This window comes from Cottoperca gobio, chromosome 9 (genome assembly GCF_900634415.1).
Source record: "Cottoperca gobio chromosome 9, fCotGob3.1, whole genome shotgun sequence".
In the NCBI taxonomy this organism is placed as follows: Eukaryota; Metazoa; Chordata; class Actinopteri; order Perciformes; family Bovichtidae; genus Cottoperca; species Cottoperca gobio.
In genome coordinates, this window is record NC_041363.1 from 28,213,167 (window position 1) to 28,265,789 (window position 52,623).

Below are 52,623 nucleotides of genomic sequence, written 5' to 3' on the forward strand. Positions count from 1 at the left end.
AAAGCAAGATGTGCCAGGTTTTATATTTGAGTAACATGGTTAGGCACTTGCTGTACATCACACTAATGAAGGCCTTCTGGGATATCATGCTATGACTTATATATTTTCTCTCCTTTTGTTGTATGCTTGGTCTCTCAGCTCTGGAGTGAGGAAGTGGAAAAAGTAAGTACGTCAACTATGTGGATGTGAACTTAATTTTGCTGCCTTGTCCCATGAGTAATGCCCCAGTATGCCTCAAAGGAACTAGGTTATACTAAGTGTGTAGTCCAACCACGTCCGATAGCAAATGTGCCTATACCTGTTGGCCTAAAAGGTAATTGCAGACACATGAACTGTAATCGGGGAAAATGACACACTTGCACCGTTTCTATCGGAGGTTCAGAAAATGTAAGACAATCTGACAAGCTCTTGAAGCATATGCAGACCTTGATTCCCACTCGATGGATCCCACTCCTAGACTATGGTTTTCTTCTGTTCTGCACATAGTCCAGTACAAACAATTCAGTAGTACAAGACCACTAAAGGCTTGCCTTCGGAATGCTTCTTGGTGTAAAGACATAAAGTGAGTCTTCTGAGGGTTCTAGGGCATGAAAACATCTGAGACTTCCTGACCTATATAAATCACCAGGCAGGTTTATAATTATTCATTACTAGTCTTGTTTAAGTGTGTCTTCAAATGAGAGTCTGGACTTTAGATGTGGCAAGTATCACGAAGGACATAAAGAAAATATGTTACTAGTATTCTTTCTGTTTCAGGCTGAACATGAGCTCCGAGTGGCCCAAAGTGAGTTTGACCGCCAAGCAGAGGTTACACGGCTGCTTCTGGAGGGCATCAGTAGTACACATGTAGGTCACACACACACACACACACACACACACCTTCTTGTTATCATGTTTATATTAAATATAATTTTCTTTATTAAAAGTGAACAATCTGACTGAGAATATGCCGTTCCAGGTATTTTCTAAAACAAATCATTTTGCCTCATGTTTTTTAAATGGACTGATAAAAACTGGTTGAATACAGTAGTCTTACTATTGCATCAGTAATAATAATGCTATAAAATATTACAGTATGTACAATATACAACACTCCTTACTTTGGGAGTAGTAAGTATTCGAGTACCTTTTCATTAAGATGAGCTTAGAAATGTCTTTGTTTAACTGTGACTTGTGTTTTGGCTTCTCTGCAGGTCAACCACCTGCGCTGCCTGCATGAGTTTGTGGAGGCCCAGGCTGCTTACTATAAACAGTGTGATTTCCACATGCAAGAACTACAGAAAGAGCTGGGAAGGTGAGAATCAGGTGGGCGATAACGTGGGAATATGGTGCGACTCACTGGGCTTCACAGCCAATCATCTTCATACAGTATGCCGGGACAATAAGCGCTCAACTTCTACTGTGTAATGGAATCAAATTAGTAACTGAGAGGCATATAGATGCATCTATATTGAATAAATATAAACTGAGCTTTGTTTAATGCTCCAGACACTAGACATACTTTTGTTGAATAAATGTATTGTTATAAATAGGACATTAACAAAACAGAAAGTTGTCCTTGTCCTTAGTTCCAGTCGTGTCCTCTGGTCTGGTTTTGATATTTTTGTTGAAATCATGACAAATCACTTTAATGCCCTTAGTTCTGATGAGGATGTGCGAGTATGGCTCGTCCTCGTGCTTTTTCTCTCTGCGTGTATGTTCACACATTTGCTTGCTTTCCAATACTTCTTAAATCCATATTCAATAATAAGTGCTACACATTGGAAATCATTGCATTCGGTTAAATTCCCACTTTAGGTACAGAACAAGATTGAGTTCCTTGTTGGCTTTTCTAGCTAAAGGGTCCTGTTGTCATGGCGGTGAAACAACCTGCGCAAGCAGTGCTCCGACACTTTGGTATTTTCCTGACCATGAAGTTCTCTTTGCCCACCTGGTGTGGTATTTAGGTGCACGGGTCAGAGGAAAGGCACTAACCAGTGAAGTTCAATCAAATAAGGCAGTGCAAAGAGAACAGGTTTCAGACTTCAGACTTTTTCTGGCCAACATCACTCCGCTGCCACTTTCATCAACAAGAGCCAACTATATACTTATATCATGCAATAATGCTTCAAATGTAGATAAACTATTTAATTAAAACAATTAAACTTGGCATAAAAAAGTAGGTTCCTCTGTAACTCTACATTGATCTATGAATTAGAGAGCGGCTTAATACTGAGAAACGTCTCCTTCAGGTCAGTGAAGGCAGCAGGACCCAGCCAGTACTTTGAAACAGGCTCGGATAGAAAAGTGGTGCCATTACACACAGCTGTGTCTGTCTTTACTTTCAATTACTCATGTGGCTGCTACGGAATAACCACACACACACACACACACACACACACACACACACACACACACACACACACACACACACACACACCTACAAATATTGTAGCGAACGGATAAATGGCGGTAGAAGACATTATCTTTGAGTCAGCACACATTCAGCTCCGCCCCCAACACACACACACACACACACACACATACCAGTCAGAGGCAGAGTGGAGGAAAGGAGAGGTGAGAACAAAAAGAAATTGCGCCACGCACAATCCTGTGTGCTGATACTGTTTTTACTATTTATGTTGTGTTATTTCTGTATGTTTGTATTTTATTTGTATGTTCTGATCATCACTGCATCATCTGCCTGCTTTCCCTCAGGATTCCAAATGCATTTGCACTGAACTCCACTCACTCTACAGTTCCTGCCGGCTCTGCATCAGAAGGCATCAGCAGCCCTGTGGAGACAGACACACTGAACATTGAAGAAGTTCAGCCACCAGCTACAGGAACCCGCAAGGCCAAAGTCCTTTATGATTACGATGCTGCTGACTCCAGTGAGCTCTCCCTTTTAGCTGATGAGGTAAGGTTTCATCATCAACTTGCAGCTCGTAGGTTGAGTAATGGCTATTGGCCACTGGCCAGACATTTCTCTAGGATAAGATAAGATGATCCTTTATTAGTCAGCGGTGACATTTACAGTGTTACAGCAGAAAAAGGGATAGTGCAACAACTAGAAGCCTTCGTGTAGGTCCAGGTCTAAACAGTAGCCCTGACTGGTGGATTTCAAGTAATGTGTCTGCCCTTTTCTTTCAGATTTTCTTATGATAGTGAAGTCGGTCTTTCCTTTAAATGTCCCACCTCTGATATAAAACTTAGTTGCTAACCCTGATTAAGTCAGCTGTGTCCCTGATGACCCTCATGAAAATTGAAACTAGGTAAAAATAGCCCCACCTTTCCAGTCTTTCCACCAGCACATGCCACCGCACCATGGAACTAGAGGCTGTAGACGTCAAATTATTCTCCAAGTTGCTTTTTCAATTATTTCATGTTCTAAAGCCCCTCTTCCCCCTGTTATATTTGATCCGGCCATACATTTTGTGTTACAGCTCATTACAGTTTACACAGTGCCGGGGATGGACTCTGACTGGCTGATTGGTGAGAGAGGAAACCAAAAAGGAAAAGTGCCTGTCACATACCTGGAGCTTCTCAGCTAAAGAACACACACACTCACACACAGACACACACACAGACACGCACACACTTGTTGGCGTGTGAGTATTACTGAATCAACAAGGATATTTCATTCACATCATTAAATGTCACTTTCACACTAACATGTGACCTTGAATAGCACTCCTGCACAGTAAGTGTTGGCAGAAGAGTTAGAACACTCTTCTCCATTCACATGACACTGACAGCAGGGATGATGGACACATTGTTACAATGAGTGCAGGAAGATCCCCATGGGGAGTGGTTAGCATTCCTTTTGGATATGTTTTGTGGATTATTATGATAATGTTTTCTTTTCCTATTTATTACTTATTTATTGTTGTGCATCCCGATGGTTCAGGTAGACCTTCCACACTCTCCTTCCATCGAAATGATGTCTCTGGAAAAGTATCTTTATTGTTCCATAAAGCTGTTCATGGAGTTTGTCTTTAGAAGCAGCAGTATGGATAAAACAAGCATGCAATAACAACAAGTCCATGATTCTCCTGCTTAAAGGGCTGATGACAAGTCTTTCAGTTAAGTTCAGCTTATCTCTGTAAGACAGACAGTCCTCATTGAAGAAGTGAAAACAAACGTGGATAAACAAAATATCTGATTATTGTGACCACATCACTACAGACGTGTCATTATTCTGTTGTGTTGACTGAAGTCTCCTGTAATTACAGCTTTATTTTGAATCTATAAATACAAATGAAAGATGTGACTGCTTCCTAGTTCTGTTCTTCCCCTTTCTTCCAATACGACATGAACAGAACAGAATTTCTTGTTGGTTGAATCTGTTTTCATCCTCAAAAAAATAAAACATTAAATATGACATTAGCTTACTAAAGAACAATAACTATAAAACAGCAAGTAAAGTTTTTCATGGATTGTTATCCTATCATCCTCAACCCTTCAGAAGAAGATCTGCTAATTGTTATGAATGTTATTTCCTGTGTTATTTCAAGCGACAATAACATTTTGTGGACAGTTGGATGGAACATTACGAGCAACAGTTTTGGTTGACTGAGTCATGTCTTTCACTTGTTTTGATTAGTTTTATTTTGCCTGTCACGCCTTTCCACGGCACTGAAGATGTCCCTAAACACCTGTGCAGCAAAAAAAAACCTCCCCTCCTAACTGCCTTAACATGATGGGAAGGAACTGCTAAGGCCAACTGCTGCAAACCAGAAAATGTGCTCTTCTCAACAAAATGTCCACAGACTTGATGGCATGCAAGACTGCAACTACTTGTACTCACTTGTGTGTGTGTGTGTGTTGGTGTGATTTTGGTTTGACCATTAGTGTTTTCTGAATTAACGACGTTCCTGTTTGTTGCTGTTTTGTCTGTTACTACTTCAAAGTGTCTTCGGTCTTAGTGCTGCATGTGCTACAGCTAGTAGCTTGTCCTGCTGGACATGTGCGTGTATACGAGTATATGATGTCTGGTGGGATCAGAACTTGAGCACCAAAATGTTTGCACAAAAACTAATGTGCTCTCTCACATCCAGTATGTGTCCATGCATGCACTTAGCAAAATGTTTGAAGATACAAAACTCTGCCAGCAAAGGAGAAGTGAAATGAACTGGAGACTCAAACCAATAGTTTACCCGCAGTCAATGAGAGGTGAGAGACGGGTGGCAGACGAATGTAATCTCCGTCATGTGTCATGTGCTTTACTCTTGTGCTCATTGCACTCATTTTGGAGGAATTGTTCTTTTCCAAGATGTTTTTTACTTATACTGTTGTAATTCTGTTTACCTCATTATTATTATTATTATTATTATTATTATTATTACATATTTTGTTAAAATATGTATTGCCTGTTCCTTAACTATGCTGAATAAATGAAATGTATGGGATTTAATAAAAAGATTTATTTGAATTCATTGACTTTTCATTTGAAACCATATATAAAAACCACCATGGTCAAAAGCTGAAGCCAATGCAGAAGTCAGTGGCTTAAGGTGCAGTTGTTTTAAATGGCTTCCAAATGCAACTGTTACGTGCCGTGTGTGTGTGTGTGTGTGTGTGTGTGTGTGTGTCTCTCTCTCCCTCTGCTTGGCTCTCCCCAAGTGCAGCTCCATCAGGTGCTGGCAATTCGCAATCAGTGCCAGCACAAAAGGCTGGGAGAGGGGCAATACCACTCTCTCCTCTTCTCCTGCTGCTCAGCGTGTGAGCTTGGTGTCGGTCCTCTACTGTGGTGGAGTGGTTAAGGAGGAGGATTGTGAATTTGTGAAGATACTCTGTGTTACCATCTCTGGTGTGTCGCTTTCTGTTAAGAAAGTAGTTTTTAGTTGTGCCTTTGTGTAGTGGTTGGGGAGCTTTTTCTTTGTATATTCATTAAATGCTCTTTCCTTTTACAAATCAGGTGCCTCGTGCTCACTTTCTTCGCCCGGGTTACTAATTTTCTTGTTGTTACTTCCCCACCAGCCCTAGACTAGTAGGGAACGTAACGGCAACTATATAATTTTTTCCACAAGGACATGGTCTGTAACTCAATATTGTGGTGATTATTGTTCCAATAGGGTGCCACTGAAAGGGAAGCCTGCTGCGTGTTTGTCAGGTGTCCCTATCATAGTCAACCATGATGGTTGCAGCTTGCACATTCCACCTGAGCTTCACCGAGGCCTTCTCACCTTTTTGCCCAAATAGTTATTTTTCTGGCTTCAAGATTACAGCAACTGTAAATTCAACACAGCTGCATGTTTTTAAATCTATAACTAATTCTTATCAGGGTTGCAGAGGCAGAAGGGCATACAGAGCAGCACAGATGTCCTTGCTCCAGTTGCTTTGTCCACCTTAAGCACTGAAGTGCCACAGTTTTTATTGGCCATGCTAGCTGCTAGCAGTGTGGATCTATGCACGACAATATCGATCCACTAAAATATCTCAACGACTTGGATTGTCATGACATTTTGCACAGACGTTCCTGGTGTCCAGAAGATGAATCTTAATGACTTTGGTGATTCCCTGACTTTCTCGAGCTCCACAATAAGGTTTACACGTTTATTTTTTAGCTTTATCAATCAATAACTATTGAATGAATTAACATTACATTTGGTACACAGATTCATGTTCCTCTCAGGATGTGTTGTAATAACCTGGTAGACCACCACACCAACAACAAACTCCACCACTGGTGTGCAATTATCACTGTCATGTGTAATATTCACTTTAACAACTTTTTATCAATGACTCTGTACTTATACTACTGTTACTTTATTTTATTATATTGTACTCGCCACTTTACTTTCTTGTTCTTTTGCTATAACAAGGTAAATTTCTGATTCTGATCACAGTTATTGTGTTTGTGAGTGGGTTAGCAGGATGTAAGCATTTATTGTACATCCTCTTACATAACTCTTAACTCTAAACTACTCATTCCAGAGTTGCAGAGGCAGAATGGCTAAAAGAACATGTAATTTCCTGACCTAGTTTCATATCCTCTCCAAGCTATGACCAGTCACGTGTTAAATGATATTACATGCTCAGTGCAAGAGCTCCAATGCTCGATGATGAAGGGGACATGATTTAACATGTTTCCTGGACAGTTGATGAGATCAAGAGCATGGAACTAGACCCAAGTCGACAATAAAATCTTTTGTGTGGATCCACATGTGCTCCCAGGCCATGGGGAAGTAATCTCTGGTATGTCCTTTGTCTGACCCAGAGGCTCACTCTCTAGCGGCGTCTTGACTGTGAACAAAATAATTACATTTTAAGAAAGCTAAACGTATACGTTTATGGAACAAGCAATATTTCGGTGCAACCTCTTGAATTTGTCATTTTTTCATAAATGATGTGTTTTCTCTGTCATTTAGTTTTTGTCAACACAGAGATAATAAAAAGCTAATTTGTCCTTTTTATTTAGTCTTATATAGATATATTATTTATTTCAAATAGACAATTACTTTAATACATCAACTGCATTGGAGGAACAAGCTGTAGTCATATTCATTTAAAACAAAGAAAGTTCCATCTGACGGTGGTGAATGAGACCTGACGGTGGTGAATGAGACCTGACGGTGGTGAATGAGACCTGACGGTGGAGACTGAGACCTGACGGTGGAGACTGAGACCTGAAGGTGGTGAATGAGACCTGACGGTGGAGACTGAGACCTGACGGTGGAGACTGAGACCTGACGGTGGAGACTGGGACCTGACGGTGGTGAATGAGACCTGACGGTGGTGAATGAGACCTGACGGTGGTGAATGAGACCTGACGGTGGAGACTGAGACCTGACGGTGGAGACTGAGACCTGACGGTGGAGACTGAGACCTGACGGTGGTGAATGAGACCTGACGGTGGTGAATGAGACCTGACGGTGGTGAATGAGACCTGACGGTGGAGACTGAGACCTGACGGTGGAGACTGAGACCTGACGGTGGAGACTGAGACCTGACGGTGGCGAATGAGACCTGACGGTGGCGACTGAAACCTGACGGTGGCGAATGAGACCTGACGGTGGAGAATGAGACCTGACGGTGGTGACTGAGACCTGACGGTGGTGACTGAGACCTGACGGTGGTGACTGAGACCTGACGGTGGAGACTGAGACCTGACGGTGGAGACTGAGACCTGACGGTGGTGAATGAGACCTGACGGTGGTGAATGAGACCTGACGGTGGAGACTGAGACCTGACGGTGGTGACTGAGACCTGACGGTGGAGACTGAGACCTGACGGTGGAGACTGAGACCTGACGGTGGTGACTGAGACCTGACGGTGGAGACTGAGACCTGACGGTGGTGACTGAGACCTGACGGTGGAGACTGAGACCTGACGGTGGTGAATGAGACCTGACGGTGGAGACTGAGACCTGACGGTGGTGACTGAGACCTGACGGTGGAGACTGAGACCTGACGGTGGTGACTGAGACCTGACGGTGGTGACTGAGACCTGACGGTGGTGACTGAGACCTGACGGTGGTGACTGAGACCTGACGGTGGAGACTGAGACCTGACGGTGGTGACTGAGACCTGACGGTGGTGACGGCTTAATTACAACAAACTATTTGTTATGTACATTTTATCCTTCTGTAAACATTACCAACAATGGTGAACGGCAAAATAAAAACTACAGTAGAACTGCAATGTTTTAAGCATAAACATCAGAAAACACACTAGGAACAAACAAAAAAATCCATCCATCCATTTCTGGGCTTGAAAATCTTCAAAAAGTTTCAGTCAGCTTCATCAGGAAGCAGAAGATGAATATGCTCCTCCTCTATGAAGTCCATGACTTCAGCAGACAGACTGTAGAGCTCCCTAGTTCTGCTTGCACGACCCAATAGTCCAATGGACCATCTGGGGGAGTTTCTCTTACGCTCTCTGGATTCTTGCTGTCCACATTTCCATGTCTTTCTCTTACTCCTCTTTTTCTATCTTCCCATCCTCTATTCTCTTCTTCCATCTTTGCTTTTACTTTCTCAGGTATTCCTCCTTTAACTCTGGCTCACTATATATTTTTTCTCTTCGCTTTTTTTGGTATTCCCTGTTTCTTCTACGTCGCTCCTCCACTGATAGTTGCTGCCTAGCCATAACTTTCTAAAATACATGAAAGGAAATGTAATGGAACGACTATGAAATTGTGCAAAATGACTATGAATTGTGTTTAATGTGGTGAAATTGTATAAAATGAATGGCGCACCTAAATTATTTATAGTTTTAGTCATTGGGGATACACAGGCCTGTTTGTGGAAGAAATAAAAGGGGAAATTATGTATATTATAAATGAAGAGGTTAATGGAACATTACAAGCCATATTACTATTTATTATTTATTGTGATCATAAGTTATATTCAAGCCTCCATTGAGGATGATTTGGGTGTTTTTGTCAAACAGAAAACCTGACGGTGTTGACAAAAACACACTTACATGTCATGCATGAGTTGTATACAGGAGCCATCTTGTTTTCTCTCTGTTGCTAGCTGCCTCTAGCCTAAAGAATTTATGATGAATAATTAATATGCCGTGCGTATGCCTGGTTAATGTTCCGAGACGTGGAGTTGTATATAATATATGGAACACCAGTGGCATACCTTCAGACCCTTTCTGCTTCCGCTGCTGCTGCTGCTCCTCACAGCTAAAAAAAATTTTCAAACACTCTTTTTTTTCTTCCTGCACAGATACCCATCTGTCATTTGAGTTTTGGTTCAAATATCGTACCAAGTCGAGCTGAGGGCGGTTCCAGGACTGCACAGATAAGAAAGTGATATGATGGGAGGTGGACATCACAGGAATTCAACATGACTCATCAAAATGATTGCCGCTGCACACACCCACATTCCAGCACTATGGCATACAGACCATTTACATTCCTAACACTGTGTTACCTTACAGATAGTAACAACTGCTTCATTGCATCATCCAAAGAGAACTTTCAAATAAGATTTCCAGTATCTGTTTCGGTGTTGTTTGGGTTTTGATGAGACCAACTGGTTGTTGATCCTGTACTTTCGGGAGAAAACACTGAACTCACCAAACTGCATCTGCCTTGCAATAACTTCCGTTTCACATATATCACTGTCACAGTGTCTTACCTGCCAGTCCACACACAAGGTACTGTTTATACTGGAAACAGTGGACAAAAAGTGGGCAGGTGAAACCTAGCAATACCATGTTAATCCATGGTGATGTAAAGGCTGATCTTATTGGTTGTACTCGACCTATTGGTATCAATGACTTGGTTAAAGTGTTTGTATAGTGGTGGAAGCTGGTATGGCCCAGTAAGCATTCACCTTTAAGATAGACAAACCTGTAATTATGTCCTTAAAAAGTGAATGCCGCAAGTAAATTTAAGGCGTGAGGAGTTCTGTAACCCTATGTAGGTGCATCCAATTATTTTGAACAATACAAACTTTAAATATCAGGAAGAAACTGCACCACTAACTTTAGACCAGGTTGGTCAACGGCGCAAATGATTTCTGCTGCCTCAAGAAAGCAACGTGCCAACAACGCGCCTGACCACATAAAATGGCAACTGTGTCAATCAGCCTTTTTGGGCCCCTAAACAGACATTTAAATCTGGGTTTCTGAACATCTGGGAGAGATTTACAGTAATTAAGTGCACTCATTAGTATTACATCACTCATAAGGATGCAGAGGAAGCGTAGGTTGACCACAATATCACAATGCTTTGAAAGAATGGCCATTAAATGGCCATTACCACATCCACACACTCACATCCTGCAGCTTCAGAGGGAAAGGTCAATTATGCAATCAGAGGAAATGTTTTATGTACAGTCCTGATATTTTCATTCTTCTTTTGCTCCCACCAATGACACATACTTAAAGTCTAATCTCAAAGTTAGCATTCTAATTTCAGTGGATATCTCTGCAACACAATGTCTTTCGCGTAACGTCAACACTGTTACCTCTTCACATTTTGTTGATAAAGTTCATTCATTTTAGTTATGTTTTCAATTCTGGCATATTTTACACAGTGTACTTGTATGTACTTTAATACTTTTGTACTTTTTTTTTGCTTTGTTATCTTTGTCTTTGATACTAAAAGCTGGCGTAAGAGTAAAATGTCCTGTCAGGATTAATGAAGTACTCTTATCTATCCTCGTCATGAGGAGCCTGTGCAAACAGTCGCACTACGTGTTCTGTGGCTCTGAAAGAACTTCTGCTAAAGTCTGCTAAAACTAACAAGTTGGGCTTGGATGGCACATGTATAACAGAAAACCTGAGTTATAGAGTTTGAAGGACATGGGCACTTACCAGTCAGGTAGGATCCAATAAAAGAAGGTGTAAAAGTGCAATACTAATACTGGAGTGCCCTTTAATTCCAGCTAATCGGAAACCGGTATTGCCATGCTCATTGTAATGGGTTATATACGGTATGACAGGCTGGATGTCATGAGCCCTCTCCCTGCCTGGTGACACCACTAATTGTTTTCAATTACCTCCACCTGTCTCTGCTCCACCCTCGTTAACTTACCAGCTGCACTGCATTTACTACTCATCATGCCCCTGTATAGAAAGCCCTGTTTTTCAGTCCACACACTGTCAGATCATCTGCAAGCCTACATCGGAAAGCCTGCCTGCCTGCCTGCCTGCCTGCCTGCCTGCCTGCCTGCCTGCCTGCCTGCCTGCCTGCCTGCCTGCCTGCCTGCCTGCCTGCCTGCCTGCCTGCCTGCCTGCCTGCCTGCCTGCCTGCCTGCCTGCCTGCCTGCCTGCCTGCCTGCCTGCCTTCAACCCTTCAACCCTGACTCGTGATCTGTTACTACTACTCTGATCTCCAGCCCCGGTAAACCCGACTTGCCTTACGAGTTTAGAATATCCCTGAACTGTACTACTGCCGTGCCTCATTCGGCCCTGTTGTGTGTGTGTGTGTTTTCAATAAAACCTTGATCTCGAAATTGCGCTCCTGGGTCCTCGTCTGTCTGTCCTGACAGGATCCCTGAAAGATTAGCTGATCGCCATGGCATCAGCTAATGGGGAACATTTAAACAAACAAAGCCTGTCACTACAGACACACCTAAATGACACATAAAATGTTTCTATTATCAGATGAAAACCTTTGATGTCCACAATGTCAAATTCTAAGAAGCCTTGTTTTATTTTTGAGGTCATGCAATAGGCATTGAAGTGCACGCTTCCCAAAGTCTGTGAATAGAACACGGACAACCAGTGTAGGGACAACATAACTGGGTATAAATCATTTATATCTTATCTAGTACATCCAACTGATAATAACAAACTTAATAACTTAATACATTTGACTTTTTTGGTCCAATAAATAATAAAATATTAGAATAAGACATTTCTTATAGATGAATCCAATTCTTGGGTTTAAAGTTCCCAGATTAGCAATACAATGCAATGAAAACAAAGAAGTGTGCGTTAAAAGAAGGCCAGCTCTGTCCTGGGGAGCCCTCTGGACACTGTAGAGGTGGTGGGAGACAGGAGAATGACGGCCAAGCTGTCATCTCTATAGGACAACATGTCCCCCCCCCCCCCCTCCAGGACACTTTGTCCGCACTGTGCAGCTCCTTCAGTGACAGGCTGCTTCACCAGCGGTGTCTCACGGAGAGATACCGTAGGTCCTTTCTCCCTGCATTGGTCAGACTGTACAATCACCACGACCCCTGGTAGACCACCACACCAAGAACACACTATTCCACCACTGCGTGCAATTATGACTGCCATGTGCACTTTTAATAACTTCTGCAATTATGACTGCCATGTGCATATTTTTGTACGGCTGTGTACTTATACTATTGTTACTGTATTTTATTCTATTTAATTGTGTACTCGCCACTTTACTTTCTTGTTCTTTTGCTGTAACACGGTAAATGTCCCCGTCGTGGGACTAATAAAGGTTTTCTGATTCTGATTCCATAATCGTTGGAAAAAAGTTCAACCGGCAGCCAGGATAGTCGGTGCAAAGCAAGAGAAAGCTTCCATGGTGTGATTCATGTTGATTAAATGTTCATGGGTTATCCACATTCTATTCAGGTACTGAATTGGCTAACGGGAACCTTACTACGACAATATTATGATTGTAACCAAGTTAGTAACAATAAGTGAGTGATTATACTTAATATTATGACAACAACCATTATCTCACAGGAGATATTACTAACCTATAAACTCTGTGAACCAAGATTGCCATTGTCAGATAAGAGATAATAAATGTGAAAATCATGAAGCCTTGTATTTTCCTGTTTCTCTGACTCATGCTTCTCTTCCATTTCAACTCTGGAGTGGGCGATGTAGAACACAAACTCTCTCAATCATTCAGTGTTACTCACAGGATGTTGTGAGACTCTTGTGGTCGGATCCTCTTTTTATTAATTCTAGACGTGTCTAGACAATTTGGTACATCCAGCAAACCATCAGATGTTGATGTTGTTTTGTTAAAACTTTGTACGAGGCGCTAATGAGTACCTTCACTGCACCCAAGCCCAATAACCTTATTAGTTAACACATTTTATCACTGTTAATTTTTTGCATTTTTTTCAGGCATCCCTCAACTGTAAAAAACAAATTCCTGTTTCATGGCGAATAATACGTCGCCATGGCAATGGCATTCCACAATAACGCAGTCTTCGCAGTCTGCTAAGGTGAAGGTCTTAACATTGAGCTGACACCAGCAGTACACCAAAGTACAGCAACTGTAACTTCCGGTTGCCAGCAGGTGGCGCTGACTATGATTCAAAATTGCCCTGTAGATGTCTCTTATGGCTAACTTCCTGTTTGGTTTACAATATACCTCAAAGAGGCTTTTCTGTATGTCTTCACAACATACATATACATCAATTGTTTTATCCATACACAAGAAAGTTAAAGGTGGGGGCTTTAACTTTGAAATCTGTTAGGGGGCGCGATCCTAAGGCTGATACAAATACATGGCAAATCATGCAAAATGGCCGCCGTGCCACGGCAAAGTCGTTCGATAAAAAGTCACAATCTATTCATCCGAAAGGTCTTAAGAATGTACTGACCAAATTTCAAGAGGGTCAGATTAAATCTGTAGGAGGAGTTTGTTAAAGTACTTTAAATCTTATCCATCATGGGAAATTTGAAGGAGAGAGGAGAATGTATGCTGAAGTTATAACAACTTCCTGTTTTGCGGCAAATGGCTCAAAATGGCTGCAACATCATGACAAGGCTGTTCCGGGTAAAGTCACGATTTTGATCAATTTTCATCTTTAAAGTCTTTGAGGGTACTGACCAAATTTGAAGTCAATCGGATTAAATCTCTAGGAGGAGTTTTTTAAAGTGTAGCGGCTTCAAATGTTACAAAAACGTTATAAAACTCTAAATAGCCGACTTCCTGTTGTGTTTTCGCAATAGCTCCAATAAACCTTTTTGTACGGCTCAACCTGTTACATACAGTACCTACCAAATTTCATACATATAGCGCATAGCACTTGATGCAGTGGTGCTGTTGACCCATTTTGTTACGTCCATGTGCAAGACTCATATTGTATGTACATTTTTACCATGTTTGAATTTTGTGTCAAGTTTAATCGCGTTTTGGAGCATGATAATATAATAATAATAATTTGTACAATTTCAATAGGGTCCTTCGACCCAGCCCGGACCCTAACTATTCAAATCTAACCCAGATCCCCTGCCCCCACCCTGATAAACGTCACTCAGACATTTACAATTGTCAGATCAGATCTTTCTCTTATGTATATTGTATGTATTTATAGCCTAGTGTTCTTTATTTATTTTCTTGTATGTATTTCTTTACACATCGTGTTTCTTTGTATACGGTGTTCAGAGAGGAAGACAAATTAAGAAATTCATTGTAGAAGGAAACTTGTTTTAACTGTGCATACGACAATAAACGTGACTTGATATAAGCGGTGATGACAGGGTTAAAACCCACACACACAAAGCATGGTAGACGAGGTGAGGATCCTTCAGGAGAGAGAGCGCGGTGAAGCTAAGGCTGTAAGGGAGTCCCGATGCTTCCCCCAGAGCACGGGGCCTTCAAAGCCCAGAAGGGTGACATTTAAAAATATGTTCTGTTGATTACGAAACGGTAACAGAGTAAATTAGACTATGGCGGGTCGCCAAAGTCTAGGTAATTATTGGAAACACTGTCATTCATTAAAGTGCTGAGGGCTGGCAAAAATACTCAAACCGAGCTAGTGAGACAACATGTTGGGATATGGGGCAATGTCTCAAGAGTTAAGGCCCTGACGATTATCGGCCGTAGTTCAATGTCGGGTCGTCTGTCGGTTTTTCTCCGACGTTGAATCTGTGTCAAAAGAAATCCCTCTGATTGTTTCTGTGCCTTTAGGCCAAAAATGACAAAAGGTGTTCGCATTTAAGTTTAATAAACATTTATTTTACAAACTGCACAACACACATACACACACACACACACATATAAAAATTCACAAATCATATGATATCCTTCAAAATAGGAAAACATCAATTTGCATAGAACCGATTTAGAGTACACAGTGCCCCACAACCAGTAAACTAAATAATAAATTAAAAACACACCTTTAACCTTGTTAAATGGGCCTGTGTAAGCATATTGTACAACACATTCATCAACACAAATACAGTAGGGGTATAATGATCCCTTTGTAATCCATCACCAGATCTACAGCAGACTATTCTGACGATTCTCAAGCATCTTGAGTTCTGTTTGATATCAAACGTATAACTATTTGTCATTGGCAGTGGTGAAAGCCTTTTCCTATCTTTATTACTTGACAAACCATAAAATGTTTAGACATTCCACAAAAAAGTGATCATGGCAGCAGCACTGCGAAGGCGTGGGCTCGGTTTATGTGCCTGCCAGTAAATCTGCACTGTTTACTACTTCCTTATCAAACACACTATTATTCAGATATTCAATTGACAATGATGCAAGACAGAGAATATCCTATGAGAGGCTGAACTGATTTTTATAAACACTTTATTTTTCTGAAGATCAGTGTAGGACCTCCAGTAGATGGTGGTCAGCACGCCCCCACTTTAGAGAACAGACAGGAGTTACCACTCGGAGCAAAGCAATGTACTGCTGGGGATGGAGACAGCAGCAAAACCTATTTTAGCAAATATATAATAAAAATCAATACCAGTTTAGGTGCACACTAGTATATTTTCACCGCTTTACCTTGCCATCAGACAGCCCATTTTTGTCTGTGAAAATATTCTAAATATAGCATACACTTAAACTGATAATGATTTTTATGGGGGGCCGTGTTTAGGTATCTAAAGCACGTTGTGCTGATGCCTCCGTCCCCAGCAGTAGGTATTACACTGACTACGGATGAGTACCTCATACAACCAGACTTCAAAACATCCAAACTTCCCCTTGAAGTTTCCATGGGGATGAAGATATAAACAACTTGGAGATCAGATTTAGGTGAGTCAGTCGGACCAGATTACTGAGGCAGAAGTTCAGCACCGAAGAACACCTGGTCTTCTTTCTTAACAATAAGTTTAGGGCACGATGCTCTTACACGTAGTCTGCAGTTAGCCTCCAGGGAGAACGAGCCGGACGTATAGAGGGTTTTACTCCACTGTTTTATGCTGCTACTCACTGTGTCGACTGACGACAGGAGAGCCTTATTTTCTTCGTAAGTGTTCCGGAAAATATACACCGTGTTGGTGAGTCTCAGCTCATCATCATCATCATCATCATCATCATCATCATCATCATCATCATAACTGGGGTCACACTTGAAGTCATTGTTGCTCTCATAGGTGATCTGCAGGAAGACTCTGTACACGCCGTTCCTGGGCACCACTAGGTCTCCCCTGGAGTATTGAAAACCTCCATGACAGAAGGTATTTCCAATGCCCTTCTCCCATTGAAGATATTCTTCATCACTGGTATTGCCTGCAGGAACTAAGGGTGAGAGCAGACAGGTATAAATGAGGTTATGACTGTTTCTGCTTCTGTAAAGTGTGCACGTTTTTATTACAACCAAACCCTACTGTGCCTGTTTTGATGACTATGATTCCATCAGTCAGAGAGGAGGACCACAGGGTCTGTGAAACCTGCTGATTCAAATGAAACCCACAGACACTCTTGTTGACGTAAGTGTCTCTATCTATTTTCATCAGGAACCCAAGTATTGCTGCGTGCAATTCTGCTTTTCTTCCTCCAGTTCTACCATTCTAGCCACTAGGAAATACAGTATATGGGGACAGAAACAAGGGAAAAAACAAAAACCAGAATGCTCCTACTACAGTAAACTACAGTAGTGCTGTAGATTATTTTCATTATCGATTAATATGCCGATTATTTTCTAAATTAATGGATTAATCCTTTGGTCTATAAAATGTCAGAGAACAGTGAGAAATGTCCATCCAAGGTGATGTCTTTAAATGTCTTATTTGTGTCAGTCAAAAAAACAAAGATATTCACTTTAATATTATATTTTATTATTATATATTCAATTTAATATTATATAACAGAGAGAAGCAGGACATGCTGAAAACCTCCACTTTTATGACTGTGCTGACCATTTGCTGATCACTGTTATAAGCTGTGTGCTTTATTTACCATAAGACTGCCTCTGTTTATTATTTATAACATTCAAAATACAAAACAAAAATAATTCAGCGGTTCATAATTAATATAGATAAAATACTGTATATAGACTATTACAATCTATGTTGTACACGTATGTTGTGTTTACCGCACAGCTGTTCTTCTTGTTCTTCTTGTGAGCGTCAAAGTCAAAATTAGCGTTACATGTTTTTCCTGTACACCCCCAGTGGGTAAACAAACATTAGTGAGTTTCTAGAAAAGTACAGTAAAACCCTAATCCGAACAGCCTTGCACTAACGCACGTCTTACCTGTTACCATGACACTTGGATTCTTGAAGTCTTCCTGTTGCTGCTGTTCGACGCTGACCCCTACAAGAGAGATTTAAAATGTTATTCAACACATTGATGAATGTTTGCTTTTCCAAGCCTATTTGATCTTTTCTGGCCAGAAATCAACATATCTTTTAATCTCACTGCAATGAAGATATTTACCTAATGAATGGTGCTGAGGCTGCGCCATCAGCTGTAAGGAAACAAACATAGTCTTAACAACAATTGTTATAATTAACAGTAACGATACAAGACATTTGTAACGTAAATGTTATTATAATGGCAGTAAGCTAACATTAGCAACACTTCGCTAGCTAAAATGAAATGTTAGTTGACCTACATTTACTTTGAATTATTTGCTGTGGAAGATTTTTTCTCAACACATAAAGGAACACTTCATCCTTCAGTTTATGACAAACATTCAAAGTCAACACAATATTTAACCTCTCAGATGTAGTGGAGTATTACATTACATGACATTACAGGTCATTTAGCAGATGCTCTTATCCAGAGAGACTTACAGTGAACTAACTACAGGGACAGTCTCCCTGGAGAAACTCAGGGTTAAGCGCCTTGCTCAGGGGCACAATGGTGGCAGCCTGGTACTGAACTCACAACCTTCTGGTACCACCAGACCACTAGGCTATCACCACCCATAGTAGAAGTATAAAGTAGCAGAAAATAGAAATAGTCAAGTAAAGTACAAGTAACGTTAACTGTATTAATTATTTATACTGTACATATCGCACTGTATTCTTATTATACCTTAATACCTGTTAATTATGTTTATAATGTATTACAATTCATATATTGTGTAGTCGACTTGCACCTGCACAATATATATTTTTTACTTTTGACCTGCACTGCCTACTGTAATTTCTGCATGTTTCATACTATGTATATATTAGCATATTTATTAAATACTGTTCATACAGTAGTTATATATCTAGCATAGCCTATTCATATCTGTGCCGTTGCTGATTCATATCTTCCACTTATCCTTTATTCTATATATATATATATATATATATATATATATATATATATATATATATATATATATATATAAATATAGTTTCACTTTATCAAATACAAAATCTATTCAAATTCAATTCCATATATTACAATTCATTCTATACATTGCTCTGCACTGTTTTCTGTCTAACCTTTAGATGCTAAACTGCGTGTCTTTGTCTCAGTACCTGTACTCTGTGCTTGTTTATATGATTGTCTTAACATAACATTAGGATGTGAGACATTATGACCATAGAAGCACTAGAAAATATGAATGGCTACATTAGCTTCTATAAATGTATTCTACATTATGGGAACAGACCCTTCCCTCTAAACTGTAACAGAAAAACGGATTAAAGTATTAAAGTATATACAACATAAGTGAAGTCTGCGTAGTAATCGATGCACATTATGCGTTAATATTCACAGAAGATTGCTTGACTGACTGACAGTCTAAACTCAAATCCATCACTCAATGTCAGCAACCCAAAAAAAAAAAAAAAAAGAGATTTCGCTCACAATTTAGAGGGATTTTCTTTTTAATTTAAGGGACACAGCTAATTAAAAAAATATATTCCTGTGAGTAAATGAGCACAATTTGTATTGTTTAATACAATACAATGTGTATTGTAGCTGTGGACCGTTTGAATGCATTTACCATAATGTCAGAATATGGGTGCACGCATTTTCAGCGTCGGCTGATTAAACACAGAGAGGTGAGTGGCGGCGGCAGGGGGCCGCGGGAATACCTACCGAGCTTTGCGCATGCGTGAGCGGAAGTAAACTAGTCCAGGGTTTATTTCATTGGATTTATGTTGCCAATTTGCCAGAGCACTTTGGTTCAACTTTAAGGAAACTTTAGCAAACACTGCAACAGGAAATAAACACCGACCTATTTTAAAAGCGTATATAACCGTAACATAACGTTATGTTAGGATTTTTTTTCATTAAGAGCAGCAAATAAAGACTCGACGAGCTGACTAGTTTAATAAACTAGACATTCATAATTGGACGACACAGTAGTAATTTCAAAAATACTAATACGTTGGTCACCCATAGGTAACAACGGCGCCTGTTAGCTGAAGGTGTAATGTTACCTGGCTGTTCGGTGGCTGACGATGACCTCGCCCTCCAAGCACAACCGTGACAAGTACAGCCAGAGCTACTGAGAACAGTAGAAGTAGCGCCACGGCTAAAAACTGGGCCATTCGCTGTCGTCGTGTCCTTCTCTGAGGGAGAAGTTGAATCAAAGTATGTTGCGGATGTAATCCTTCCTCCCCTCCGAAACAGCAGCAGGAGCAGCCTTCTTCCTCCATGCAGTTTCCCATTAGCAGGTCAGCCGCCGGATCTCATCCTACATCTCTATTTATCAGCGCGGTGTCGCCCACGTTGAAAACCACTGCATTGACAAGGAGTCTCGTTTCACTGAGTGTCACGAGTGTCACGACTCAAACACGAACTTCCTCTTTCTACACTAATCACGTTTCATCTTCAGCACGAGAAAGGATTTGTCAACAATAGCTTCCATACTCCCACTCGATATGGTTTAGACTAGTTTGGCTCCAACGGCCGATGCGCACCCAAAACACCCGAGAGGTTTTTACTGTCCCATATCCCAGCATGACCTTAATATAGCCCTCACTTTACTGTTAGTATAGAGCAGGGCTGTCAAACTCATTTTAGTTCAGGGGCCACATACAGTCCAAGTTAATCTCAAGTGGGCCGGACCAGTACAATCACAGCATAACCTATTATAATAATAACTCCACATTGTTTTAGTGTAAAAAAGTACAAGTACGTTCTGAAAATGTTCACATTTAATTAACTATCTTTTTACAAAACATTATGAATAACCTGACATTTCTAAAGAAAAATAAGCACAAGTTCAACAATACCATGCCTCAGTTTATCATTTACACATGTGCATTACAATTTACAGATCAGTGTGTCTACAAAGGCACAACACATTTAGTCACAGGTATCTGGAACTGAACAATATAATATTTTACTTTATGATCAAAACAACTAGTTAAGATCTAGAAATTATTTTGAATTTACATTAATTTCCACATCTGTGTAGTAATCCTGATCACCTGAACTGACACCACACAAACTAAAGTGGCAACTATTAAGGAAGAAGGTTAAGTTATCCCCCTGCCTTGTAAATGTATACAATTTATACATACATGTGTGCATGAACAATATGGTTCCACCAAACCAAACTCTTTTGTACTGAAGCTGATGACTGACATTATATTGTTTTATTGATGCTCATTCATACCTGTCAACATTGGAATTTCAAAAAAACGGATAGAAGTAAAAATACGGGATAATCCCGGGAAAAACGGGAGGGTTGACAGGCATGTGCTCATTGCAGAGAAAGGTTGTTCACAAAGGTAGCTAGTCCCAAACATGCACAACACCTTTGCAGCAAGGGCTGTCAATTTGCAAGAGATACTGATAAAAGGTGTCCAAGCCCGCTGAGGCAAATTTGTCCTTTAAATCTGAATCACAGTTGTATGTCGACGGGCAGATCAGAAGCCTTGATTGTGAATTCTGTTTGAAGTACACCAAAGATCTGAAACCGTTGCTCCAACTACCGCAGCAATCCCATAATCTTGTCTTTGTTCCGATTCATGTCAGCATGTTATTTGCCCCTGCCTGCATATGTACTTAAGGACAGTCTAGACAAACGCCTGCCAGTGTCCCACCTGTCAAAGTGAGAATGTTGCATTCCTCTGAAGCTGTAAGAAATCCACAAGAAAACATTACTGTCAATTTTTCTTGAGGTTTTATGTGCTGGAGTGGGAAGGAGCCGGGGTGCTGAGGAGAGAAAAGCATTGAAGAGATTTGTGAACATTCAGATTTGATTTGACAACTTTGTTAAATTCACAATCCTCATAGTCTAATATAATGAAGGCCTGTAATTACTGAATAAATAACAGAATGCTGCTTTAGACTCTGGTTGTTGATGTATAACCAAAGTTACTCGTGACATCTTATGGCAAAAATACATAACTAATATAGCAAATATTCCTCAGCATTAGTTGTGTAGATGGTTCTGACCGCTATGGAAACAGAAAGTGCCATATTAGAAGGAAAAGTATACACGACCCCGGCTGTTAGCAGTTTCATAGTAACAACAAGTGTGTGTTTGTGTGTGAAGACACAGGCAGGCTTCAATCCCTGGAAGAAGCAGACTGCAGCTGGGTGAAAGGCAGAGATGAAGGAAAAGGTGGTGTTAGCACCAGAATAATATGGAGATCATGAGCAGAGCGATAGGCAGGTAGTTGCAGAGGAGTTGGCAGAAGTCAACCTGCAGCAGCAACATGCAAATGTTGTTGAGCGGCAACAAGGGAGAAATAAGGAATCTGCACAATACATTATTCATTCATTCAAAATGTGCTTTTCTTGTTGTTACTGTTTGAGCCTCACTGTGCAGAATGGTGTATGTGCAGAGTTTAACACTAGAAGGCAGTTTCTCTGTGCGCTCCTTTAATCTCAGTTTAACATGTGTATGTACCAGCAGGATTGTGTCACATCACAACTAGTCTGGAGGTTATCGTGGTCCAAGATTCAACTTTGTTGTTGAAAAACCATATCAGACTGAAATTACGATTCCAAGCAGAGTATTTTTATATCTTCAAATATTTCTGTTATTTAAATGAATGGTACACGAAAAAACACAAAGACGACAGTTAAATCCATTTTTATTTGAGCTCTGATTTTGGGGTATTAATTACATAATTGTATTCTTTGCTTTGAGTTCTGGGTGGTGCATTTTAGTCCCGCAGCTGCGTATATGGCAAAGTCCACTGAGAATAAGAACTAAAAATAAAAATACAAAAAGCTGTGGGCTGACTGCAACCTCACACCCTGGAGAGTGAAAGGTTGTGAGCTTGTTAAGTGACAGTGTACACACAGTATTCTACCTGTACAATAATAGTGCTACTATTCACATTCATCTGTACAATAATCATATTTACAGTGATCACTTTAGGGAGAGAGCCAGTACCTGAGGAGTTAGTTCCATAATTCGCTTTACTCATTCACCGTGGTAAAATTAACTGCACCCAACCGATGGTAGCCTAACAACACAGAAAACATGGGATCCGTGTCCAGGATGAGGTGTGAAGCTTTGAAAGCAACTCGTCGTTTTAGCTGATGCAACTTGATTGTAGTTGATAACAATGACTAGTGGGCTGAGGAAATCTGACCGTGTGCAGGCTGGTTTCACTCCACAACAGCAGTATCAATACTACAATACTGTTAAGTTTTTAAACGCTCTTATCATCTGAGACTGAGTCACAGAACCCAACCTCTACATAAATGTGAAAAAAATTTCAAATGGTTTGTTCAATTTTTGCTGAGGTAGTCAGCAAGGAGCAGATTAGATTACAAGTAGATTATGGTGGTTTAAGCGAGCCCAGTATGAGTCACTACGCTGTAGTAGTGGCAAGAGGTGAGAGTTTATAAACAGTAGTTGCAGTTTCTTTAAAAGAAACACTCCTCGTAGATACTTCAGGTGAGCTGGCACTCTTTAACGAAAGACAGGAACCTATAAACAAAAGATGAGGTCATTAAAATGCTTGCGCCAGCCCCCTTCATCTTCCCCTATGATTCTCTCCAAAACACACAAAATATACATAAAACATATTGGCCAATTCAAAATTACCATTCGACAGCACGTAAGATAAAACACCATGAATAAACACACCATACATGTGCAGCATTTCTCCCAAGAATGAAACGTCAACCAATAAATAAGAACAGAATAAAAATTCATTAAATAACAATCATTGTCTCAGTTTAAGATCACTGTGCAAGTGATCCAGTTATAACTTAAACAGTCAAAAGTCCACTTTTAAAAATATCTGAAATGCTAGGCTCCTGTTAGTCCTCTAACCAGTGTCAGTATCATCGTTTCAGCCAACAGGTGTATGCTTTGCACCTGTCCAACGCCATGCCAAATACCAATCTAATCTGCAGGCACAACTCAAACTAAACACTTTTCTCTTTGGACTCTTTTCACTGATCGCCCATTCCACACAAAATCATATCAAAAAGGGAAAACTCTGTGTCTCTTTTCCATAGCTTTGATCGCATCTGCTTGACCTCACTATGCTGTGAAGTGCCGCAGACCAGCATGGTAACAAGCAGTCATACATGAAGGAGCTTTGGATTTGGTACTTTCCAGCAGCTTTGTGTCATCTGTATATCTAAGGTGTCCAGTTTAGGGATGGATGGAGGGCTAAGCCTTGTAGCAGTTGCCTTGCGTGGTAAGTGCCAGCTGGCCGTTGGGCGCCACCTCGTTGGCCTCATCCTCCAGTAAGCCTGACACATCAGCGTTGGGGATGCTGTCGTGGTAGCTGCTGAAGCTGATGTTGTCCTCTTTCAGTTCAATGGTCCAGAATGGGGCATTGAGCTTGCGGTTCTGGTATTCCCGGTAGGTGTACACGCCTCCGACAAAGCCCAGCAGCACCAGCACCACCAGAATGATGACGGCCAGGATGATAATGTTGAACTGCGTCCAGGAGACATCCGTCAGGGCCGCTGTGGTGTTGTCAGTGGGGCTGCTCAGGCTGGTCAACAATGCCTGAGTGGTGGCAGCAGTGCTCAGCGCGGTGCTTGTGTTGCTGCTGGACGTGGATGCTGGGACGCCTCTTGCTTGGGCGGAGGTCAAAGTAGTGCTGGTGGTGGTCGTGGAGGGGGTAGATGTACTTGATGTGGGGGCCTCTGTTGTGGTTTTATGTGCTGGTGTGGGAAGGAGTCGGGGTGCTGAGGAGAGAAAAGCATTGAAAGGATTAGTGAACATTTAAAGATTTGGTTTAGACTTTGGTTGTTGATGTATAACCAAAGTTACTAGTGACACCTTGTGGCACAAATACATAACTACCTCTAAGTGTAGATAAACCAGCTGCCTTCTTAAAAGCTTTTAAAAGGGATAGTTTGGATAAGTACCTCAGACAACCAGACTTCAAAACATCCAGAGTCAGTGTATGACCTACAGTAGATGTGGGTCGGCAGTTTGGAGAACAGACAAGAGTACCAGCACAGAAGCCAAGTAATGTACTGCTGTGGACGGGGCAGCAGCTAAATGTATATCATCCATCCATCCATCCATCCATCGTCTACCGCTTATCCGGGATCGGGTCGCGGGGGCAGCAGCTCCAGTAAGGAACCCCAATCTTCCCTTCTCCGGGCCACATCCTCCAGCTCCGACTGGGGGATCCTGAGGCGTTCCCAGGCCAGTGAGGAGATATAATCTCTCCACCGAGTCCTGGGTCTTCCCCGGGGTCTCCTCCCAGCTGGACGTGCCTGGAACACCTCCCTAGGGAGGCGCCCAGGTGGCATCCTTACTAGATGCCCGAACCACCTCAACTGGCTCCTTTCAACGTAAAGGAGCAGCGGCTCTACTCCGAGTCTCTCACGGATGGCTGAGCTTCTCACCCTATCTCTAAGGGAGACGCCAGCCACCCGTCTGAGAAAACCCATTTCGGCCGCTTGTACCCGTGATCTCGTTCTTTCGGTCATGACCCAGCCTTCATGACCATAGGTGAGGGTAGGAACGAAGATCGACCGGTATATTGAGAGCTTTGCCTTCTGGCTCAGCTCTCTTTTCGTCACAACGGTGCGGTAAAGTGACTGTAATACCGCCCCCGCTGCGCCGATTCTCCGGCCAATCTCTCGCTCCATTGTCCCCTCACTCGCGAACAAGACCCCGAGGTACTTGAACTCCTTCACTTGGGGTAATGGCTCATTCCCTACCCGGAGTAGGCAATCCACCGGTTTCCTGCTGAGAGCCATGGCCTCAGATTTGGAGGTGCTGATCCTCATCCCAACCGCTGCACACTCGGCTGCGAACCGATCCAGTGAGTGTTGAAGGTCACAGACCGATGATGCCATAAGGACCACATCATCTGCAAAGAGCAGCGATGAGATCCTCAGGTCACCGAACTGCAACCCCTCTCCTCCACGACTACGCCTCGATATCCTATCCATGAAAATCACGAACAGGATTGGTGATAAAGCGCAGCCCTGGCGGAGGCCAACATTCACGGGAAACGAGTCCGACTTACTGCCGAGTATCCGGACACAACTCTCGCTTTGGGCGTACAGGGATTGGATGGCCCTCAAAAGTGACCCCCTCACCCCATACTCCCGCAGCACCTCCCACAGTATCACCCGGGGGACCCGGTCATACGCCTTCTCCAGATCCACAAAACACATGTAGACCGGATGGGCGTACTCCCAGGCCCCCTCCAGGATCCTTGCAAGAGTAAAGAGTTGGTCTGTTGTTCCACGACCAGGACGGAATCCGCATTGTTCCTCTTCAATCAGAGGTTCGACTACCGGCCGAACCCTCCTTTCCAGTACCTTGGAGTAGACTTTACCAGGGAGGCTGAGAAGTGTGATACCCCTGTAGTTGGCACACACTCTCTGGTCCCCCTTTTTAAATAGGGGAACCACCACCCCGGTCTGCCAACCCCTAGGCACTGTCCCAGACTTCCACGCAATGTTGACGAGGCGTGTCAACCAAGACAGCCCCTCAACACCCAAAGCCTTCAGCATTTCTGGACGGATCTCATCAACCCCTGCGGCTTTGCCACTGTGGAGTTGTTTGACTACCTCAGTGACTTCCATCAGGGAAATTGACGATGATCCCCCATCAGCTTCCAGCTCTGCCTCAACCATAGAGGGCGTGTTAGTCGGATTCAGGAGTTCCTCAAAGTGCTCCTTCCAGCGGCCGATAACCTTCTCAGTTGAAGTCAGCAGGGTCCCACCCTTGCTGTACACAGCTTGGATGGTTCCTCGCTTCCCCCTCCTGAGGTGCCGGATGGTTTTCCAGAAGCACCTTGGTGCCGACCGAAAGTCCTTCTCCATAGCTTCTCCGAACTTCTCCCACACCCGCTGCTTTGCCTCTGACACGGCAGAAGCTGCCGCCCTTCTAGTCCTTCGATACCCTGCAACTGTTTCCGGAGTCCTCCCGGATAACATAACCCGGAAGGACTCCTTCTCAGTCGGACGGCTTCCCTGACCACCGGGGTCCACCACGGTGTTCGAGGGTTACCGCCCCTTGAGGCACCTAAGACCTTGAGACCACAGCTCATCACCGCAGCTTCAGCAATAGAGGTTTTGAACATCGCCCACTCAGGTTCAATGCCCCCAACCTCCACAGGGATGGCTGAAAAGCTCCGCCGGAGGTGTGAGTTAAAGATCCCCAGGACAGGGGCTTCCTCCAGACGTTCCCAGTTCACCCGCACTACCCGTTTGGGTTTACCAGGTCTGTCCAGAGTCTTCCCCCACCCCTTGATCCAACTCACCACCAGATGGTGATCAGTCGACAGCTCCGCCCCTCTCTTCACCCGAGTGTCCAAAACATGCGGCCTCAGATCAGATGATACGATTACGAAATCGATCATTGACCTTTGGCCTAGGGTGCTCTGGTACCACGTGCACTTATGAGTATCCTTATGTTCGAACATGGTGTTTGTTATGGCCATTCCATGACTAGCACAGAAGTCCAACAACAAACGACCGTTCGGGTTTAGATCAGGGAGGCCCTTCCTCCCAATCACGCCTCTCCAGGTGTCTCCATCGTTTCCCACGTGTGCGTTGAAGTCTCCCAGCAAGACTACGGAGTCCCCTACTGGAGCCACCTGCAGGGCTCCATTCAGGGTCTCCAAGAAGGCCGAATACTCAGAACTGCGGTTTGGGGCATAGGCACAAACAACAGTCAGAGTTTTCCCCCCCATAACCCGAAGGCGTAGGGAGGCGACCCTCTCGTCCACCGGGATAAACTCCAACGTGGCGGCGCTCAGCCGGGGGCTAGTGAGTATCCCCACCCCGGCCCGAGGCCTCACACCTTGGGCAACTCCGGAGAAGAATAGAGTCCAACCCCTATCCAGGAGTACGGTTCCAGAGCCAAGACTGTGCGTGGAGGTAAGCCCCACCAGATCCAACTGGTAGCGATCCACCTCCCGCACTAGTTCCGGCTCCTTCCCCCACAGAGAGGTGACGTTCCACGTCCCCAGAGCCAGCCTCTGCTGCCCGGGTCTGGTCCGTCGAGGTCCCTGACCATCACTGCCACCCGTGTGACAGCGCACCCGACCCCAGTGGTTTTTCCCATGAGTGGTGGGCCCACAGGATGGATGGATGGGAGGCACCACGTAGCTTCTTCGGGCTGTGCCCGACCGGGCTCCGTGGCAAACCCGGCCACCATTGCCTGTATATCAGTGTATATTTAAGTGTGCCCTATATTTAGAATATTTTCGCTGCTTCACCTTTCCTTCAGACAGCTCTTGCCGGCTGGTAACTGAAGCCGTTATCTATGCCGTCTTCAAAGCCACCAGACTCCTTTGACAAAAACAGTCATTTTACCATGCGTACACGGGAGTTGCAGTTCTACCGCTTGTTTGTGTTTTGTGTGACTTTGGATCTGAACTTAACGTGGCATCCACAGCATGTCAAACATCCGGCCCACGGGATGATTTTGCAAAGTGTAAAGTTTACAGAGAAGACATTAACTGCAATTTTTCAATGAAAGTAACTGTTATTTCAAATGTGTCCACTGGGGGTCGCACACAACACTATCAAGCAAGCAAACTGTTGATGCTGGAGCTGCCGGTAAAGAACTCCTGGAGCTGGCGGGTTCTGTCAACATTATACTCTGTGGCACCGTCATTACACAAAATGTCTTTGTCAAAAAAGGAGAAAAGTGGACACGGAGTGTAGAGTTTTCCAAGACAAATGGACCATTTCCTATTTATTCACAGAGGTGAGTGGGAAAGCTGTGTGCTCGGTGTGTTCGCGGCAGGTTTCAGGGCTCAAAGAATATAATATTCGGCGTCACTATGGGACTCATCATGGCGAAATATACAACAGCTTGCAAGGACAACTGAGAAGAGAGGAGATAAATTAATTGTTAGCGGGTCTGGAGAAGCAGCAGTCTGTTTTTACCCGTAGCCGAGATATCGGCGATGCAGCAGTGAAAGCTAGCTACCTTATTGCTAGCGAAATAGCATTAGCATCAAAGCCAGACTGTGAGGGTGAGTTTCGTGAAAACATGCATGCTGAAGGCTGCAGAACTCGTGTGCCCTGAGAAGCGATAGGCTTTTGCCAACATTAGCCTGACGAGAAACACTGTGGCAGATAGGATTTCAGATCTTTCGGCAGAGTTAAACAGCCAGATGAAGCACAAAGTCAAGTCATTTGTTGCATTTTCGGTTGCAATTGATGAGCGCACGGACATTTCGGATGTTGCTCAATCGGCCACATTCATTCGTGATGTTGATGAGACTTTGACCGTCACCGAGGAGTTCCTTGAGTTGGTGTTATGACGGACACTACGACAGCAAATGACATTTTCAACGCTCTCGTTGGAGCGCTGGACCAAAACAAAGGGGAACATTTGGCGTTGTCGTTATTTACAGGTTATTATGCTGTGATTTTACTGGTCCGGCCCACTTGAGATCAACTAAAATGAGTTTGACAGCCCTGCCCTATATCAATAGTTGGCTCTATAGTGAGAAGTAAATTGAGATTTTAGACACTTATTAATCTACGTCATTTAGCTACCAAATTCTGAAGTGCAAAGTGTAACTGGTATCAATACTTTTTATTTTTGAGTAGCTCCAACAATGACTCACTCAAGCAGAATGTACTACTACTAACAGTTACAATCTGTAAATAGTTAGCAATTGGGACATATTTGTCCATAATGTTCCATTTCCTCACAAAGGAAGAATGTATGTATTAACAATGTAATGAAGTCAACAGTATGTTGTGGTTCGGTCTTACTTGGACGGGTGCAGTTGTGCGCTCGGGCGTCCCCTATGAAGCCCGGAGCACAGAGCTGGCACTGGGGCCCGGCGGTGTTGTTGATGCAGTGGAGGCAGTGGCCGGTGTCGGGGTGACAGAGCTGGGCAGAGTCCTGAGTGTCTGCGTTCCCACTGCAGTCACATGGAACACAAAGTCCAGAAGCTTTGTAGAGGCCGGCGCTGCACTTGTCACACTGTGGGCCGCTGTACCGTGGAAGGCACTGCTCACACACTGGGAAGCCACTGGGATCTGCACAGACAAAGATACACATCAGTGCTGACCATTGCTAATAATGTAGCTACAAGTGAGGCAAAAAAAGACGTATTTTCTGCCTTGAAAAGACTTTACAGAACAGCACCATGACCTGCAGCTTTGTTTTCTTCCTGAAGAATAAATTATGTGGGGAAGAGTTTTTAGACAGACTTGCACTGGATTCAACCTAATGCAAAGACACAAATCAGAAAATACATTCTGCTATACCGCTGTGAGGTCGGGCTGTCACAGTATCAGATTTTCACCACTCGATTATTGTGGCCAAAAGAATTCACAATAACAATATATTATTATATTTAAAAAAAATCATCAGTCAAATTCATCTTTAACTTTGTTATTGTGCGTTTAGTCTCTTTTCTGCCAATTTAAAATACGAGTGTAGGGAGGGGGAGAGAGTCTGTAACCATAACTGTACAAATGCGTACAAAAAGTGATTTGATTTATTTGAGAGATGCTGGATTATTTACACAAGGTGTATTAACATGATATCAATATTTCATTTTTAAAATATCAGTTATTATCAATACCAGTATATCACTACACCCCTACTGTGAAGTGAAACATTTATACAATTCCCTGATAGTTCCTGTCTTTTCCAGATTATTCATCAACATGTAAAACCTCACAAAACTCACCCTCAACCTCAGTTAATATATCATGTAACATATATCATGTATCATATAACACATGTCACTGAAATCATTTATTGCATTTATTATTTTGTATTTTAAATGTTCAATTAATTTAGAACGTGCATGCTTATCTCTTCAATTAGGCAATCCTAATGGCACTGGGTGGCTCAAGATGTATTGATCTGGGAGTGAGCCATGTTCTGAGTCTTCCTCCCTGTGTTTGCCCTGTGGATCTGTGTGTTGGATCTGTGTGTTGGATCTGTGTGTTGGATCTGTGTGTTGGATCTGTGTGTTGGATCTCTGTGTTGGATCTCTGTGTTGGATCTCTGTGTTGGATCTCTGTGTTGGATCTCTGTGTTGGATCTCTGTGTTGGATCTCTGTGTTGGATCTCTGTGTTGGATCTGTGTGTTGGATCTCTGTGTTGGATCTCTGTGTTGGATCTCTGTGTTGGATCTCTGTGTTGGATCTCTGTGTTGGATCTGTGTGTTGGATCTGTGTGTTGGATCTCTGTGTTGGATCTCTGTGTTGGATCTCTGTGTTGGATCTCTGTGTTGGATCTCTGTGTTGGATCTCTGTGTTGGATCTCTGTGTTGGATCTCTGTGTTGGATCTCTGTGTTGGATATCTGTGTGTTGGATCTGTGTGTTGGATCTCAGGACATTATGACACACCCCGGCCCATTACTAGAATAGACTAGAATGATCTTAAATTTAGCAAGGCTTCTCTCGGTGTAGTTAAAATTAAAATAAATAAATAAATGAAAGCAGTAATATCAGTATAAAATAGATGGCACTTGTTAAAGTAGATTTACACATTTACAAATGTACAGAGGCGAATATGACAGGGTTAGGTTTTCTTAATACTACATACAAAGTGTTATATGAAAAGTGAGTATACATACAGTATATCTCAAAAGTGAGTACACCCTTTAGATTTTTGCAAATATTCTGTTATATCCTTCCAGGGGATAACATTATCCTACTGAAACTTTGATATAACTTAAAGTAGTCAGTGTGCTGCTTGAATAACAGTATAGATTTATTGTCCTTTGAAAATTACTCAGTACACAGCTGTTAATGTCTAAACAGCTGGCAACAAAAGTGAGTACACCCCATAGTGAACATGTCCTAATTGTGCCCAATGATGTTGTTTTCCCGCCCTGGTGTCATGTGACTCGTTAGTGTTACAAGGATTCAGGTGTAAATGATAAGCAGGGCTGTTAAATTTGGTGTTTTGGGCACAATTCTCTCTGAATGCTGGACAACATGGCACCTCATGGCAAGGAACTCTCTGAGCGGCTGAAAAAAAGGATTATTGCGCTTCACAAAGATGGCCTTGGCTATAAGAAGATTGCCAACACCATGAAAATGAGTTGCAGCACAGTGGCTAAGATCATACAGCGGTTTTCCAGGACAGGTTCCACTCGGAACAGGCCTCGCCAGGGTCGACCAAAGAAGTTGAGTCCACGTGCTCAGCGTCATATCCAGAGGTTGGTTTCCAAAAATAGACGTGCGAGTGCTTCCAGCATTGCTGCAGAGGTTGCAGAAGTGGGATGTCAGCCTGTCAGTGCCCAGACCATACGCCGCACACTGCATCAAATCGGTTTGTATGGCCGTCGCCCCAGACAGAAGCCCCTTCTGAAACCGATGCATAAGAAAGCCCGCAAACAGTTTGCTGAAGACAATGAATCCAAGAACATGAGTTACTGGAACCATGTCCTGTGGTCTGATGAGACCAAAATAAACCTGTTTGGGTCAGATGGTGTCCGGCGTGTGTGGCGGCACCCTGGTGAGGAGTACCAAGACAAATGTGTTTTGCCTACAGTCAAGCATGGTGGTGGCAGCATCATGGTCTGGGGCTGCATGAGTGCTGCCGGCACTGGGGAGCTGCATTTCATTGAGGGACACATGAATTCCAATATATACTGTGACATCCTGCAGCAGAGCATGATCCCCTCTCTTCGGAAACTGGGCCGTAGGGCAGTTTTCCAACATGATAATGACCCTAAACACACCTCCAAGATGACAACGGCCTTGCTGAAGAAGCTGAAGGTTAAGGTGATGGACTGGCCAAGTATGTCTCCAGACCTAAACCCAATTGAGCACATGTGGGGCATCCTCAAGAGGAAGGTGGAGGAGTGCAAGGTGTCCAACATCCGTGCGCTCCGTGATGTCGTCGTGGAGGAGTGGAAGAAGATTCCAGAAGCAACCTGTGCAGCTCTGGTGAATTCCATGCCCAGGAGGGTTAAAGCAGTGCTAGATAACAATGGTGGTCACACAAAATATTGACACTTTGGGCACAATTTAGACATGTTCACTATGGGGTGTACTCACTTTTGTTGCCAGCTGTTTAGACATTAACAGCTGTGTACTGAGTAATTTTCAAAGGACAATAAATCTATACTGTTATTCAAGCAGCACACTGACTACTTTAAGTTATATCAAAGTTTCAGTAGGATAATGTTATCCCCTGAAAGGATATAACAGAATATTTGCAAAAATCTAAAGGGTGTACTCACTTTTGAGATATACTGTATAGATGGGTACCAAAGTAAAGAAAAAACCTAAATAGATAAGTGGAGAAATGTAGCAAATACAGAAGCTTCCATACAGGTGGGGGCATTTTACTGACATCTCCCCTTAGGAGTGTGTCACAGCAAATCAATACAAAGTTATCCTGATCACCTTAATCCTATAATGAAACATTCACACACTTGGAGAGTCAATGACAAGGACCACGGAAGTAGGAGGTTGAGAAGTGGGAGAGAGCCATTGCCAGGTAATTTTCTGTATCGGCCATGAGAAGTAGGAAATTATCGATATTGGTAAAAAATAAAATCCACATTGCTACTATTTTGATTTAAGTACAATGTGAATCCATCCTAGACCAGATGTTTTTCCCCGAGTCATGTCCTCCAGCTCCTCCTGGGAAAGCATTTTTGAGGTCCGCCCCGAGGTCCCCTGCCATTGGGACGTACCCAAAATACCTCCACAGGGTGGCTCAGGATGCCCAACCACCTCAACTAGCTCCTTAATACAAAGAAGCAGAGAATGGATGTTGTTGAGGTCAAAGCATCTGGTAGGGTCTCCCATAGGAAATTAGACATAGCCACCTCACTGGGATGAGAGAGACCGGGGACCCTCCTGGAGCCCCCCTGGAGAACAATGGTTGAGGAAAGTTACAATAATTGTGATATGTACATACTGATAATAACACTATCCTCCTCTGCAGACCAACTGATGCTCTTCATTTATACTCCAGTCCTCACCACACCACAGCTCTGTGTTGAATGATTTACACATATCTGCCTTGCAATGGCCTAGATGTTGGTCTCTATCTAGTGTGGTCATGTGACTGTGTTGTATTCCAGCACTGTGCATGCTGCTCTTGATAAGCTTGATTTAACCTCTGCTGAGGGTTCAAAGGCAGCCGGCCTGCCGGGTTATATAACCAGGAGGAAACATGAGCACTGCACGGGCCACAGGACCTGACCTGCTTGTTTACCATCGTCATCCACTTTGCTGGCCACCCAGTCACTGTCTGACACACTCTTAAAAAAGAAGGGGAAAAAACAACCGGAAAGACAAATTTAAAAAGGAATACAAATATTTGATGAACCTCAGGCTAAACTGAATGAGCCCAGCCATCACTGAGTAAAGATCCAATCATACAGGGATGATTTATTATGTGTGACCCACATTCTGAACCGGTGCAATGCTCCATTTCACCTCTCTGTGTGTCAGTATGGAGGCTTATTCATTTACTGCAACAGGCCTCATCAGCACATTTAGAAAGCATCTATTCTCTAGTGCCATGATACTGCAGTGTGGCATCTTCTCATTTGTCACTGTTGCCGGGGCAACGTCTACTTGGAGGCTGCTTCTCTTTCCAGCTCAAGTGTTTAGTCTAAAGCATCCTCCACAGCCACACGCTATTAACGTAAGAGCAAATCTCTGTGGAAACCATCCTGAGCACATTTCTGACGTGTTTCTGTCGAAACAGAGACTGCGATGCCGCCCATCCCCCCAGTCTGTTGCTGCCTGACTGGCTCTGAAATGGGCCAGCTGTGCTCATGCTGTCCCAGCTCAGCCCAGCCTGGTTTGTGTCCCTTCCCCTCCCTCCCACATTGCACAACCTCCTTTGCGGCCTCTGGCAGGGGCAAACATAACCTGACAGCCTAAGTGCATCTATACGTGTTGCCATGCAGACTAATACCAATGGGGTCATCAGGACATGGCAACGCTGTCATCGATTGGTCCAGAAAGGGGAATGGTAAGGTGCGATTACATGATGAAGATAACTGAGTGAATGCAGTGATGCAATGCTGAATGGAAATCTCTATTGGCAGTTTGCAGAAAGGGTTCAAGAGCAGTTTGACGTGGATAAGCTGTGAATGTGAAAGGTGTGATGAGTGAGTCAGATGAAGTCAAATCATGAAAGGCTGATGACACCAACACTGTGAACCATGGCTCCTCCCGGCCTAACTGTAATTAAGGTTTCTAAAATTGAGATAATTTCTTTGTGATTGATACAAAAAAAACCAGGTCACACAATATTCATTTGTCTTACCTGCTTTCCTTTGGTGTCCTATCTGCTGGCAAAACAGTATGAAAAGGTCTAGAGCTGAAACAATTAGTTAATTCATTAATTAGTAAATCAACGTAAAATTAATCTGCAACTATTTATATAATCGAAAAATAGCAAACATTGAATTTTTCCAGCTTTTCAAATGTTAGATTTTTTTTTTTACTTGTTTCCAACGTTGAACACACTATGAACCATATTACTTGATAACTAAGTTATCTTTGCGTATAGAAATATAAATGGTGTGTAGATTAGATCTGAGATGTGGGCTTAATATAAACCAAAGGTTTAAACTAAATAACTGGTGAGACTTACTGGCTCCAGTTAAGTAAATGACTTGTTTGCAGAGGGGCTTTTCACACACAGCTGGAGGACGGTTGAAGTGGAGGGAGCCTCGTGGGCATTTTCTCACCATGACTGAGATTAGATCTGAAAAGAGAGAAGGGTCTGAAGGGCTGCAGGCTCAGACCCAGCTCCTCCGTCCACACGATAAACACCTTAACATACGTGATAACACATGGGATTTACCACCATAGCTCCTGGAGATGGAGATACTGTCGGTCGCAGTGTCGGTGCCCCAGAAATAAGGGTGGTTCATGAATATGACAGTGACTGTAGTTCAACCCAGATCTCAACCCAATAGAGACTTTTGGTTGCGTTGTGTAAGTAGGGCAGCAGCAGCCTGGAGGTGAAAGAAGTGGGGCCATACAGGGAGGTCACTGTTAATCCTAGACTGTCTAGAAATAGAGTTTAAAATAACTCTAGTTTAAAGTTATTCTCTTTTCTCAATTTGGTATTACAGATGCAAATCTAATTAACTTTAGGAATCCTATTGTATTTTACTTCATCCTATTTTATCTCAGATTAGAAAATCCAACATGGCTCATCAACATTTACCTAGCAACCGACGCTACTTTTCTCACCGAGCTAAACAACTTTGTAACGTTGTTTTTCTGACTGAAATAACAATGGCGCAGATGTTTGAATGCACCTCTCTCCACCACTAAATGAAGAGAGACTGGAACTAATGGCTCAATCTGGGAGAGGATTCTTCCTGCAGCACCTCGCCACTCAAGATGTGTTGATTCATGAACTATTCATGTAAATAGTACTTAAAAGTAAGAAAGGCCATCCTCAAATCACTAATGAAACAGTTTGGGTGGGACTGAGCTGGAGATGCCTCGTATGTCGGAATGGCCAACCATCACCATGTTTTCTGATTAAATTCATCACTCTTAAGTTAATTTAAAGTCTTGCAATCTCTACTAACACCTATTGCATAAACAAGGTACTTTTATTTTCATGGGAAACCCTGCTAACATCCAGATCACTGGCATGTTCAACAAGTTAACTGTGGCATTAAATAATGTCACTACAGTCACACAGACACTTCCAAACAGTTGGCAGTACTTGGTAGTGTTATTACGCCAAGTGTTTGTTTGCCCTGCATTATAAGTGGTTTGAGGTGATTGGAAGTTTATATTTAATTGTGATCGTTTTTTTTTTTTTTTACCAACATTGCCATTGCAATAAAGGTTTTATGTCAAATATTGCCACACACACCTTTTCTGTTTGGTTGTTTGACTACCCACTAATTGTTTCTTGCTTGCTTGTCTGCATGTAGTGATCGTCTTGCTCCTAACTGTGTGAGTCAGACTGACCGCTTGGATTATTGTTGTCACGTACACAGACACACAAGGTGCAATGTGTTGGCTTCTCTGCTTTCATGTCAGCTCCCTTTGACTGCACTGTACTTTGGATCACTGGCCAATGAGTAAACGCCATGATGTCAAGATACGCACAGCACTGCTACAGTGATGTTTGACAGTGGAAAATGTTTTGTAACATCATTGATGTCAGGTTTTGGTGTCAGAATCCCCCGGATCAAAGAACAGAGATTTCTTCCTTCAACCATGAGTACGAATAATGACATTAGTCATATATAGTACACGCAACATTAAAAGAGAAATGTGCCACCTTTTATGGGGATGTACAATCAATGCTGATGGTGAATGTAGTCCATTAAGACAATTCCTCAGTGCCTGCAATATTGAGAGAGAAAGCTGTGTTCTCCTGCTGCAAAATATGCTGTTCTTCCTGCATCCGGAGCCGTCATTTCATGAGAGTCTGAAGTAGTTGCTGGTTCAGCTTAGATCTCTCTGGGTGCCCAGGGGGCGCTGTGCTCAAGATACTGCTAAAAACAGAGCTTCCTAAACCTGTTGTAAGTTCCATTGTTTAAATAAAATAAAACATTAAAAATTGTATTGCAAAACATGAGTGCGTGTTATGGATGAGGAAACATTTACAGTATTTTTGCCGACTCATATAATCAGCTGTATTCGAGCTAGAGTATGCGGCCGAAAAAATGCAGCGGAGAGAGGGTGGGCGAGCAAACAATCGACGGGGACCCTCCAGAAGCTCAGCTACTGAACCTTTGCTCAAATTACCCTCTAATGCCAACAGAAACGGACTCATTCTGCTGCACTGAATGTCAGCGTGGGCAGTTTTTGTTGAATGCTGTCACCGACACAAACCCTGAGAGAGCCTGTGTGTGCAATACTATGCATGAACGTTTTATCCCTTACGTGGACAGTGGTTTGCTGGAGACCTTCTTCGGGATCCTGAAAATAAACTGGAAAAGAAAACCAGACCAAACCGACAGTATTTTTGTCATCTAACACTATTGTAAGTGTCTCTCAGCAAAATGCTTACTGAATTTAAGTTGGGCTTTTATTTTGAAAGGTAAAAAATGGGAGGAGTGAAGCTCTTATGTGCTGCTGTTGATAATGTGGAAAATAATAAAGAGTTGTTGCTTCCACAATTGGACTTCCACATAAAATGTACTGAACCCTTAAACACTCCAACACTCACTTAATGGTGTGTATTAAACCAGAGATGCTATATCTGTGCAACAAACCAAGGGTAAGACGCTGCACTAACTGTCTGATGTGTTTGTGAGCAGCGAGCACTAACCTGTGTGACAGGTGCCGGTGGAGGTGGAGTTGGAGCAGGGACACGGTGCACAGGCTTCGGTCAGGGCACTTCCCGGGCTGCGGTAGAAACCAGGCTTACACTCCTCACAGTTGGATCGCTGGGTGTTGCCCTCACAGCTCAAACACACTCCTGGATGACAGAACAAAGATCACATGATTAGAAGGGGTGGGGAAAAAATGGATAGAGCCTTGTGTCTCACAATGCGTCGAAACCTGTATCTTATAAGATACAACTGCATAATTTACAGCTGAAAAAAGGTGATAAATAGCAATATATATTATTGCAATACTCAGCATATCGCATAAATGTTTCAAATCTCATGATATTGTATTGTGAGGCCTCTGGTGACGCATTAATGGAGAGCGATAGTTATACAACTCTACACTGTTAATCCTAGACTGTCTAGAAATAGAGTTTAAATAACTCTAGTTTAAAGTTATTCTCTTTTCTCAATTTGGTATTACAGATGCAAATCTAATAACTTTAGGAATCCTATTGTATTTTTACTTCATCCTATTTTATCTCAGATTAGAAAAGAAGTAGGAAATTATCGATATTGGTAAAAATAAAATCCACATTGCTACTATTTTGATTTAAGTACAATGTGAATCCATCCTAGACCAGATGTTTTTCCCCGAGTCATGTCCTCCAGCTCCTCCTGGGAAAGCATTTTTTGAGGTCCGCCCCGACTGGTCCCCTGCCATTGGGACGTACCCAAAATACCTCAACAGGGTGGCTCAGGATGCCCAACCACCTCAACTAGCTCCTTAATACAAAGAAGCAGAGAATGGATGTTGTTGAGGTCAAAGCATCTGGTAGGGTCTCCCATAGGAAATTAGACATAGCCACCTCACTGGGATGAGAGAGACCGGGGACCCTCCTGGAGCCCCCCTGGAGAACAATGGTGAGGAAAAGTTACAATAATTGTGATATGTACATACTGATAATAACACTATCCTCCTCTGCAGACCAACTGATGCTCTTCATTTATACTCCAGTCCTCACCACACCACAGCTCTGTGTTGAATGATTTACACATATCTGCCTTGCAATGGCCTAGATGTTGGTCTCTATCTAGTGTGGTCATGTGACTGTGTTGTATTCCAGCACTGTGCATGCTGCTCTTGATAAGCTTGATTTAACCTCTGCTGAGGGTTCAAAGGCAGCCGGCCTGCCGGGTTATATAACCAGGAGGAAACATGAGCACTGCACGGGCCACAGGACCTGACCTGCTTGTTTACCATCGTCATCCACTTTGCTGGCCACCCAGTCACTGTCTGACACACTCTTAAAAAAGAAGGGGAAAAAACAACCGGAAAGACAAATTTAAAAAGGAATACAAATATTTGATGAACCTCAGGCTAAACTGAATGAGCCCAGCCATCACTGAGTAAAGATCCAATCATACAGGGATGATTTATTATGTGTGACCCACATTCTGAATGCTCCATTTCACCTCTCTGTGTGTCAGTATGGAGGCTTATTCATTTACTGCAACAGGCCTCATCAGCACATTTAGAAAGCATCTATTCTCTAGTGCCATGATACTGCAGTGTGGCATCTTCTCATTTGTCACTGTTGCCGGGGCAACGTCTACTTGGAGGCTGCTTCTCTTTCCAGCTCAAGTGTTTAGTCTAAAGCATCCTCCACAGCCACACGCTATTAACGTAAGAGCAAATCTCTGTGGAAACCATCCTGAGCACATTTCTGACGTGTTTCTGTCGAAACAGAGACTGCGATGCCGCCCATCCCCCCAGTCTGTTGCTGCCTGACTGGCTCTGAAATGGGCCAGCTGTGCTCATGCTGTCCCAGCTCAGCCCAGCCTGGTTTGTGTCCCTTCCCCTCCCTCCCACATTGCACAACCTCCTTTGCGGCCTCTGGCAGGGGCAAACATAACCTGACAGCCTAAGTGCATCTATACGTGTTGCCATGCAGACTAATACCAATGGGGTCATCAGGACATGGCAACGCTGTCATCGATTGGTCCAGAAAGGGGAATGGTAAGGTGCGATTACATGATGAAGATAACTGAGTGAATGCAGTGATGCAATGCTGAATGGAAATCTCTATTGGCAGTTTGCAGAAAGGGTTCAAGAGCAGTTTGACGTGGATAAGCTGTGAATGTGAAAGGTGTGATGAGTGAGTCAGATGAAGTCAAATCATGAAAGGCTGATGACACCAACACTGTGAACCATGGCTCCTCCCGGCCTAACTGTAATTAAGGTTTCTAAAATTGAGATAATTTCTTTGTGATTGATACAAAAAAAACCAGGTCACACAATATTCATTTGTCTTACCTGCTTTCCTTTGGTGTCCTATCTGCTGGCAAAACAGTATGAAAAGGTCTAGAGCTGAAACAATTAGTTAATTCATTAATTAGTAAATCAACGTAAAATTAATCTGCAACTATTTATATAATCGAAAAATAGCAAACATTGAATTTTTCCAGCTTTTCAAATGTTAGATTTTTTTTTTTTACTTGTTTCCAACGTTGAACACACTATGAACCATATTACTTGATAACTAAGTTATCTTTGCGTATAGAAATATAAATGGTGTGTAGATTAGATCTGAGATGTGGGCTTAATATAAACCAAAGGTTTAAACTAAATAACTGGTGAGACTTACTGGCTCCAGTTAAGTAAATGACTTGTTTGCAGAGGGGCTTTTCACACACAGCTGGAGGACGGTTGAAGTGGAGGGAGCCTCGTGGGCATTTTCTCACCATGACTGAGATTAGATCTGAAAAGAGAGAAGGGTCTGAAGGGCTGCAGGCTCAGACCCAGCTCCTCCGTCCACACGATAAACACCTTAACATACGTGATAACACATGGGATTTACCACCATAGCTCCTGGAGATGGAGATACTGTCGGTCGCAGTGTCGGTGCCCCAGAAATAAGGGTGGTTCATGAATATGACAGTGACTGTAGTTCAACCCAGATCTCAACCCAATAGAGACTTTTGGTTGCGTTGTGTAAGTAGGGCAGCAGCAGCCTGGAGGTGAAAGAAGTGGGGCCATACAGGGAGGTCACTGTTAATCCTAGACTGTCTAGAAATAGAGTTTAAAATAACTCTAGTTTAAAGTTATTCTCTTTTCTCAATTTGGTATTACAGATGCAAATCTAATTAACTTTAGGAATCCTATTGTATTTTACTTCATCCTATTTTATCTCAGATTAGAAAATCCAACATGGCTCATCAACATTTACCTAGCAACCGACGCTACTTTTCTCACCGAGCTAAACAACTTTGTAACGTTGTTTTTCTGACTGAAATAACAATGGCGCAGATGTTTGAATGCACCTCTCTCCACCACTAAATGAAGAGAGACTGGAACTAATGGCTCAATCTGGGAGAGGATTCTTCCTGCAGCACCTCGCCACTCAAGATGTGTTGATTCATGAACTATTCATGTAAATAGTACTTAAAAGTAAGAAAGGCCATCCTCAAATCACTAATGAAACAGTTTGGGTGGGACTGAGCTGGAGATGCCTCGTATGTCGGAATGGCCAACCATCACCATGTTTTCTGATTAAATTCATCACTCTTAAGTTAATTTAAAGTCTTGCAATCTCTACTAACACCTATTGCATAAACAAGGTACTTTTATTTTCATGGGAAACCCTGCTAACATCCAGATCACTGGCATGTTCAACAAGTTAACTGTGGCATTAAATAATGTCACTACAGTCACACAGACACTTCTAAACAGTTGGCAGTACTTGGTAGTGTTATTACGCCAAGTGTTTGTTTGCCCTGCATTATAAGTGGTTTGAGGTGATTGGAAGTTTATATTTAATTGTGATCGTTTTTTTTTTTTTTTACCAACATTGCCATTGCAATAAAGGTTTTATGTCAAATATTGCCACACACACCTTTTCTGTTTGGTTGTTTGACTACCCACTAATTGTTTCTTGCTTGCTTGTCTGCATGTAGTGATCGTCTTGCTCCTAACTGTGTGAGTCAGACTGACCGCTTGGATTATTGTTGTCACGTACACAGACACACAAGGTGCAATGTGTTGGCTTCTCTGCTTTCATGTCAGCTCCCTTTGACTGCACTGTACTTTGGATCACTGGCCAATGAGTAAACGCCATGATGTCAAGATACGCACAGCACTGCTACAGTGATGTTTGACAGTGGAAAATGTTTTGTAACATCATTGATGTCAGGTTTTGGTGTCAGAATCCCCCGGATCAAAGAACAGAGATTTCTTCCTTCAACCATGAGTACGAATAATGACATTAGTCATATATAGTACACGCAACATTAAAAGAGAAATGTGCCACCTTTTATGGGGATGTACAATCAATGCTGATGGTGAATGTAGTCCATTAAGACAATTCCTCAGTGCCTGCAATATTGAGAGAGAAAGCTGTGTTCTCCTGCTGCAAAATATGCTGTTCTTCCTGCATCCGGAGCCGTCATTTCATGAGAGTCTGAAGTAGTTGCTGGTTCAGCTTAGATCTCTCTGGGTGCCCAGGGGGCGCTGTGCTCAAGATACTGCTAAAAACAGAGCTTCCTAAACCTGTTGTAAGTTCCATTGTTTAAATAAAATAAAACATTAAAAATTGTATTGCAAAACATGAGTGCGTGTTATGGATGAGGAAACATTTACAGTATTTTTGCCGACTCATATAATCAGCTGTATTCGAGCTAGAGTATGCGGCCGAAAAAATGCAGCGGAGAGAGGGTGGGCGAGCAAACAATCGACGGGGACCCTCCAGAAGCTCAGCTACTGAACCTTTGCTCAAATTACCCTCTAATGCCAACAGAAACGGACTCATTCTGCTGCACTGAATGTCAGCGTGGGCAGTTTTTGTTGAATGCTGTCACCGACACAAACCCTGAGAGAGCCTGTGTGTGCAATACTATGCATGAACGTTTTATCCCTTACGTGGACAGTGGTTTGCTGGAGACCTTCTTCGGGATCCTGAAAATAAACTGGAAAAGAAAACCAGACCAAACCGACAGTATTTTTGTCATCTAACACTATTGTAAGTGTCTCTCAGCAAAATGCTTACTGAATTTAAGTTGGGCTTTTATTTTGAAAGGTAAAAAATGGGAGGAGTGAAGCTCTTATGTGCTGCTGTTGATAATGTGGAAAATAATAAAGAGTTGTTGCTTCCACAATTGGACTTCCACATAAAATGTACTGAACCCTTAAACACTCCAACACTCACTTAATGGTGTGTATTAAACCAGAGATGCTATATCTGTGCAACAAACCAAGGGTAAGACGCTGCACTAACTGTCTGATGTGTTTGTGAGCAGCGAGCACTAACCTGTGTGACAGGTGCCGGTGGAGGTGGAGTTGGAGCAGGGACACGGTGCACAGGCTTCGGTCAGGGCACTTCCCGGGCTGCGGTAGAAACCAGGCTTACACTCCTCACAGTTGGATCGCTGGGTGTTGCCCTCACAGCTCAAACACACTCCTGGATGACAGAACAAAGATCACATGATTAGAAGGGGTGGGGAAAAAATGGATAGAGCCTTGTGTCTCACAATGCGTCGAAACCTGTATCTTATAAGATACAACTGCATAATTTACAGCTGAAAAAAGGTGATAAATAGCAATATATATTATTGCAATACTCAGCATATCGCATAAATGTTTCAAATCTCATGATATTGTATTGTGAGGCCTCTGGTGACGCATTAATGGAGAGCGATAGTTATACAACTCTAATTACCTTTTTTTGGACTGATGTGGCTAATAGCTTTTAGTTTACATAAAAAAAACTAGTTTGCCATAATTTGAATTTGACCATTTCATACATGTAACATATACCATGTGCTCACTTCCTCCAGGTGGCATTCATCACCTGCACCTCATCAGGTTTTTATCAATACACATTGCTTTGTTTATCTTTCACATGACACAGGGAAGATGTTTTAGGATAAGTGTTTTCCAAGAAAGTATTGATAAAGTAGTACAAAGAAACATGTGATCAACCAAAACACAGTATCTCCATCAATTTAGAGGAACACCGTACTGAGTGGAACAGATCAGGTTTTTCAAGAAGGACAACTCCAGATCCAAATGTTTGCGTGAGCTCATCATTTCCTACTCATCGTATTCCTCACGATTTCTTCCCCTCTGAAAAACTTGCTTATTATTATAACTTTTATTTAATCAACAAATCTTGTTGAGACTTTTGCAAAGAGAGGCCAGAGTACAGCAGAAGAACTAAGCAGAGGGAAGATACACAAACACACATTTCTGTCAGAAGTCAGAGAGAGAAAGAGAAGGAAGTGCCATTTACGTTTACGTATATAAATTTATATCAATCTAGTAAATATACAATTATATAATTTGATAAACTGCTTAATGTGCTTTCTATAATAATGGTAGAATAAATAATATAATATTTGTTACATTAAACAAAATCATGATTGTTTGCTGTTCCCATTGACGTCAGGGCAGCAGAAACTCGACACATCTCCTGTTGCAGACTGAAAACTCATCTGTTCAGCCTGCACCATGATCCATAAATAAACTCTATCTTTTATTGTCTGTAAATGTAGAAGTTCAGCATAGTTAATGAAATTGATGAACTTGCATGCTTCTTGTCAATTGTGGGTTGTACCCACATGGTTGAATGCACTAATTGTCACTTTGAATAAAATGAATGTAATGTGACATTAGACAGATTGTGTGTACAGTATATCTCAAAAGTGAGTACACCCTTTAGATTTTTGCAAATATTCTGTTATATCCTTTCAGGGGATAACATTATCCTACTGAAACTTTGATATAACTTAAAGTAGTCAGTGTGCTGCTTGAATAACAGTATAGATTTATTGTCCTTTGAAAATTACTCAGTACACAGCTGTTAATGTCTAAACAGCTGGCAACAAAAGTGAGTACACCCCATAGTGAACATGTCTAAATTGTGCCCAAAGTGTCAATATTTTGTGTGACCACCATTGTTATCTAGCACTGCTTTAACCCTCCTGGGCATGGAATTCACCAGAGCTGCACAGGTTGCTTCTGGAATCTTCTTCCACTCCTCCACGACGACATCACGGAGCGCACGGATGTTGGACACCTTGCACTCCTCCACCTTCCTCTTGAGGATGCCCCACATGTGCTCAATTGGGTTTAGGTCTGGAGACATACTTGGCCAGTCCATCACCTTAACCTTCAGCTTCTTCAGCAAGGCCGTTGTCATCTTGGAGGTGTGTTTAGGGTCATTATCATGTTGGAAAACTGCCCTACGGCCCAGTTTCCGAAGAGAGGGGATCATGCTCTGCTGCAGGATGTCACAGTATATATTGGAATTCATGTGTCCCTCAATGAAATGCAGCTCCCCAGTGCCGGCAGCACTCATGCAGCCCCAGACCATGATGCTGCCACCACCATGCTTGACTGTAGGCAAAACACATTTGTCTTGGTACTCCTCACCAGGGTGCCGCCACACACGCCGGACACCATCTGACCCAAACAGGTTTATTTTGGTCTCATCAGACCACAGGACATGGTTCCAGTAACTCATGTTCTTGGATTCATTGTCTTCAGCAAACTGTTTGCGGGCTTTCTTATGCATCGGTTTCAGAAGGGGCTTCTGTCTGGGGCGACGGCCATACAAACCGATTTGATGCAGTGTGCGGCGTATGGTCTGGGCACTGACAGGCTGACATCCCACTTCTGCAACCTCTGCAGCAATGCTGGAAGCACTCGCACGTCTATTTTTGGAAACCAACCTCTGGATATGACGCTGAGCACGTGGACTCAACTTCTTTGGTCGACCCTGGCGAGGCCTGTTCCGAGTGGAACCTGTCCTGGAAAACCGCTGTATGATCTTAGCCACTGTGCTGCAACTCATTTTCATGGTGTTGGCAATCTTCTTATAGCCAAGGCCATCTTTGTGAAGCGCAATAATCCTTTTTTTCAGCCGCTCAGAGAGTTCCTTGCCATGAGGTGCCATGTTGTCCAGCATTCAGAGAGAATTGTGCCCAAAACACCAAATTTAACAGCCCTGCTTATCATTTACACCTGAATCCTTGTAACACTAACGAGTCACATGACACCAGGGCGGGAAAACAACATCATTGGGCACAATTAGGACATGTTCACTATGGGGTGTACTCACTTTTGTTGCCAGCTGTTTAGACATTAACAGCTGTGTACTGAGTAATTTTCAAAGGACAATAAATCTATACTGTTATTCAAGCAGCACACTGACTACTTTAAGTTATATCAAAGTTTCAGTAGGATAATGTTATCCCCTGAAAGGATATAACAGAATATTTGCAAAAATCTAAAGGGTGTACTCACTTTTGAGATATACTGTATATTTAAGTTATGATTTTGCTTATATTTCATTACTTACATAAAGAAATACTATATATTCCCACAATAAAATGTCAATATTTTTGAAGGTGTTACCACTACTGTGCTGTTTGTAGTTGAGCTACTGTCTGTCTGTGGTTGAGTTGTGCCTCCATGATCGTAGACATGACTAAACCTGTCCAGAGGATGCCTCGCTTGCCTATCTGCGTAACAGTGGTTTCAACCATGAGCCGTGGAAAGGCTGCAGGCTCCACTTCAAACCATGCATTACCCCAGTGTCGACAGAGGAACTGCTAATACAGTTAAATCACTGCAGCAAACCCCACATTACTGGTTAAATTGTAGTTTGAAGAGGGGTTTGGCCTCGAGAAAAGTGCTTTCCTACACTAAATTGTGGACCGGCGATGAGAAATAACAGCTTTCACACAACTTTTGTTGATGTGAAATTAGACCAAATTAAAGTTATGGTCCTATTTACTGTGAGCAAAATCAAACTCGTTTCAGCTGCCATTTATCGCCGAGTGCCGGGTTTTGCCACTATCGTGCACCTGACACACTATACTGTGTACGTGCAGCTACTTTCCATTATATCTTTAAACATATACACTCAAGGTCCAGAGGTGAATATCAAATCACAAAACGTTCAGTTGAAAACAATGGGTCAGTGTGGGGGCAACCTGTCTTTGTCCTGTTGGAAATGACGAGTCCCTGTCGTGTTTATCTAAGGGCCACAGTGTTTGGGATACTGTATAATTAGCATTTGCACAATGTGTTCTTATGTCAGTGGGGAGAGCAGGGTCGGTCTTTAAAGACGAGTAGTAGAACCTGAGCTTTGTTAATCCACAGCACAGTGAACACTGAGCCCAGACAGGGCTGCAGGACCCCATCTGCTCCTGCATTATAATGGCGAGACGTGGCTTCTAAAACAGCCGCCCCCCCCTCCGCCTTCCCCCGGCCTGTTCCTAGCTGGAGGTTTAGTCTCAAAGCCTGACTGATGGGGAGGTGAGCAGCAATCCTCCTTTACATGTGATCAAGGATACAGAGGAGGAGAAGTCCCCCTTAAATCACACACATCAGACTGAAAACTGGGTTTGTGATATTCTGCATATTTCTTGATCTCCTCAAGTTCCTTCTTGCCAACTGAATGTTACACTTCTGTTGTGGTTCCCCAGTTCATATTTACTTTAGACAAACTGGAGAGTTTGTGCACTGCTAAAGTTTCTAGCAGATTATCTTCATGGTATAGTACCAAGGGGTTAATTTGCACAAAGCTAAAGGTTTGAATGTCTGGGAAACTTAATGAACATTTCATTGGCAAAGACTGGAGTGTTAAGCTTCAGCTTTCTTACGCAGAGTCCATATGCAAAGGAACTGCATGATACAGCTGCTCCTTCATTACAGGCACCAATAGATCAGTGTTGTCATTGTTTTAGAGGGGAAATATAGAGAAATCTGTGTCTGGCGTTTGAATGATACATATTTAGTTAGATGATTGTCACAACAGATCCTGATGTTACCTTCATTTGATGCAAAACCTTTGACGCATTAACATGCAATAATAAAGTAATCACATGTTTTGTGTGGCAGGTCTTTATCTGCAAAGTAGCTCGTAACCACAGCTGTCAGATAAAAGGAGTGGAGTAACAAGTAAAACACAGTACAGTATAAAGCAGGAGAACAATACTCAAGTACAAGTACCTTTTAATAGTAATGAAGTATAGTCATATATACGCATGTGTTTCTTACTGGACCCTGATGTTTTTATAAATGTAGTTTTATTAATCCTGAAAACTCATATTATGGAAAAACATTCTGAAAAAAGTCCCTGCATCAAAGGAAACCAACACTGACTCTGAATATACCGTTTTATACTGAGAGGAAAACAGCAGCAGTCTGCTACAGCTGATGATAAAGATGACGGCCAACCCTGAAGAGGGCATCGCTCTGGTTCCAACCACAAACAGCCAATGGGATTTTTCCATTGGATTTTGGACTATTGCAGTAAATAAGGTCTGTGGCCAACAGACATTAATAATACTTACAAGTTCTGTTCTTCAGGACAATCCTCACAAATTAACACCACTTTTATGATTTTTAAAGCGTAAATGCAATCGGCAGAAGTGAAAAGCTAACGACAGGCTATAAATGCACCACACCACGGTCGAATGACTTCACGCCACCAAGCTCAAGGCGGACTCGTGTTCGGCGTGATGACGTTTAATGTCCCCGACATCCTCTGTAGTCTCATTAGCCACTTGTTAGCAACCGCCCTTTTTAAGACACGTAAAAGCTTGAAAGTGGGGTATTTACTGTTGTATTTTACGTTAACATCTCTTGTGCTTGTGTTAACTACAGACCTTACTTCTGCATCCAACCAAAAACTATTTATGAAACCCATTGGCTTTGAGACGAGCAGCACTCAGTCTTACAGCAACATTTGTCCTCAGCAGACTTACCCGACTGTGGATGGCAGTAGTTGGTGTAGTTCTGACACTGGCAGGGCCGGCAGCCGGTGCTGCTGAAGTGGAAGAACCCCGGGTGGCATTCATCACACTTCGGTCCATACACTCCCGTCTTGCACACACATATCCCTGAGCTGAAAGGTGTAGAACAGAAGACACAATGAATACAAAGTACAGTCCCAGAGAACATTCCAAATGTAACAAAGCCAGAGATGTGACATGAGCTGTGCGTGTTTGCTTTATGGTATCTGATGTCCAGACGGTTTCCAAACTTGACTTCCTGCAGGTTCTCCCAGACACCCATCTGCTTTCTATAACTCTGTTCCAGGTATGAAGCATGTGGGAGGCACACTCATATCATTTTCTCCACTAACATGTTTGGCATGTTGTGCTGGGCAGTGTTGAAGAAGCACCACACCCTATAAAACATGTTTTCCTCCTTGCGTTTTTTTTAATGTCATTTCTTCTTTACCTAAAGGATCGGCTCTTGCTATACAACAAGTTTGGGTTTTATTGAGAGATATTCATCTCTGAAGTGTCTGCTGCCACCCTAACACAACACACTGAGTATGTGCTGATCAAAGCATCAAACTATTACATTTGAAGAATTATATACAAGTTTAATATATTGGATAATATACAAACTACACTGAGTGTGGGTACATAAAGAATGCATCTCAACAAGTCAGATAGAGCCAAGTGGACATGCAGCCGGGAAGGATTGAAGCCAGACGTAAGTAAGCAATCTGTGGAATTGCTCCTATACCGATGGCAGATGAATGACACTGAAAGACTCTGAAATAAACCATCTGTCTCCCTGTTACATCTCCAGCGACTCTAATTAGCATCTCCAGTGATTTCAGCACACAATCGTACAAAAAGGATTAGAGTGCTTTTGTAGCATTTCTCTGATCCCTGATCCGTGCAACCACAGAGACTGAGTGCCCGTGAAGACGAGCACAACTTATGTCTTGCTTTCATGTCTTTCATGTCTTTCTGTTAGTTGATGGATAGTTTTTAGCTAGCAGCCAAAACTGTTATTGTTGTAACTAAACTGAATTTCCGTCAGTTACCAAACCGCTTCAAGTGCATAGCCTCCCATATGTAGTATAAATGGGGCCATAGCCACTTTATTATAATATAATAAATATATCAGACATATTGCAAAAATGTCAATGATGTACATGTCAGCTGATAAGTCACAAGAAACTAGGTTTTAAGTTGTTTAGAAAGTGTCACCTTTACATAGTTTAGGAGAGCAAGTAGAACGCTGCAAAATGTCCCACTAAATATGACTTGTGGGTACAATTCTTTATTAAAAATAAATAAATAATAAAAAACAAAACAGATTAAGATTGTTTAGGTTTAAAACCATATTATCTGTAGAAATATTGTTATAAGATTTTTTACACTTCCTAATATCGGCCATCCAGTATCAGTCGCTCTATAAGCAGAACTAAAAACAAGCATTCAGAGTATTGAGCATAAAAGCTTTTTTACTTCCTCCATGTGTTTTACATAACCGTATGATTGCTCTCAGCTGAGAAAATATCAGCGGAAAATGCCTCCAAATACGCTCCAGTTAAATCCAATTACATTTGAGCTCTTCAGCAATAATACACACATGAATAACTTATTTTGTTTGGATCTGCACTCTCACTATCCTGTGTAGCTGGCTGTTAATGCATGCTCATGAGGGAATAGGGAGAGGCAGTGAGAGGCTTTATTTCCTCCCAGAGAGAAATCATCCACGGCTCTCGGATCCCACACACAAACACACACACTCAAGGTCATTTCCTAGGAAAAGTACAACGCTAAATCAAGCCTGATCAGCCCTCGAACCCAGACAATGGACTCAGAAACATAATCTGAGGACAATAACTTCATAACAATTGAAGTAAATCAAAAGTGACTGGGAGCACTTTCCATGAGCATGTGCGTGGGTCTTCATACAATCCGGGCTTTGTTAAAACAACTGCACTTAATGCAAATGAAGAGGCCCACGGCGATACTTAGTGGGGCGTGGGCACTGCTAGGGACAAGGCTGGGAGATCAGCAGTCCTCATTCTTCCAGCTGAACGAACACACACACACACACACACACACACACACACACACACACACACACACACACACACACACACACACACACACACACACAATGTCCAGTGAACGTACCATCATAGCATAAAATCATACAATTCACTTATTTGCAACTGCAGATTAATGCATCCTCAAAAGTAAATATTTGTAGCCGTGCAGGTCTTGAGATCACACTGTTGATCAGTTTATTAACATTCATAGACACTTCTTTGCTTATTCTCTCTTCACTAAATGAAAGGAATTCTTAAATTCTAAAAAGAAAATGACATACCGGACACATCGGGTAGGAGAAATTTCATTGGAAATGTTATTTTGATATTGCTAAAAAAATATTTTTTGGGCCCATCATTACCCAAAGCACTGTTGTTAACATTGACAGACCCATACAAGATAATAAAATTAAATGTTTTTTGCAATTTTATAGTGAAGAAATGAGCAACATCTGTATCTGTTTGTTTAGCTGCATCTCATCCTTCACACTCCACCATGAATACATAACAACAACAACAACAACAACACTCCTTTTGCAAGTCTTGCATTATAATTTAAAATAGTCACATTACACTGGCACATACGGTACATACCTTCTTTGTCTATACGTGGATATGTACATTAGTTTAATTCATTCATTTCAACTAGCAAATTAAATGTGTTATGAATCAAGGCACTAAAGATATTAATCATATTAGATATGAATAATTACATAAGTTTAATAATAATAATATTAGAGCTGATATAGTCAATCAGAGTTGATCAACACATTGTTTTATTGGCAATTATTGTATCTCATTTCTCAAGAAACAGATAAATCTAGTTCTGACTCAATGTTCAGATTTGCTGCTTTTCTTTCTTTATATTGTGTGACAGAAAACTGAACGGGATTTTGAAAATTTGGATTTCACAATTTTCTAACAAACAATTAATAGACTAATTGAGAAAATAAGTGGCAAATGAATCAATAATTATAGTTATTGGAAGGTGCAGCCCTACTTTTTTGCCAGCTGATTAAGATTCAACGTACAGTAAAAGTGATGCCATGAAGACCAACAGGTCTGTTTCCTTTGATTTAGGAATTTTGCCTCCAAAATGTACGTAATCATCTCTTCAGTGAAGTAGGAAATTGTTGTGATTTGGATATTCAGTAGTTCATAATGCGATTTTGATAAAATTCTGATTAATTGTTCAGCTTTACCACCGCGGCCTGTTCTCTGCCCCGACATGCTGCCAGTCAGTCAGACACTGACTATGGCAAAGCAGCACAATCTGTCACCCGTGTCTTCGGAGCCTTCTACACTGCGAGGAGCTGTTTGTTATCTAATATATAAATATGATATACAGCCTGCAGACCTACAATATCCACTGTTGCCCCAGTAGAAGGGGGACTGGAGAACAGATCATTATCTTGGATGTAGGAGATGTGAGATGCTTTAAACCGTCTCCCTCAAATCAAGTCAAATTTATTTGTATAGCCCAATATCACAAATGACACATTTGTCTCAGTGTGCTTTACAGACTGTACAGGTTACGACATCCTCTGTCCTTAGACCCTCGCATCGCACAAGGAAAAACTTCTTAAAAGAAACCCCAAAATTAAAGGGG

The 52,623-nt window shown here is 42.3% G+C and overlaps 3 protein-coding genes across 6 annotated transcripts in view; 1 reads left to right on the top strand and 2 right to left on the bottom strand.

Moving 5' to 3' along the window:
* LOC115012925 (endophilin-B2-like) overlaps positions 1-5,413 on the top strand; it is a 15,899-nt gene extending 10,486 nt beyond the window's left edge. For all 4 annotated transcript variants that reach the window (XM_029438777.1, XM_029438778.1, XM_029438779.1 and 1 more), the window contains 5 exons: positions 139-162; positions 757-846; positions 1,194-1,294; positions 2,698-2,899; positions 3,426-5,413. In XM_029438777.1, the coding sequence (XP_029294637.1) occupies positions 139-162; positions 757-846; positions 1,194-1,294; positions 2,698-2,899; positions 3,426-3,533 (525 nt within the window). In that variant the 3' untranslated portion in view covers positions 3,534-5,413. The remainder of the gene's footprint in view (positions 1-138; positions 163-756; positions 847-1,193; positions 1,295-2,697; positions 2,900-3,425) is intronic.
* Positions 5,414-15,317: 9,904 nt separating this feature from the next.
* LOC115012942 (tumor necrosis factor ligand superfamily member 15-like) lies at positions 15,318-20,385 on the bottom strand. The gene is made up of 4 exons (XM_029438804.1): positions 19,956-20,385; positions 18,007-18,037; positions 17,824-17,883; positions 15,318-16,866 (listed from the first exon to the last, which is right to left on the bottom strand). Exons 1-4 carry the CDS (start codon positions 20,184-20,186, stop codon positions 16,400-16,402), a joined length of 789 nt encoding a protein of 262 aa, XP_029294664.1. The 5' UTR covers positions 20,187-20,385; the 3' UTR covers positions 15,318-16,399.
* Positions 20,386-22,551: 2,166 nt separating this feature from the next.
* Positions 22,552-49,225, bottom strand: si:ch211-158d24.2 (multiple epidermal growth factor-like domains protein 9). The gene is made up of 4 exons (XM_029440574.1): positions 48,916-49,225; positions 43,449-43,598; positions 29,659-29,928; positions 22,552-24,636 (listed from the first exon to the last, which is right to left on the bottom strand). The coding sequence occupies exons 1-4, from the start codon at positions 49,223-49,225 to the stop codon at positions 24,110-24,112; spliced, it is 1,257 nt and encodes a 418-aa protein (XP_029296434.1). The 3' UTR covers positions 22,552-24,109.
* Positions 49,226-52,623: the final 3,398 nt, after the last annotated feature.

Coding starts and splice junctions, on each gene's coding strand:
- LOC115012942 (XM_029438804.1), bottom strand. CDS start 20,186: ATGGGAAACTGCATGGAGGAAGAAGGCTGCTCCTGCTGCTGTTTCGGA. Junction 18,038..19,955: donor GTCAGCCACCGAACAGCCAG/GTAACATTACAC, acceptor GTTTCCTTACAG/CTGATGGCGCAGCCTCAGCA. Junction 16,867..17,823: donor TCCAAGTGTCATGGTAACAG/GTAAGACGTGCG, acceptor TCTCACCCTTAG/TTCCTGCAGGCAATACCAGT.
- si:ch211-158d24.2 (XM_029440574.1), bottom strand. CDS start 49,225: ATGGGTGTCTGGGAGAACCTGCAGGAAGTCAAGTTTGGAAACCGTCTG. Junction 43,599..48,915: donor CTACTGCCATCCACAGTCGG/GTAAGTCTGCTG, acceptor TCTGTCATCCAG/GAGTGTGTTTGAGCTGTGAG. Junction 29,929..43,448: donor CACCGGCACCTGTCACACAG/GTTAGTGCTCGC, acceptor TTGTCTGTGCAG/ATCCCAGTGGCTTCCCAGTG.